We start from the raw sequence: 72,089 nt of genomic DNA, 5'->3' as shown, positions 1-72,089 counted from the left end.
TCCATAGTGGCATGATTACAGGTTCCTGAGAGATAAAAAAAGACCAATATCACTCAAACAAGTCAAAATGTAATCGCTTACACTCGACAAGTTCTCGGCTTCTCGCTCTTTGCTAACACAGCTAAACCTAACAGTAGACAAACAGGTATGAAGAAAATAGGTTCAAGATTGAAGCATAACCTATGTTGTAAGATAAATGTAACCACAAAACTTATCATACCAACAGAAAAAAAAAATTCGAAAATCGAAAGTTGCAACCGATATTTAAAGAAAAAGAGGGACAGTTAATCATATTTCGAAACGAAGAAGCAACTTGACACCAAACAACCTTCATATTTTTTAGAACGACAACTCACACACACTCTAATTCTACTACTAACTTCATATGATTATGTAACAATCAGAGCCGGCTCAAGGGGGAGCGCAGTGAAGCAATCCCCTTGGGAGTTGGGCCTCCAGTTACCGGTGCGTTCCATTGCGAATAGGGATTGTCGATTAGATCCGGGAACTAGTAAAGAGGAGAAGGAAATCAAAGTGTCATTTACCATCTTGAACATTGAAACGCTAGAAAGTCAAGAAAGCAAATAGATAAATCATCGCAAGTTAGTCCTTTCTGTGTTAATCTCCTAAAAATTAAAATTGTTCTGCACTCGTGTGTTCATTGCCCTTGGCTCTTGTAATCAGATTTCAAAGTGCTAATCAACCATACCATTCAATTGTTCAAAAATTGAAGCTAATCATATTGGATTATTCATTACTGGTTCCTGACGGTCTTGTCTTAGTTGCTTTGTATATACTATTTCCACTTGTAAGCGATATCATGGGCAGCCTCAATTAAAATGAAGAGTTCATGTTCATAGATTAAACATACAGATGTTTATTGGTTACACAGTTTGGTTATTTTTATTCATTTTATGGTCGTTTCCGATTGTTTTCATTATCCTCCATATTAATTGACTTCTGCAGTTTCAGTTTTTGAAGCCTTTGTACCTGCTTGAACTAGACATTGTAATTGTTTTTGGCTTCTTGGTGGCTTTGAAGATAAAGGTTTGTGTATTGAGTGTTCAAATTTTATCCAATTGATGAATTATGCATATTAATTTATATCGAGTAGTTTCCACAGTTTGTTCTAACTTGTAATCACATTGACACATGGAGCAGATGGAGATTGGAGACTTTGCTTTGTTGATGATGGCGAGTCCACACGCTTGTACCAATGTACCTTGCATTCATACGTAATCAAAATGCTTTATTTATATATTTTTTTAGAATTTAAAAGGTCATATAGTAGTTATTAAGGGAGTCTGATATAAAATTTGGCTTCTTATACGAGAACCGCCCGACTCACTTTAGGCCTCCGAAAAGGTTGAGTACAGTTAGTCAATTACCATTCACCATTCAAAGCAAAACACATTAAACTGCATCTATTACTTCCACTTCTAGTAGTACTGATTCCTAAACCAAAATTAACTTAAAAAATTCCATAATTACCTACACTAACATCTCAAATCTAAACCAAAACATTCAATAAACAGGATAAGATTTTTTGTTTTTTTTTTTTTTTTAAATAGCCATACCTGAGTCTGCAAAACCTTCTCTGTCTCAATCAACATCGGACCGGAAACCCTAACTCCTTCACCACTAGCTCTCCCTCTCGGTCTCTTCACCGTCGAATTCCGTCGCTTCATCCTCCGTCTATCACCGTTCTTCCGCCGATCTAGGCCGCGACTTCCGTTCGCGTTATCGTTATCGATGCTCCAAACATTATCCTTCCCCTTCGCTGACGTCACTCTCAATTTCCGGAGATTGTCATGGTTTAGGTTTGATGAATACGGGTGGCGGAGAGCGGTTAATTGAAGATATGGAGATGAAGATTGAAGAAACCCTAGCGAACGTATGCCTGAATCTATTTTCCAGTGTGTTATTGAAGCGTCCATTAATGGCGACTGCATATTTCTTGTTGGAATTTTGCTGTAACGGTAAGCCGGATATTGTTGTATTTTTTTTTGCTGCTGGTTTAAGGAAGTAACCCTGACTTATTTGATAATGACGGTTTCATAACAAAATTTACAGCACTAACAGCACCCACGAGTCACAACTACGGGTGCAAACGCGAGCTACTCAAGATCGGCTCGAGAAAAGGCTCGAAACAAGCCGAGCCTTATCGAGTCCGAGCCGAGCTTGAGCCTCAAAGCAAAGCTCGTTTGTTTATCGAGCCCAAGCTCGAGCCTCACATGTAAAGCTCGTTAGGCTCTTCGAGCCTTAGTGTAAACGAGCCGAGTCGAGCCGAGCTTATTTAAACTTGTTTACAAGCCGACCTCGAACCTAAAAATAAGCTTATTCAGTAAACGAGCTCGAGCCCAAGCTTTACTTATCGAGCTCGCAAGCCTAAAAAGTCTATTATTTATATTATTTTTATTTAATATACTAATTAATAGATGATAAACGAGCCGAGCCCGAGCCCGAGCCCGAGCTCGAGCTTGATAAAATACAAACGAGCCGAGCTCGAGCTTTGAAAACAAAGCACGAATCGAGCTCGGGCTCGGCTCGGCTCGGCTCGTTTGCACCCCTAGACTCACAACGTAGGGACCAGCTCGGTACCGACCCGTACCGATACCAAAAATCCCCAAAAACGGGCACCGGTGTTGCTTCGGTGTTGGTACGGTACTGAAAACGTCAAAAGTCGGTACCAAAAAAGTTTCGGTTCGGAAATTTTGGAACCAGTACTATTTGCTCATCCCTGTCACAATGTGTATTAGGAGGCGCGTCTAGATCGAGCTAAGCCTCCAAGTGGAAGAGAGGTTAGTGAGTGAGAAGAGAGAGAGAGTGTGTGAGGAAGTCCGAAAGTGCGGACGAGTTGTGAGGGGAGGTGGGTTCGTCCGGATTAGTCTGGCGATGTGGATGATGAGGTGGGTTCACCCAAAAAAGGTGATGTTGAGGTGGGTTAGTCTGGTTAGTTCAGCACTAGTTTGAATTGAAATGCGGATTTGTTATCTAATTTGTTTAGTTTGTATAATAAATATGCATATAACATGTTTGCTATTTTTCACACATTTTACACATTTAACCAAAGTAAATCCTATTTGGGACACATTGATGGTAATGTGTAATTTAAGTGTGTGTGTGTGTGGGGGGGGGGATAATAAAACCTTGAATCGTTTGTCCTAAAATCAAGCCTTACAAAAAACTCGCTTTGGAACCGCTAATCACCCCAAACTTTTAAAAAAAAATTCTTTTACTTATCTTGGTTTAGTTGGGTAAAATAAGTTCTAAAAATTATGTTTTTACAAATTTACACCTGATAGCGTCGTGACAAAAAGAACCAATTAAGAAAATTACGAAAACGGGCATGACAAATCTTTGTAAAATTTATTATATATACATTTTTACACTACAACCCTTTTTCCACAAAAGTGAGTTTGGAGCCTTTACCGAGCATATAAATACATATCTATACTAATTGCTCAATTTTTGTTTTTTGTGTGAATAGCCCGTTTGATTCTCACGAATCTAGAACTTGACAATGCGATACGTTCCAAGTCCTTATCGACAAAAATCCAAGTAAGTAAATGACGGAGGCATTAGAACCAACCCATTTTTTAATTCAAAACATTTATTTTCTTTGCTTTACCAAAAACATCCCCCTAGATAAACCCTTTGAACCTTAAACCTTTTTCATTTCTAAACCCACAAAAACAAACCTTTTCATTTTTCATCTTTTATTTTTGTAAACATATCGGTTATAGAAATTACGATTATGGCTCAGTTTCAACTTTGGCAACAAAAAAAAATTAGAAAATTTGCCCAAAGTATTTTTTGCTAAGCCACAAAACAATTGAAAAACCGATATCTTTACGCTTTTCGCCATTTCAATAAAACATACCAAACCCAAACCACAACCTACCCTTTAAAGTCCTCTTGATATTTGCAAGGATTTAAACGTCAAAAAGGATGAGATTTGATTGATTGTCAAGCCTATGGTAGGAGTAAGTTCCAAAATCGGGCACGAGCGTTCTCACTTACACAACTTCGGTCGAGTGTTTAGTGACCACTTGTGAGGTGTGTAAATTTGTATATAACTAAATGGATTTTTATAAATAATTTTTCTTAACTTGTGTTTTAAATAAATCGTGACGAATAAGATTTTAAATAAAATAAAAACAAAATAAATTTAGAACTTGGATACCCGACACTCTAAAGATGAGACCAAAACCTTCTAATTCTACCTATTCTATTTAGGTGTGTAAGCCAAGATATAGAGTTTTGCTTGAGGACAAGCAAAGATTCAAGTGTAGGGGTATTTGATGTGCTTAAAATACAACATATAAAGTATATCAAATACGGCGTAAAATCGACCCTTTTCAGTACTAATGTTGGAAAAATCTCATTTATTTGTTCCTTTTTAATTTACAGGGTTAAAAGAGCTTAAATGTGCAAAAGGAGCAAACTAACAGCAAAAACCAACATAATTACAAAGAAGGATTGACGCAACTCGCCAAGCCCCAATCCACATCCAAACCAAGAGAATAGCAAGATCAGAAGACCTGACACGGAGCCGTGTCCACCAGACACGGGTCATGTTCAAGACTGGAATCTGTGTAGAAGAAAAGACAACAACAAAGGACAAAACAGACAGCCAACACGGGGTCGTGCTAAGCCAACACGGGGCGTGGTCAACTCAAAGATTTGCAGAATCTGCGATAGTACAACAAGTACATTGGCCACGTGTCATGCCGTTAACACACGGGGTCGTGTTAGTACAAGACCTGACACAACAGTTAATGAGGAAGAGAGAGAGAGAGATGGCCACGGGACCGTGCCAGGTGGGCACAGGCCGTGGTAAACGTCCTGTTTTCAGATATGAATAGATGTGCTTGGTTCCATTCCAAACCATCCCTTGGCAAACTACTTTTATCTCACTTGCCACCATTCCACCACCACTACAACACCATCATCCACCACCATCGTACATCTTACATCATTTAGAGAGTGTGTGTAGTAGTCTCGGGATTCAAGATCGATCGTAAGAGTCTTTGTCAAACAAAGGCCATGCTTGGCTAAACTCTTACATCACTTGGTGAAGACAAATCTTTTATGTATTACTTTTTGATTTCCAATCTTTGGCAACTTTTTAATTTGGTATGTATTAATGACTTTAATAACTATTTTTTTATATTGAAGACAAATTTATCTAATCATTTTTTATATGTTGTTGATTCGTATATTCGTGTCTTTACGGTATATATAAAGTGCATTAATTGCCTAGAATGGGGTTAGAAGGGTGGTTAGGTAAATTTTATGTTTGTTCAGTGTATAAATCCTGCGAGAACCTGGTTAAAGCTTAGTATTGCTTCACGAGTGGACGGGCATTACCCCCCACGGGAGAAGTAGGAACCGCTTGAATCCCTTATCTATAAACAACTATTAAAACTTTAAACCAACCCTGTGAGGACTGTATCCCTGCTGACTAAGACCAAAGGGTTAAGGGTGATCGCTGCCTGGAAGGGGGCCTACCACCTTTTGCATTAATAACTTACTTAATTATCTTTCAATAATCCGATCTTACGGGACTGTATCACTGCTGACTCAGACCAATAGGTTGAGGGTAACGATGTTTGGAAGGGGCCTACTACTATAACTTAAAAATAATCTCTTAAAATGCCCAAAGAGCGGAAATCATCAAAAGGATACATAAAAGAGGAGTTGGAACCAAGTGATTCCTTCTTGTCTATCTGTTTTCCTTATATTTTATTTTTTTTCTTTTTATTTTATCTTTTATTAGTTTTAAAAAAACCTTTTTATCAAAGTTCTTATCAAGTAAAGTTGATTTTATGAACTACAAGAGGCAAATTAACTTGTTTATAGGGGAATACGACGCTAAGATGGTTGTGAGACATTTGGATGAAAAACAGTCCCAACCTAATTTCTCGTACCATTACTTCAAAGACGAGAGAATCGTTTGAAGGGACTTTTTGGTGTGATGATCAATGCAAACGTAATTACCACGTGTTTGGTGATGTGATTCCGTTTGACGCCACGTATCGTTCCAACAAGTAAAATTTATAATTCTATTTTTTTCTGTTTTTTGGCGTTTTCACTGTTTACATGCATTGGCGTTTTGTTCTCATTTTTATTTTTTCAATGGCGTTTTCTTATGCATATACTCTATCGTGTTTGTACCGTTCACTGGTATAGACAATCACCACTGCAATGTTACATTTGGTGTTGCATTATTGGCGTCAGAAACCGCTGATACACATATATGGTTGTTGAAAGTTTTTCTGAAGCTGTTAGTTCTCAACCAAAAGTTGTCACTGACCAAGATCCAGTAATGAAGAAGGCTATTTCTGCTGTATTTGTTGAAACGAGGCTTTGGTTATGCATGTGGCACGTGATGCATAAACTTTCTCTAAAGGTTGATTTTCTTATTTTTATGTTTGGCGTTTTAAGATATATGGCGTTCTAAGATATATGTTGTTTTGTCATTCATAACTGTTTTTCATGTTAGTTTGTTGTTTCTAATGTATATATTTGCATGGCGTTTTCATGTTATATACAGGTTGGTGTTAGGCTATGCAATTTCACCAATTTCAAAGAACGTATTTGTGGTGTTGTATGGACGGATATTCTTACACCCGAAGAGTTTGAATCAGGATGGGAAGAGGTTATTGGAGAGTTCAATTTAGATCATAATGACTTACTTTCTGATATTTTTGCACATATGGAATCTTGGATTCCCTGCATATTATAGAACGGAGGAACTGTCGGGCCTTATGCGTACGACATCAAGGTCAGAGAGTGAGAACCATTTTTTGGTCAAGTGTGTAATTCAAAATCTACTATTGTTGAGTTCATGACTCATTACGAAACTGCAATAGAAGCACAACGTCACACGCAACAAAAAAACGATCAGGAATCTCGATACAGACGCCCCCAGTTGAAAAGTAATTTTAAAGTGTTGGGGGGGGGGGAAGCTACTGACATTAGAGGGGGCAATCTTGACCCAAAGCCTTCCAAGTGGGTCAATTTGGGTTGCTTTTAAAATTATATGGGTTGGTTTGGGTAAGATATTTTAACTAAATGGGTCATAATGGGTCACTTGAAATTCCATCTTGTTATTTTCGGGTCAAAGCGGGTCGACAACATTAAAGAAATGGGTCGATGTGGGTTAGTGTCTTAAAGAAACGGGGCAGGTTTCGGATCGGAATGGGTTTCGAGCCGGCACAAGTATCCGCACGAGACGGGTTACAGCACGACGCAGGTTTTGGATCGGAACGGGGTCGGTTCGGGTCGGGTTTCTGGCCGACACAAGTTTTCGCATGAGATGAGTTTCGGTTCGGCACGAGTTTCGTACCGTTTCGACCAGCACCGTTTCGAATCGAACCGTTTCGACCCGAACCGTTTCGACAGGAACCATTTCGACGCGCACCGTTTCGACGCGCACCGTTTCGACGCGCACCGTTTCTACGCGCACCGTTTCGACGCGCACCGTTTCGACGCGCACCGTTTCGATGCGAACCGTTTCGACGCGAACCGTTTCGACGCGAACCGTTTCGACGCGCACCGTTTCGACGCGCACCGTTTCGACGCGAACCGTTTCGACGCGAACCGTTTCGACGCGCACCGTTTCGACGCGCACCGTTTCGACGCGAACCGTTTCGATGCGAACCGTTTCGACGCGAACCGTTTCGACGCGAACCGTTTCGACGTGCACCGTTTCGACGCGTACCGTTTCGACACGTATCTGTGAATCAGTCACTGCAGTGTTTGTCCGCTGATAACCCAACAGTGTTTTACGAACTTGAAGTAACAATTTAGTTTGATACGAATCCATAACGATTACGAATCTGTTACTGTGAACCTGGATTCCATTTGTTACGATTTAAGTTCATCACGGATTTGCAGTTGTTATTTGCTGAAATTTGCAGCTGTTATTCGCTGAAATTTGGACAGATTTTAGTTCGGTTGCAGAATTAAAGGTTGATTTGTTGTAGTTCACTGCAGAATTTGACGCAAAAACACGTTCACAAAACCACGATCACGAAACCACGATTTAAATACTGGTGCAGAATTTGTTGCAGTTGATTTCTTATATTCGGAAAATAGTGGGGACAGTCACGATCACGAAACCACAGTTTAAATCGGTTTTATAGATCTGCACGTGTTTAATAAAATTCATCCGCAGAATTTTTCGCTCAGAATTTTGTCGTTTAGTCGCTGCAGATTAGACATTCCCTGCAGATTGGTTATATACAGATCTGATTGGTTATACGAATCAAGATTTTGCAAATCCGGTACAAAGTTATTCGCAGAAATTATAAGCCGAAAAAAAACTGAAATATTGACCCGAAAAAAAACTGACCCGATCCGACTCGAAACTCGTTCTGACCCGAACCTGACCTGACCCGAAACCCATTCTGACCCGGACCCGTTTCGACCCGAACCAAAACAACCCTTTTTTTATAATTGACCTGTTTTGACCCGAACCCGTTTTGACCCATGACCCAACCCGACCCGACCCGTTTGCCAGGTCTAACTGACATATACACAAAAACTATTTTTTGTGATGTTCAAACTGAGCTAATCGAGATTGGGGATTGCTTAAATCAACGTTATGAAGATCCGCCCGATGGGTTTGTTAAGTTCTACATAAATGATTTCCAGCAGCCCTGTACATCCTTATTCGAGGTAAACAATGGCGTTTTTGGGGTTTTTTTTTGGTGTTTTCCTAATATGGTGTTTATTATATTTTTAAACATTTTTTTTTGCATGCAGTTTTTGTATTTGTTGTTTGATGGTTTTTTATACAAACATTGTCTGCATGTCGTTTATACATACATTGTTTTTGGCGTTTTTTAGGTAATGTACCGTAAGTCTGATTGCACCAGCACTTGCACATGCAGGCGTTTTGAATAGTTTGGTTTGCTATGTAGACATATATTTTATGTTTTGAGAAGTTTGAATATTAGGTAATTTCCAAAACAGTACATTTTGAATAGATGGCGTAAAGAGGCTTCGCCAAATTGCTCTTCCGATTACTCAACGAGTCGTGAATTTATGACCGAGCTTGACCCCGATGTGCAAAGTATGATGCGCTAAATTATTTTTGCAACAGAGTATAATTTGAACCATTTATCTGGTAATAATGAGGAGGTATCATTATACAAGGATCATGTTCAATCTTATATGAAGAAGGTTCAAGATACAGATATTGTTGCTCCTCATCCTAGTACTAGGGATAGATTTGCGGAGATAACAGGTCAATATCAAAACGACAAGAATCCGGTAAGAGTCCCTGTTGGGTATAAGTCGAAAGGTTTTGGATCTCGCAAGCGTTTGAAATCCAAATATATAATACCCCGTGTTTCCGAATGTCACGGCCCCCGACCCGATTTGATCCGTTTCAGGAGTGTTAGTGCACGGAATGTCTGTTGACTTCGTCTACATCAAGTCTTAGGTCAATATAGGTCAACATAGGGTTTAGAATGTCGAAAGTGTGAAATATGTTGTCAGGATCGCTTATATGAACATTTGTTCATAGGTTCGCTCATAGGGTAGTGTTTAGGTTCGCTTATTAGTCATCAGGTGTGGATCGCTTATAGGTCAATTAGGCAGGATCGCTCATATGGCAGTCCATATGAGCGAACCACACACTCTATATATAGCCTGATGTGTGTTTCATTTGTAATGTTTTTTTTTGGGAGATTGCTTGTGGAACGGAACTCTGTCAAATTGTAATCAGAAAGCAATAAAAGAGAAGAAATTAGAAAGGAATAGCTGTTGTAACTTCATCTACGTTGATTCCGCCTTCGTACGTGAAGATGAACTACCTTGACTGACTTTTCGGGGTCAAACAACGGTCCAACAAGTGGTATCAGAGCTCAGGACGAGGAGTTCATACTACTACAGCTTAGATCTACAAAAATCTCTGATTTCTACTCTCTTTCTTGCATACTTTTTCGATTTGAAGTGGTTCCTACGGTTGAAATTGTCTGAAAATTGAGTATAACATGTAAATCATACTAATAACAAACCCTAGAAAGTTTCAGGCTAAAATTCGGACTAGAAATGGTTAAAATCGGTTAAAAACTGTGGTCCGCTTTTACGGACATCGCGAGATTTAGGACCGCTTTTGTGACACTTTTACTGACTGGTTCGCTCGAACGGACACTTTCTGGTCCGCTCGAACATACAATTCTGGTTCGCTCGAACTAACATAGTCTAGTCTGCTCGAACGAACGATCACTGGTCCGCTCGAACGAACGATTACAGGTCCGCTCGAACGGACATCTATTGGTTCGCTTTTTGGACTCTCGCTCATTTGACACTGGTCCGCTTATTCGGACAATATAGTTTCGCTTATCTGGATTTAGCTTATTCGGACACTGATAGTTTCTTTTGAGAAAATTTGTTTGATTGCACAAAATTTGGCGAAAATGTTTGATGAACAAGAAAACAAGAATCTTGAAAGTCTGAATAACTGGAAAAAGGAAGCTTGGAATGAAACGAGATATGATAAAGAGGTTTATATAAAACGATACGAAAACTTCTTGTGTATGAAGAATGAATCAATGGTAATGTTGAAAGATAGATTTTGGGAGTTAATCATCAGATTAGAAAAACATAAGGTTTGGTATTCAAATGATGAGAAAAAATTAAAATTTGTTGATGCGTTACCTTTGGAATGGAATAAATTTGTGAATAATGAACTGAAACGGGATTCTAGGTTATCACGCATTGATTTAACAAGTCTGTTCAACAAAGTTACAAATCATCAGTTTCATGAAAATGCAGATAAAAGGAAGTTATTGGATGAACTAAAAGAAGAATCAGGAAAGATAGATTTAAATATAATCATTGAAATAAGAAAACGAATCGATGTGTGTCTTGCAGCAAAGAATAATATGAGATACGATATTAAGAGGGGTTGTTATATTGATGAAAGTTCGAATCCTCTTGATTTTGTTAAAATTTTTTGTGCAGGTACATACAAGATGGAAACAAAGAAAGAAGCTGATGATAGAAAGACGAATGGAAATTGCTCGAAATGCGTAAAATCAGAATCAGACAATGTCAAATTTCTGAAGGATGTAGAGAGTTTGACATTGGAAAACAAAAATTTGAAGATCGAGAAGAAAGCTGATGAAGAACAGATTCTGGGTTTATGTTTAAACTGTGAAAAACTGAGATCTGATAATGACAAACTTTTAAAGATTGTTGAGAGTTTGTCATTAGAAAACAACAATTTTAAAAAATTGGAAAATGATTTCAAAAGTCAAATAAAGATTTTACAAGATGAGAGAGATATTTTTGGCAAGAATGATTTGGAAAAACAAAGCGAAATAAATTCTCATCTTGCTAAAATTATTCAACTTGAGCATGAAGCTGAAGATGCTCAAAAGAAAATTGCTGAGTTTGAAAAAGATTTTGAAAGCAAAAGAAAATCTTCAGAAAATGAAGATTTCTGGATAAAATTGGAAAACAAAAATCTGAAAGAAAATGAAACAAGATTTCAAGAACAGTTAAATGGCTTGGAAAATGAAAAATTTGTTCTTGAAAATCTTAAGGTTGAAAATGAAAATTCAATTAAGTTCTATCTTGAAAGAATATCTCAGCTTGAAAATGAAGTTGAGAATTCAAGAGTCAAGATTGATGAACTAGAAGAGAAATTGAAAGGTTTTGTGACTTCATCAGACAGGTTGAATTTTCCTTGCCCAAAACCAATCAACTCTGTTCCAATAAGTGACAAGGTCACAAATTTTGACAAAGTCAAAATTGAAGATTGTGATGAAATATCTGATGATGAAAAAGAAAAAGAAGAAAAAAGAAAAAAAATTTTGAAATTAAATGAAATGTTTAAAAATACTGTTTTACATTCTACTGAGAAAGGTGAATGCTCAACGCAAAAACCTGTAAAGAAGAGTGTGGAACAGAAACAAAAAGATAAAAATTTGAAAAATCCTAAAAAAGAAAATAAAAGCTCATCAGATAAGTCATCCAATCATTTTCAAAAATCACAAAATGTTAAAAATGAAAAATCACAAAATGTTGGTAATAAGTGGCGCAGGTTTGACCACAGTTCTCAAAAGCCAAATCCAGCTTACAGGAGAAGATGGGATGAAGATTCTTCAAGGATAAATCATTACAATGATAGAAAAAAGAGAAATAGTGATTACCACAAGGCAACTCAATGCTATGATTTAAGTATGTGGTATGAAAATGGTGTACGATATGAAAGACATAATAGGTATGATAACAGAGTGTGTTACTCTTGTGGCTATCAAGGACACATTGCTGTTAACTGCCAAAGCCGGAGATTTGAAACAAGAAGGTGCTATAATTGTTATATCAAAGGACATATTGCTAGAGATTGCCCAAGGAGATCGATGGGAAGATCGAGGGTTGAATCTCAAAGAACAGCAAAGAAGACAGTCAACGTCAAGCCCAAAGAACAGAAGGTTCAAGAACCTAAAGTTCAGGAAACGAAAGTAAAACTTTCTCAGGGGCAAAAAGACAGACTGCGAAAGAAGAGGAAGAAGGCCAGAGAATATCTGGAAAGGATTTTGTCCTCGGGTTCTTTGGTTGGTAAGAATAAGAGTTCTGATGGATCGACTACATCGACTGCTGAGTCAAGCAAGCTGAATCCATCAGATACAAATCTGAGGATAAAAGAGAAAAAGGAGAAAAAGAAGGGTGTCGGCGATGAATCTGACAGATCAAAGTCAGACAAGCCATACTCAGGCAATGATTCTGGTGTGTCAAAACCAGAAGAGCCTTTTATTGAGGTAAAAACCATCAAACCCAAGGCTGGTCAGGCTTGGGTGGATCTTTTCAAATGAAAAATCCTGACTTGCCGGAGTTCCCAGGTTGGTAAGTGTGGAACAGGTATCGGCATCTTTCTTGAGAAATTCACAGGTTGATAACTGTGATATTTCAAATTACAAAAGACTAATCAAGGACATTAAGTTCTACTTGATTTCTCTTTCCGACAAGTGATAAAATATGGGGTTCTTTCATTGTAAAAATAAAATAAAAATTGTAACAAAGTGATGATCTTGCCCCTATCCAAATTTGTGAAATGACACACAAAACTAATTTTCCGGAAAAACCATTTTGATTAAAACAAACTTAAGTGTTTTGAAATCTAAATGGGAAAATAGTTTGTTGTCAAGGGGAGTTCTGATTGTTTATGCCAATGAATGGCGAATTGAAGTGATTCAATATCAGTTTGTCACTTTATTTGTACAGTTTTCAAATTTTCTTTGAAAATCAAAATTGAAACATATTTTGATTTTAGGGGGAGAAAAATTTTTAAAAAATTAGAAAATTTGAAAATTCCAAAAACATTGAAAAAGCAAAAATGAGTTTTGTTGATAAAAGAGGAAATGATAGTACATCAGTGGACTATCACAGCACGCTAAATGAATGTAATGTCAAATGTGATAAACGGTCTCTCTAATGATGTGTCGATAGGTTTTCGCACATTTAGTAGATTTATTCGGGATATAAACCTAAAATTTCAAACTTGTGAAATTCGTGGGGAACACTACTTGGATATATAGGTAACCCCTGAAATCTCGTTTGAAAGGTCTCGTATTCTGATATACTAGGTGGTTGTACTCTATGATGTCTGGGGTATTATTCCGGGACTTCTGCTGAACGGTAGTTCTGACCTAGTCCTTGGCTAATATTTTCCGCAAAATGCTTGAAACATAGCATAAAGCCCTCAGCTGATTGACAATAAAATTGATAATCAGTTGTTGTAGCTGAAAAGATCCTCTAAAGGGGACACACTGCAAAGTCGAAACTGATATCTCTCTGCTGAATGGAAGTTCTGACCTGAGATCCCTCAGTTCTCACATTTAACCCCTAATTTATGTACAGACATCATTGTAGTATTCTTGCCTGTAAGACTGAATATTGAGATTCTGGATACGGGAGTATATTCAAGAGGTGGGACACATGAATTGAGCTAAGTTCATAAAACATCTAAATCGTATCCTGGATAGATTGAAAATTGTGTGAAAATTTAAAGAGGACAACTATATCGACAATCGATGTGAATCGTTTAGAACTTAAAATGATTAAAGCTTAACGGTGCTAGTGATTTGTCTCACAAACTGATATGATCCTCTTACACAAACTCACAAAAATATGTTTGTTTAAAGTTCATTTCTGCATTTTAGTTGTTGTTATTGCATTTGTGTTTCATATTCTTGAAAAGTCAAAAAGATTTCGACAACTGATGTTGAAGAGCTGATATTCAAAATTCGAGTGCTAAACATGATGAACAGGATTGGGAAATTGTGTTGAAAAATTCTTTGAATGTCATATATAAATGGTTTGAAAGATTGTATGATTAGTTAATCAAGGTCATTCATTTGAACTTGATGTAACTAATATGGTTGTTGAAAATGATTTATATCGGTAAGTTTACAGGAATTCGATTGTTATAAATTTGTGAAACTTATGAAAAGGTAGAGAATATGCAGGGTAAACAGATTTGGACTTCATTATTCCCAACGGAAGTTAACTGTCAAAGTTTGAACCAGATATCTCAGATTCCAGCATATTGAGAGGGGGAGTCAATGAAAGGGGGAGTCTGGATCAACAGTTAATGGGAAGACTGAAGTTGGAGCCAGGATATAATCCTGAAACTTGTAAAGATAGTGTGCTAAAGATGAGAAGACAGAGAGTGGAAGAAAAGACAAAGACCGAAGACTCAGGTGCTAAAGATTGTTAAAGACTACGTCAACATCCAAGGGGGAGTCTGTTAGTGCACGGAATGTCTGTTGACTTCGTCTACATCAAGTCTTAGGTTAATATAGGTCAACATAGGGTTTAGAATGTCGAAAGTGTGAAATATGTTGTCAGGATCGCTTATATGAACATTTGTTCATAGGTTCGCTCATAGGGTAGTGTTTAGGTTCGCTTATTAGTCATCAGGTGCGGATCGCTTATAGGTCAATTAGGCAGGATCGCTCATATGGCAGTCCATATGAGCGAACCACACACTCTATATATAGCCTGATGTGTGTTTCATTTGTAACGTTTTTTTTTTGGGAGATTGCTTGTGGAACGGAACTTTGTCAAATTGTAATCAGAAAGCAATAAAAGAGAAGAAATTAGAAAGGAATAGCTGTTGTAACTTCATCTACGTTGATTCCGCCTTCGTACGTGAAGATGAACTACCTTGACTGACTTTTCGGGGTCAAACAACGGTCCAACAAGGAGCCGCGGGACAGAAATCCCGTGGTATTTAATTTAGGCGACAGCGGAAGACTTTTAAAACAGGATCTTTTAATAATTTAAACTGCCCGTTTCATAATTTAGGGATAAATTCCCGAAATTTACAATAATGTGATTTCTCAGGGAAATCTTTATTTTTCAAAACATGTTTCTTTTATTTATTTACATTGAGCCACTTTTCTAAGCTGAGAGTGCTCCACGGCACTTTTCCTTGCTCACAACAGATCACCTGAAACATGTTTGAAAAAGGTTTTGTCAGCGGGGAAATACTGAGTGAATCATTCAGTTTATTAGAACGACACACTTGTTATAATTTACAGTATTAAGGGGAATTACAATGTTTCTGATATCAAACCAACTACCCACAGTACTTGTCACTCGACTACCCATTGGCTATCTCGTTATCCAAATGGTGTCTGTGACTGTGGTCAGATCACCCCTTGGCTAACTCGTTGTCCAAGTGTGACGGGAAATAAGTAATGTATACAAAACCCCACATACCGGCTGTAATTTGGTGATTACAAAGACTTAATCCCTGTAATTATAACTTTGAAAATAACTTGGAGTTTTGTAAAATAGTTGATAAAAAGAGAATGACTCACATTGCAGATTTTACGAGCAGAGTTTAAGCCTTACTGATTTGCCTGTGATTAACCAAATTTAATTAACAATGCACACACAAACGGGTTAGTAACTAATTCAGCAGTTACGTCAATTCACGAGATTAAACCCTCACAACAATTAATAAGTGCAATACTTAATAATTCAATGGATTCACAACGAATGACAGAGCATAGTCCGAATTCGAACAACACTCAAACATTCAAGTCGAAATCACAATGAATAACAAAGTATCAGCTCAATTGGAGCAGCACTCAGACAATCGTTGGATAGTTATAATCGATCGGATGTTGAATCGTAATAGCGATCAAGTTATTACCCTGATTGCAGCAGCACCTCGTGATCGTGTGTGTTTAATTGTGATATAACAGCCTTATCTCGACGTACACAGAAGATTTGTGCGTCGTTTCAACTTCTCTGTTCATATCCCAATGTCTGCTATTTATAGTAATTTTTTGGGACCTGCTTACGGACCGTAAGCCCTTTCCCTTGCGGTCCGTAAGCTAAGCAGTCTAATTCATAGGCTGCCTAGGCTCGGGACTAGCTTTGGTGATTCAATAAATTGGCCAATCAGAACATAGCAACGCTTAGATTTAGATAATTATTCAACTAGGGTTTGCCCCCCTTGAGTTTTAGGGGCCCTGATCCTGATTCCGATTGTTCTGAAAATTTTAGGGCTAGTGCAGAATTACTTGGGTGTCTCAATTAGGGTTTTCTTATTGACTAATTATCGTCCTAATTATTGATTTTAGTGACAGTTGTTACATCCTCCCCACCTTGAGAAAAATCTCGTCCTCGAGATTTACTGAAATAGATGAGGGTACTTTCGCTTCATTTCTGATTCTAGTTCCCAAGTGTACTCTGGTCCTCTCCTGGATTCCCATTTGACTTTTACTAGCACTAGTCGTTTGTGTTTGAGAAACTTGATCTTCCGGTCTTCTATTTGTAGGGGTTTCTCTACGAATTTCAGCTTTTTATTTACCTCTATATCTTGAAGAGGTACTACCAGGGATTCGTCTGATAGACATTTCTTGAGATTGGATACATGAAACACATCATGTACTCCAGCTAATTCTTCTGGTAGTTGTAAACGATAAGCTACTGGTCCTATTCGTTGGATTACTGGGAATGGTCCAACATATCTTGGACTCAGTTTTCCTTTCTTACCAAATCGTACCACTCCTTTCCAAGGAGAAACTTTCAAGAGTACTTTGTCTCCTACCTGAAATTCTAGTGGCTTGCGGCGATTGTCTGCATAGCTCTTCTGACGATCTCTAGCAGTTTTCAGTCTTTCCTTGATTTGTGTTATTTTGTCAGTGGTTTCTTGCACAATCTCTGGGCCTGATAATTGACTTTCTCCTATTTCTGCCCAACAAACGGGAGTTCTGCACTTGCGTCCATACAGTGCTTCGAATGGAGCAGCTTTGATGCTTGAATGATAACTATTGTTATAGGAGAATTCAATTAATGGTAAATGGCTATCCCAATTACCACCAAAATCAATTACACATGCTCGGAGCATGTCTTCTAGGGTTTGTATCGTCCTTTCACTTTGTCCGTCTGTTTGAGGATGATATGCAGTACTTAAATTGAGTCGGGTTCCCATTGCCTCCTGGAAACTTGTCCAGAAGCGGGAAGTGAAACGACTATCTCTATCCGATACAATGGAGAGTGGGACTCCATGTAAGGATACTACTTCATCTACATACAACTTGGCTAACCTTTCCATGCTAAAGGTTTCCTTCATTGGTAGAAAATGAGCTGATTTGGTTAATCGATCCATAATTACCCAAATAGCATCATTACCTTTTCTAGTTTTGGGTAACTTAGTAACAAAGTCCATTGTTATGAGTTCCCATTTCCATACAGGCATTTCTAACTGTTGTAGTAGTCCTGAAGGTTTCTGGTGTTCGACCTTAACTTGCGAACAAGTAAGACACTTGGTTACATATTCAGCTATGTCCTTTTTCATTCCTATCCACCAGAAATTAGTTCTTAAATCTTGGTACATCTTATTGTTTCCTGGATGTACAGTATACCTAGATTTATGTGCTTCTTCTAGAATTTTATTTCTTAATTCTCCTTGCTTAGGTACCCAAATTCGTTTCTTGTGGAATCTCCAAATTCCATCCTTCCCTTGTTCTAGTTCCTTTAGGTAACCTTTCATTCCTTCGGCATCGTCCTTGATTGCCATTCCTTGAACTTTCTTTAATTGTTCCATTAAATCTAATTGTAGATTTAACCTAAGAGCACAGACTCGTTTTTGCTTTTCATGAATCTTACGACTTAAGGCATCTGCTACTACGTTCGCTTTCCCTTCGTGATATTGAATATCACAGTCGTAATCACTCAGGATTTCCATCCACCTTCTTTGCCTCATGTTTAACTCTTTTTGCCCAAATATATACCCTAAACTTTTATGATCTGTATAGATAGTAAACTTACTTCCGTACAGATAATGTCTCCAAATCTTAAGGGCAAAAATTGTGGCTCCTAACTCTAGGTCATGAGTTGTATAATTTTCCTCGTGCTTTTTCAATTGTCTAGAGGCATATGCCATTACCTTTTTGCGTTGCATCAACACACATCCATATCCTAATTTTGAAGCATCACAGTATACTTCAAAATCTTCGGTTCCTTCGGGTAAAGCTAAGATTGGAGCGTTCGTCAATTTGTGCTTTAGAATCCTAAAAGCTTCCTCTTGTCTAGGTCCCCATTCAAACTTAACTGCCTTACAGGTTAGCTTAGTCAAAGGTACAGCTATCTTAGAGAAGTCTTTAATAAATCGTCTATAGTATCCAGCCAATCCTAGAAAACTTCTAACTTCAATAGCCGTTCGTGGAACCTTCCAGTTAGTAATTGCTTCTATTTTAGTAGGATCTACGTGAATTCCTTCGTGATTCACCATATGACCTAAAAATTGTACTTCCTACAGCCAGAATTCACACTTCGAGAATTTGGCATAAAGCTTTTCTTTTATTAACAAGGTTAAGAGTGCATGCAGGTGCTCACAATGTTCTTCCTGACTTTTGGAATAAATTAGTATATCGTCAATGAACACGATTACAAATTTATCCAAGTATGGTTTACAGATTCTATTCATCATGTCCATAAATGCGGCTGGAGCATTTGTTAATCCGAAGGGCATGACTGTAAACTCATAATGGCCATACCTAGTTCTGAAAGCAGTTTTAGGTATGTCCTCCTCTTGTACTTTCAACTGGTGGTATCCAGATCTTAAGTCTATCTTAGAGAAATACCTAGCTCCTTGTAATTGATCAAAAAGATCATCAATCCTAGGTGGTGGGTATCGATTCTTAATTATAACCTTGTTCAATTCCCTATAATCGATACACATTCTCATTGACCCATCTTTCTTTTTCACAAACAACACTGGTGCACCCCAAGGGGATGAACTAGGTTGTATAAATCCTTTGCTTAGTAATTCATCTAACTGCTTTTTCAATTCTAGCATTTCAGTAGGTGCTAATCGATAAGGTGCCTTAGCTATTGGTGTAGTACCTGGAATTAGATGAATTCTAAACTCTACTTCCCTATCTGGTGGTAACCCAGGTAATTCTTCTGGAAAGACATCAGGGTATTCTGAAACTATAGGGATGTCCTGGAGTTTCTTACTTTTAGTGTTAATGATTACAGAAATCATGTACACCATTTCTTGTTTCCTTGAATAACTAGCCAATTTCATTACTGAAATGAATTTTAATGGCTTCCGAGGTCTATCTCCTGTAATTAAGATTACTTCTCCTGTGGGGGTACGGAATTCTTATCACACAGGATTCGAGCATGGTTGGCTATTAACCAATCCATTCCTAATACTACATCAAATCCGGCTAAATTTATAGGTAACAGGTTTGCAGAAAACTTATGGCCTAACAGTTCTATCTTTCCTTCTTGCAATACCTTGTCTATGTCGACAGAACTTCCATCTGCCGTTTCGACTGTAAAAATCTGCCTAAGAGTAGTTAAGGGTAAGTTAAGAGCTTGGCAGAATGGAGTATTGATAAAACTTTGGTTTGCACCAGAGTCAAATAATGCTTTTGCATAGACGTTATGCACTAAGAACGTACCCGCTATCACGTCTGGAATGAGTTCGGCTTCTTGAGTGGTCAGCTGGAATGCACGAACATTTTTCTTGGTTGTCCCTTCAGTTGGTTTGCCTTTATTATCTGTGGTTTTGACTAGCTTAGGGCAGTCGGGTTTGATATGCCCTGTTTCTCCGCAGTTATAGCAAATTCTGGTTTTTTTCCTACAATCCTCCTCACGATGTCCTCTTGCCTTGCAAAAGTTGCAAACTATATTGCATTGCCCATAGTGTTTCTTATTGCAATTTCTGCAGACAGGAGGTGATGAGGATTGCCCTGTTCCTCTACTTTTGAAGCGGTTATTATTACCCGTACGAAATCCTTGGGTAATCTTCTGAGCCAATTCCTTCTTTCGATCTTCTTCTCTTGTGCGCACCAGTTCATCGGTTAAGGTGTTGGCTAACTCTACAACATCATCAATAGTGCGTGGTCTCGCAGCTTTAACGATGTTACGGATTTCTCCGATTAATCCCCAAATATAACGGGATATGAGTACCGGTTCTGGCGAAGCCAGGGTAGGTACCACTCTTGCATATTCGAAGAATGTTGAAGTGTATCCTCGACAATCTACGCCTATCATACGATGACTCAGGAACTTGTTTGCCATTTGTTCCTTTTCGTATTCGGGGCAAAATTTTCTTTCTACAAGACTCTTAAATTCTTCCCAATTCATTGCATAGGCCACCCTTCTTCCTTTTGCTTGTAGCACTGTGTTCCACCATTCTAGCGCCCCTTCTTTGAACAGGTTTGACGCATACATCACTTGATCTTCTTCAGCACATTTACTTATTGCAATTGCTGCTTCGGTTTTCTCCAACCATTGCAGTGTTGCAGTTGCCCCTTCATTACCTGCAAATTCTGCTGGTTTACAGGCAAGAAATTCTTTGTAAGTGCAACCAGGCGTTGCAGCTTTCATTTTCTTAGGGAGTGGGGCCTGTTGCGGATTGTTATCATGATTATCATGATTGCCGCCTCCATTAACACTATGGCTAAAATTATCTTCCTGAGTACGTTTACTAGGAATGATTTGTTGTGATTCAACAGGTTTCCTAGCAGCAGCCATGATTTCTGGAATAGCATTGGCTATCCCTTGAGTGATGATATTTTCAATATCTTGTCTAGTCATGTATTGGTTTTTCCTGATTTTGCTCAGATTGATTCTCTTCATTAACTGGTTCATTACTAGCGTTTTCCATCTGATAATTGGTATAAGTGTAATTTATTAGTGTCAAATAATTGCTAGTTAAATATAATAAAGCAATTACACATAAACACATAAATCCTCACAACACATATCTATAACCAAAATTGTCGATTTTCTCGACTTCTGTTCTGTTTTATAGATTATACCTGCTTCAATACACACCTTTTATCTTACATTGTTTTATTGCCTATTTTACAGAGTTAGTTTTACCGTATTAGTTATAATACAAACAAACTTTTCCAAACCCTCCCCACTATTCTTGGATTACTGGCAGTTCAGTAGTGACGTTCCCTTTCGTCATACTTCCAGGAAATCTGTTCCCCAATTTCCCTGATCCTGTTCCCAGTGCCTATCAGTTCTTCACCAAACTGATGGAGTTCAACTAAATTTTCATAGCATATTGGCGGATTAGGGATAGGTTCTGGGTCAAACTGTGGGAGAAAACTATAGGGACTATTGACTATATTCTGGAATTGCCAGTCATTGGTCCACCATTCTTCCATTTGGCCTAATGGTCGTGTGTGTACTAGTGGGTCTGGAATAACAGGTTCTAGGTTTATTGGGAATTGGGCTGTAGCAGGATAAGAGAAGAGATTATTGTTGACCGGTTCTATGACATCACAATTGGCCAGTAGACGGTCTATTTCGTCCTGGAATGTGATCTCCTCCGGCTGTTTAGAGCTTTCTCCGATCTCTATTCTCTTTTGCTTTAGGTCTATCCCTATTTCTGTCCCTACTGGTTTGGAACTTTCTCCGGTTTCTATTTCTTTTCCCTTGCTCACACTTACAGGATTTTCTATTTTAGGGAGTCTCCTAGTTGCAGGTTTCCTTCTGCGCACTTTTCTCCACCCTACATATCTTCTCCTCTTTTTAGGTTTTGCTTTTTCCAGCGGTAGAGCTTGGAATTCCAGAGGTTCCTCTATGTCGGCAATGTAACCAGTGAAGTTGTGGGAGACTTCAATTGGCACAGGATAGAGGTTGAGGTTCTGAAACGCCTCGGATAGCTCACTCATGCTGTGTAGCATATATGCAAAATGCACAAAAATGCTAAGTTAAAACTTTGGAACAAAGCTTAATAAATAAACATTTTTATTGCACACTAATTTGTACAACATAACAGTAAACAGAACACACTCAGGTTTATTTATTTATTTACTGGGAAGTACTTATTTCTAGATTTAAAGTTTAAAGATTTGCATTTTCTGCTACGGTAGCGAGCATATACAAATTTGCCCATTTTTCATCTAGGTTATTTTCCCCTGGTGGATTATTGCTAATTTCCTGAATCTCCGGGTTAAACCTCACTCTCTTGGTTTGGGGTTTCTTTTTCTCTTGACCCTTCCTAATAATCAAATTCCTTTTCTCCGGGGTAAGTGGGTTTTCATAATTTGCCTTACGGACAAAGATTCCTTCCTCTAACTCGGTGGGAGATTTGGAGGAAGAGGTTCCCTGTTCTTTAGGTGTACTATCTAATTTGCGGTAGATAGCAGAAATCTTTTGTTTACCCATACTGTAATTTCAACAATTAATAAGTTAATACACATATATTCACAGAATGACAAATAAAATTTTCCTAATTGTAATAGGCTTAAATCAATTAGAATAGTGAGCTTTAATCAGTAAGCTTAAAACAGTGGCTCTGATACCACCTTATTTCTGTCACGGCCCCCGACCCGGTTTGATCCGTTTCAGGAGCCGCGGGACAGAAATCCCGTGGTATTTAATTTAGGCGACAGCGGAAGACTTTTCAAACAGGATCTTTTAATAATTTAAACTGCCCGTTTCATAATTTAGGGATAAATTCCCAAAATTTACAATAATGTGATTTCTCAGGGAAATCTTTATTTTTCAAAACATGTTTCTTTTATTTATTTACATTGAGCCACTTTTCTAAGCTGAGAGTGCTCCACGGCACTTTTCCTTGCTCACAACAGATCACCTGAAACATGTTTGAAAAAGGTTTTGTCAGCAGGGATATACTGAGTGAATCATTCAGTTTATTAGAACGACACACTTGTTATAATTTACAGTATTAAGGGGAATTACAATGTTTCTGATATCAAACCAACTACCCACAGTACTTGTCACTCGACTACCCATTGGCTATCTCGTTGTCCAAATGGTGTCTGTGACTGTGGTCAGATCACCTCTTGGCTAACTCGTTGTCCAAGTGTGACGGGAAATAAGTAATGTATACAAAACCCCACATACCGGTTGTAATTTGGTGATTACAAAGACTTAATCCCTGTAATTATAACTTTGAAAATAACTTGGAGTTTTGTAAAATAGTTGATAAAAAGAGAATGACTCACATTGCAGATTTTACGAGCAGAGTTTAAGCCTTACTGATTTGCCTGTGATTAACCTAATTTAATTAACAATGCACACACAAACGGGTTAGTAACTAATTCAGCAGTTACGTCAATTCACGAGATTAAACCCTCACAACAATTAATAAGTGCAATACTTAATAATTCAATGGATTCACAACGAATGACAGAGCATAGTCCGAATTCGAACAACACTCAAACATCCAAGTCGAAATCACAATGAATAACAAAGTATCAGCTCAATTGGAGCAGCACTCAGACAATCGTTGGATAGTTATAATCGATCGAATGTTGAATCGTAATAGCGATCGAGTTATTACCCTGATTGCAGCAGCACCTCATGATCGTGTGTGTTTAATTGTGATATAACAGCCTTATCTCGACGTACACAGAAGATTTGTGCGTCGTTTCAACTTCTCTGTTCATGTCCCAATGTCTGCTATTTATAGTAATTTTTTGGGACTTGCTTACGGACCGTAAGCCCTTTCCCTTGCGGTCCGTAAGCTAAGCAGTCTAATTCATAGGCTGCCTAGGCTCAGGACTAGCTTTGGTGATTCAATAAATTGGCCAATCAGAACATAGCAACGCTTAGATTTAGATAATTATTCAACTAGGGTTTGCCCCCCTTGAGTTTTAGGGGCCCTGATCCTGATTCCGATTGTTCTGAAAATTTTAGGGCTAGTGCAGAATTACTTGGGTGTCTCAATTAGGGTTTTCTTATTGACTAATTATCGTCCTAATTATTGATTTTAGTGACAGTTGTTACACCGAATGTCAAAGTCAAAGTCAAAGTCAAAGTCAAGTCAAGTTTGACTTCTTTGACTGACCCTAGTCTATTTTATGTTTTAATTGTATTATGTGGAGTAAGTGTTGTTAATCATCGAAGTAATCAAATGTGTAATCAACGCGAAACGCTTAACGACCTTGAATAGTAGGAAGTAACAATGCGATAAAGTTAATCAATCAATAATCAAGCTAATCGAATCATCATCGAACTCGAGACTCGAATTATACGACTTTGGTGTTATTATACGTGTGTGTGTGCTTTATGTGTTACTTGTGCGTGTTTACTTTATGTTTTGTGTGGTGATCAATCGAATCGAAACTCGAAACTCAATCGAACCCAATCGAAATCGAATCATGATGAATGGTAGCGAAAGGATAGTGCGAATTATAGTTTGCTTGTATATAGATATCGTGGTTAGGACTAAAAGTAATTTGGATAAGAAACTCTATCGTATTCGTATCGTCCTCAATCGAAATCAAAATATCAGAAATCATCGCACCGAACGCTCAAAGCAGGCTGTTGATTGATCAGGCTCCTAGCCGATCGAACAGCCCAGTCGATCGGACGGACTGTCCGATCGAGCAGGCTGTCCGATCGGGATGCCTGGCCGATCGGCCAGCCCTTTCCCCTTTTGGAAGCCTATAAATAGCCCTGTCATTGTCATTCTTTCCACTTTTGGAAACTCTCTGACAGACCAGCTCGTGTTCTTCACTATTTCTCAGATTTCTCTCAATCCAGGTAAGATTTCATCCTAAATCTTGTACATTTTTTTATCTATGCACACTTCTACACCTTTCTATCTTTCAAATCTTGATTTCTAACCGTGAAATCATCAAGATCTAAGTATTCTAGGATAATGTCATCATGGTGTTCTTCAAGAACTTCATGTTTTGGCCTCATTCCACCAAGAATCACTTGGATCTAACCGATTTCCACATAAACAAACAAGGATCTACCATAGATCTAAACATATTTACGGTGGAAAAGGATTGAAAGATTGTTTTCCAACTTTCTTTCAACTCTTTTACACTCAATGCCTTCAAACTCGTAGAAACGGAGCTTGGGCCAACTCACTAATCATTCTAATAGTTGAGTGATTCAAGATTCGGATTCTATCTATGAGGTTCACCAATTTCGGGTTAAACTTTACTTCGTTCCGAACTATTCACCGACCGGACTTGGGTGATTCCTGTCCGAGCAGGGGAAACAAGTAAGAACGAAGGTCCTATGGTTCAACTCGTAGTCAAAATATCTCGATAAAATGTCAAACAATTAAAAAAAGCCAAGTGTTAGACGAACAGGCTGACCAGGTCAGGATGCTGACCGATCGAACAGGCTGTTCGAACGAACAGCCCAACCGATCGGACATATCAGCCGATCGACCAGGCCAGCCGATCGGCTAGCACATGGCCCCACACTTAAACAATTTCATGAAGTTTAGTATTGAACGAAGTGATGTTCGATCGAATGACTGTTTAATAACATTACTCTTCGGATCATGAGATACTATGCTTCAACACTTAATCGATTTTCAATTCATTCAACGTATTGGAGTGCCACCCGATCGAACATGCTGTCCGATCAGGTGACATCCTGCTGAGGACCATTTTTGAAGTACCTAACCGATCGGTTAAGCCGGCCGATCGAACAGACCGTTCGATCGATCGACCTGAAAGGTAAGGACACTCCAGTGTTCTCAAATACTACAACGAAAACTTCAAAAGGACAAGCCATCATACACAAACACATCCTACTCAAAGGGAGAAACAATCCACTCGAACAGCCCACCCGATCGAGCCTACCGGCCGACCGAACAGGCTGTCCGAACGGACTGTCCAATCGAACGAACAACCCGTTTGATCGAACCTTCCGTCCGATCGACCAGGCTGTTCGACCCATCAACACTTGTTTCCGTTTAACGCGTTACTCATTGCTATGCTATCGAACTACTCAGGCTAACCCTACTCTCAAGCGCTCCCTTCAATCCATCAATCAATCGCTGTGAGTATACTCGAACCCTTTTTGCTTTAGCACTTTTGGGTGTTACATACGTTACTTATCTAAATCACAATCGAACGCACTACTCAATTGCTTTATACGCTAACCGTTCTGCATGTATTACGTGACTAAATGAATGCTTGTTGTTATGTTTACACGTGGAATGCTGTCTACCTGCCTTAACGACGTAGTACTATAGTTTGGACTCAGCACCCGTTCACACGGGGGTTGTTAAGGATAATTACTTGCATGGATTATGGTGGTAATCATGTATTGCGAACTGTCTCGGACAGTCAGCCCGCAGTCATTGGTATCGATAGATCCATGTCGATAATTAACATGCTTCGTTTTCCTCTGCGTACGTGCTGGTTATGCGTAAACTAATTCGAACTCTATATGCTACTATCAAACTTGTATGCTCACCTTTACATTTTATGTATTGACTTTATTTTAACGTATGTGACAGGTGTTTAAGGTGTTTACTTGCTAGGGAAGCGAGGCTAGAATAAAGCTCTAGAGCCCCCCCAACAAATAGTTGTCTGTAGTGGTCGAGCTAGGGGTCTTTAGAAGCAAACAAACAATATTTATATTTATATTTGAACCTGAGTTGTCGGAATAGAGTATTTGACTAGTTGTATTCTGTAATAATTTGTTTTACTGTTTGGGATACGGTATTGGACGTATTATTTAAACTGAATGGTAATGATAGTTGTTGTGGAAACTTCTGGACAATCTGTTTCGCTCAGTGCCATGCCCTGATGATTCCGCCATCGGTTGGGGTGTGACAAAATAGGAGGAAGCAATCGAAAAAACAAAAGCCCGGGGCGAAAGAAAGACAGTGTAAAAATTTTGTAAAGCTTACGGACACTACGCATCGACATGCCAGAAGCCCGTAATTTAAAGAAAATCGACACGGTCTTCGAGAGCAAGTGAAGAGTAGTTTGGCGTTTTTTGTATTTTTTTAATTTTTTTTTCAGAACACACAATATTGACATTTGGCGTTTTATCTTTTTTATATACCATTTTTTATTTTTTTTCCCATATTTTTTCAACTTTTTTGTGCATAACATGTGATTTGGAAGTTATATAACAAACAATATAAAATCGGACACACACATAAACGCCAAATAAAGGATACCTTTCAGTAAATAAAAACATCTTAAACCTCTAATTAGGTGATGATTAACTCAATAATATTTTGCTGAATGAGATGGACAACATTGTTAATCCTCACTTAAGAATGTTGTCCAACAATGTTGTCCACCCCATTCAGTGAAACTTTATTGAGAACAAAACCGAATCTCCAAGAAACGACATTTGCAATCTGTGGTTTTTGAACTTTTCGGCGTTTATAAATTGAATGGTATTTAGTAAAATATGGCGTTTGTTTTTGGTGTGATCAATGGAAGGTCCTAAGACGTGGTTTATATATGATGTTTTTGGCGCGTAGTTTAGGCGGGAATTTATTATAATAATTGTTAGTAATGAAGCTTCCGTCGTTTCAGTTATTGTTTGTTCAGCTTTATCTGTTAAACACAAAGTTTGGCGTTTTATATGAATGGAGTTTAGATAAAGATGATGTGTATGGCTTGTAGTTTAAGGCGGGAATTTTAATGGCGTTCTACTCATGAGTTTGGCGTTTTGTATAGAGCAGTATAATGGCCCTTTTACCCTTAATAAAGCGCGTCCACATAATAAAATTGATGTTATTTACGAAAACGCAACCGCGCCAATCTAATCCATAGATTGTTTTGATCCAACGGATGAGGGGCGTTCTCATCGTTTTCACACTTTTTGACGTTTTCCCTAAATCCTGCCCCAATATATGTGTGTGTGTATGTATGTATGTGTATGGATTGTTACAGAAATAAGTTTTTAATTAGTTACCAAACTCATATAACTGCCTTGAATGCCTTGAGGTTGCATCACACATCCATGAGGCTTGATTTGTGAAGATGGGTCGACTTCAAGCTAAAACAACATAAAGTGTCATAACATGCACAAATAAATCTAAATTAATATAAAGTACCGCTTGACAATAATCTGAAGCTTGGTTGTAGAACAAGGTCTCGAAGGCCGAGTATTCCTCGAGTACTCGCTACAAGGTAGGTTGCCGAGGCTCGAGTACTCTTCGTATAGGCCGAATACTCCCCGGGTACTCTCAAATCCGACTAGGGAGCCTAGTGACTTTTGCAACCATGAATTATTAATTTGAGAGTATTGCAAGTCGTTTAGTGACTGATTTCAACAAAAAATGTTAACATGGATCACAATACGGCTTGAATGTATTGCACGTTGTACGAGAAGTATTAGGTGTTGATGAGAATTACGAAAATAATGATTTGACAAGGTGTTTATACCAGTTTATTTATTTTGAGAATGTACAAAAACCTGCTAAGTGATGATTTGTGTTTTTTTCCAAGACACCTATATCCTTCGAGAAAACTTGTAATACAAACAAACAATGTAGGCTACCAATATTGTGTAATATTGTTAGCATTGGTCGAAAACTTATTAAACTTAAAACAACTTTTACACACTCTCTGGTTAGTAGAAGGTGGAAAGGTACAAACCATTAAACATAATGTACAAACGTTAGGATTGTGTGGTGGTTAGATAGGAGTGCTACGGTGCGTAGTGTAAGTTAAGACAATGTTAGACCACTTGCCTACACCATCTATGCTCTTTCCGTACGATACACTTGTTAAAGAATAAAGAGGTTTGTAAACCTTGTAATACAAAGTTAACACAATTTTAAACTCAATTAACGAGCAAGGGACTCAACCAATTGTAAAGAAGCCCAAACTAACGCCACCCTTTTATGTCGAGTTTCGTAAACTAAGATGCAATTCCCATCATGCTCTGACCTTCTAATAGTATGAGAACGTTACACAACACCACTTTTATGGCTAGTATGACAAATCAATCATAAATTAAATAACAACCGACGTTATAATTCTAAGACCATACGGTGTCGAGCGTGGTTTGTGGCGTGGAGGCCTCATCCACGCCCGCACACGGCCTGAGGGTGGTGTGGTGGTGAGGGCAGTGGTTTCTTCACCGGCTGGAGTACAAATGGGTGGTGACGTGGCAAAGTTTCATTGTTGGGTGGATTTTAGGCTAGTTTTGATTGATTAATTGGTTATTATTTGTTCATTTTTTTAAACGTCCACTTTCACGCTCCTCCTACCTCGTGCTTCATGTTCTCCCCACCGTATAGTCTAAAGACCTCTAATATGTTAGAGTCACCGTCATCTATAAATACCATGAATTAGGGCTGGCATATCGTGTCAACCCGACCTGTTATGACCCGAACACGATAAGACACGAACCCAAAACAGGTAAACACGACACAAAATCTTATCGTGTCAGAGATTCCAAACACGAACACGAACCTGATAATAAACAGGTTACACAAAACGATCTGTTAAGACACGAAAAATTACCAACGTATCATACAACATGTTAAGACACGAACACGGTATGTTAAGACATGAACACAGCTTGTTACTACATGTTTGATATTTAGCCATTAGCAGGTCGTAACATATATTGTATAATGGTCTTAAGTCTTAATAGGTCTTAACATGTCATATTGTGTCTGACGTGACCTGTTAAGACACGAACACACAATAGGTAAACACGAACTCGACACAAAATTAAACAGGTTTTATCGCGTCGACCTGTTATAGACACGAAATCTACTAAGATTAAACACGAAACTTGTCAACTTCGTGTAAGTTCGTATCATGTTATCATATTCATATCAGAGTTGTGAGTCCTATCATGAGAATTGTGAGCCCTACCATGAATGCATAAATATCCAACTCTAGATGAGTTATGAATTATTATTTATATATTATGACAACTAATTGGTTATATGAAAGCTAGCTGGGTTGTTATAATCTCTCCTCCTCCCTGAGGGCATGTTTGGCTTAACTTATTTCCAACTTCTCCAAAAGTCCTTTTGGAAAGAAAAAGTCACAAAAACATGACTTTTGCCTGAGGAAAAGGACTTTTGTCCTAAAAATGGAAAGCCAAACACTCAAAATAAGGACTTTTGAGGCAAAAATAAGGACTTTTGAGGCAAAATAAGGAAAGCCAAACATGCACTCAAACATACACTCTCTGCACTGCAGAGCTACCATAGATATAGAGAGAGAAACTAGTGAGAGAAACATACCTACCTACCTACACACATATCTCTCTCTCTCTCTCTTCCTACACATACATTCACACACACGCTGCACAAGATCCTCTTAATTCATCTGCAGCATTTCTTTCTTTACACACTTCTTGATAATTCATCTCCTTAATCGTGATTAATGTTGCACTGTTGTTGATTCAATTTCATCGAGATCGGTTATGGTGAAAACGAAGGTGAAATAGTGCGTGTTAGGGTGTACTGTGTGTATACAAATGGATGATACTGGTGGTGGATCATTTGTGGCAGTTAGGAGGGTTTCTCAAGGGCTTGATCGAAGCAACACTTGTCAATCAACTTCAGGTATATTCTTTTTTCAGAAAGCGACATTTGAAATAAAAAAAATATATATTCTAATTGTGTACAACTTTGTTGTCACTTATCTTCTTTCTCTGTCAGGAGTTAATTTCTAGAAGTTTGGATCTGTTTCCTTTGAATTTTTAGATGATTACTTGCATTGATTTTTGTGGTGAGTTTGTATTTGTGCCTGCCTATTAGTTAATTATTCGATTTAGTTGAAATTTTGTCTGGATTATTCTCAAGAACTCTTAAGTGTGGATCTGTGCTTGCATTTAAACAAAGAGGATTTAGATATTGATTCCATTAACGTTGAATATGTCTTCTAGCTGATTGGTTCATACTAGATGTTTGATTTTGTATTGGGGAACAAATTGTACTATACAAATTGGGCTTTGTAGGCCCTTGTTTCCATTATGAGTTACTGTATCTATAGTGTTGCCCTACTTATTAATATCAAGTGTATTGATGTATCTTTTGATTTCTCAGATCTTGACATGTTCATATGTTCTATGTGTCAGCCAATAATTGTTTCTATAGATTGGTCAACTTTGATTTGAGTTCGTTGTGATTGTAACCTTCGTTTTAAAAAGCGCGCTTGAGACGCGAGGTGATAGGAGAGACGTGTTAGGGCCTTCAGACGGCGCTTCATGTACATGTGGGTCAAAATTGGTCAAAGTTAGGGTCTAGAGGAGGTTGATATGTAAAAACGACCAAAAGATTGAAGGGATTATGAATGGTTTACTTGATGCAGAAGGTTGATATGTAAAATAGGCGAGAGAGATGTAGCTTTTGGTTGTGCATAACACTTCTTTGGTTGTACACATGGGCGGTTCTTAGAAGGACCGTGGCAGGGCCACGGCCCGGGCAAGTTTTTCGGTCGTAGTGCTAATTTTCCGCATTTCAATCGAAATTTTTTATATATACTGTGTTTGGCCCGGGCTTGCCCGGGCTTTTTTTAGTGTCCGTGTCTTTCGGCCCTGGCACGTTCAACTGGCAAGATCCGCCACTGGTTGTACATAATGCTTCTTTGGTTGTACATAGTGCTTCTTTTGTTGTACATAGTGCTACGGCTCGCGTACATGAAGCTCTCACCTCGCTCCTCGCGCTTTTTACCAAGATTGTAACCATGTTTGATACATGACTATTTGCTTGTCAAATTCTTTTCTGGATTTATGGTTAAGAAACTCGTTTGTGCATAATTTCGTTTTAATTACAGCCGAGGTTGTAGCAGGATCAGCAGCATGGCTAGGCAGAGGCCTTTCATGTGTTTGTGCTCAGAGCAGGGAAGACGATTCTCGCCAGTCATTTGATTTGACCCCTGCCCAGGTCATGTTTTAAACCGTATAATATCATATACACATTTGATTTATTTGCAACATTTATACCCATAACAAGTATAACCGATAATATCATGCTTGTAGATGATATCGGCTCCTTAAGCATCATTGTTCTGTCAATAATACTTGTTCTTGGTTTAAACATAACTTAATTTAGTTGCTGGATTCTGATACCTTTTCTGTAAAACTAACAGGAGGATTGCTTATTAAAGCTGCAACACAGATTAGACATTGCTTATGATAGTTCACTTCCTGAACACCAGGTACATGATGTATGATTTGATAAGCTTGGAAAAACGGGCGGGTCAGTCGGCTAACGGGTTCTTTCTTGTTAATATAGGAATCACTGAGAGCATTGTGGAAAGCTGCGTTTCCCGAAGAGGAGCTCCATGGTCTAATTACCGAGCAGTGGAAGGAAATGGGCTGGCAAGGAAAAGACCCTTCCACTGATTTTCGGTAAAAAAATATATATATTCCTTTTTTTAAGATTTACAGTCGATCTTTTGTATCCTGATGAGGTGGAGGTATATTATAATAGGGGTGGCGGGTTTATATCACTGGAGAACCTATTATATTTTGCCAGAAATTTCCCGGTATGTTCTTATTTCACTACATATAATAGCTTACGAATTATCTTCTATACCCTTTAAGGTTAATTTCTATCTTTTATGTATTTATGCAGGAATCATTTCAAGATCTTCTTCGAAAGCAGGAAGGTGATAGGTCCATGTGGGAATATCCTTTTGCTGTAGCTGGTGTCAATATCACATTCATGCTTATTCAGATGCTGGACCTTGAAGCAGGTTGGATAAATGTAAATTTTCAATGATATTTAAGTTTTTTGGTGACGGCCTGACGGGTTATCATATATGTAAAAAGTAAATTTGATTTACTTAATTCTTTAATGATATTTAAGTTTTTATTTCTCGTTTATCCTCTATAAGTGAACTTGTCATTTATACTTCATATAAATTGGATTTCTTCTATACATTCAGTTTCTGTGAAAATAAAATGAGGAAATAAAGGTATTCTAAAGACGTGTTTGTGAGTTCAATTCTTTATTGGGATAATAGTGTTTCCTATTTGCAGTAAAACCCCGGAATTTGGTTGGAGCAACCTTCTTGAAGTTTCTTTCAGGTAAACACAACGATTGGATCTTTACGAATTTCTTTGAAACGGTCAATAATATGTTTGTTGATACTTGAACATACGATCTAACAATCATAAGAGAGTCATTAAAACCTTTGGGCTAATGGTAGAGGTGGAAAAAACGGCCGGTCAGGTTTATTTTAACCATTCAGTTTGTTAAAGTATCATTATAACAGCTATATAGCTACAAAAATAATCTAGTTTATTAAAAATACAATTTATGATGTTTTATACAATTTGAATACACTTTTTCTGACCCGTTTTCATTTGAGCTGACATTTCTAAGCATATCCATCTGACCCATATAACAAATCTATGGTTACCCATTGATGGGGTCGATTATCCGGCAGTTAGGAGGTTTATGGTTCTCTTTTTGTTGTAACGCATTCCTATTATCGCACAGAAAACGAATCAGCTTTTGATCTTCTGTATTGCATCGCGTTCAAGTTAATGGATCATCAGTGGCTTGCTATGCGTGCATCTTACATGGATTTCAATGTATGCACTTTCTTTCTCAGACAATAATCATTATCAAATATTACTTGAACTGGATAGACCCGAAACATGTTTTTGTTCATTTTAAAAAGATATAAATAACTAAAGGGTAAGTTTTGTGTTTTTGTTTTCTGATACAGGCCGTTATGAAATCAACCCGGCATCAACTAGAAAGAGAACTTTTGGAAGAAAACGTAACACGGCTCGAAGACTTACCCTCCTATGCACTCCTTACTAGGTGACAGTCAGTCTGATTGCTTCAAGATATATTAGTTGACAGGTACAAAGATTCACACGTTCCATGATCAGACATGGTGAACGATATTGCATCGTCTCACTACCAACTGTCTGCCTGAGTCCCTAGAGGTATTGAGTTTTCTGACAAAAGATCTATATGAGCCATCTACTTTATGATGTAAAACAAATGAACCTGAAAGAATTGTTTGTATCGGCTTTTTCGCGTCTAATGGGTTGGCTTTGTGCAAAAGTTCACATGACAATGCAAGTGTGCTTAAATGATCAAAATCCACGGGTTGGGCGACGATTAAAATAGGTTAGGTGTAAACCAAATTAAATGCAAGTAATAATAGTTTTGTTTTTACAAAAGTCGACATCAAATGGAAGGGTATATAACTATAGTGAAAGTGTAATGTGCAATTTTGCTTAACGTACGCTGCGTACGCTTTGAAAATATAACATGCGTGATTAGTTTTATAACATGCGTGATTAGGTTTTTTACCCCATACCTGATTCTGATTTTGTACATGCGTGATTATGTTCATGTGTGATTATGGGTTTCAACATGCGTGATTATGGTTTTCAACATGCGTGATTAGGGTTTTTGACTTTTATAACGTGCGTAATTTCATCTCGTACACATCGTACGTTAAGGAATATTGTACGTTAACCAACCCCAATATAACTATATATCTAAGTGACCCGATTTTAGTTTTTGCCACAAATGTCGCTTAGTTCGCCACGTACTTGTTGCGATTTGTAGGGAAGTGTGTTTTCCTTTAAGGCAACTCATTGTTCAAGACCTATAAACTCGCGGTTAGTCATCATATGAAGGTCTGAGGTTGAACTCACTTTCTTCCCCAAATGTGCCTTGGTTTTCAATTGCTCTACCTCGCTTGTGCCACATATGATCACCACCAAACACCACCAGCCCACCATGTCTATCCCTTATCCTCCCATGACCTGCAAACTATCAATGCATATTCAACTCCTATCTTGCCACTTATCATTACAAGCTGCTAGGCCTCCTCCATGTGGCTTTAAACCTCTAGTAGTACACTTGTTGGTTCTAAGTGCTTAGGACATGATATTTAACGACACGATTAATGATACATGAATCTATAGGGTCACACTTAAGGGTGAGAGGGGCACTCCTCTCTTAGGGGAGTCCCCTCTCTTACGCACGGCCAATGAGCACATGTCACGTCAACTCCCCTCTTAACTCCTCTCACACCCTCAATTTGATGGCGGCACTCCTCTCTTGGGGGACTTGTTTTTTTATTTTTTTAATTAAGAAAATATTTTTATAAAAAGTAAAACATAATTTCATAAAATAAAAAACTACATTTCATTTAATAAAATAAAAATTACATCGCAATACTACATAAAAATTTTAGAAATTGCACGGCCACCCATACTTGTTAGCGATATCGCGCTTTCGGGCGAGGATGAACGACAACATTTCCGGCGGAGCATCGTCGTGCGGCTTGAGGAATGTTTTCATATCTCGATCGTACGCGTAGTTTCTCATCATCTCGCGTTGTTCCGTTATGAACTCGCGAGTCTCCGACTCTCTTTTCTTCCTCAATTCAATCGCCTCCAATTCAATCGCGTGCTTCGCTTCTTTCATGGCGGTGTACTCTTTGAATTGTGCCGCCAACTCGGCCGAGCCCTCGGACGATGTCGCTTGACGCTTGTCTCGCCGTTGTGTTCTTTGTGGCGAGGGGTCTTCGTTCATATCGGGTATGGAAGGGTCCACGTCAACGGGCTTTCTTTTTTGTGCCGAATCTTCCCCTTCCTCACCCAACAATGGGACTTGGGCCCATTTGTCGTGTTTTCGAACGACCTCCCATGCCTCGACATGTTGAAAACCGCTCGGATATCTATCTTTAAATTCCTTTAAAGCGACTTTCATCACGTTGAGATCGCTACACCCGCTTCCTCGTGTGCGATCCTACATATTATAAAATAACAAGTGTTAAAAAAATATAAACTTAGTAAACAAAATTAAAAAATATAGAACTTTAAAAAATAAAATTTTTACCGCTTGTTTGTATAGGCCGTTGAAAAAGTTTATTTTCGTCATCATCGGAGTCCATTTAGACCGTACTTGATGCACGGTCGGGTTACTTCCACCAACGGTGGCGTTATAATGATCTAAAATATTGGGATTGAACCCTATCAGAGGAACAGATAATTAAAGCCAAAACTGGATCAGAACAGTGGATTCTGAATAAGCAGATGCTGATATACAAATCTCTCCCCTTGAAAGTGATTACAACTACTGATGACCTCCTATCTGCTGATCTTGCTAAACTGCTGACCCATAACTGCTGCTCAACTAAAGATCTGATGGAAGACTAAAGTCCTGCTGATTCAATCTACTGCCTTGAGTCAAGCACTGCTGATCCGGACAAGTGCTGCTGGGTTCACAGCAGTAGAAGGTTGCAGCAGCTGTTCTAAAGTCTGTTTTGTAATAGAATGTATTAGCAGTAGTTAACACAAGCAGTGTCTGTATAGATCAGAGGTTAGAGTTTGTTAGGAGGTTAGATGTCACTTTCATGGTGACGTCAGCAAAGATGCTCAGTAGTTTGCAGTGCCTATAAATAGTTCAGTACTTTGTACTGTTCTATTAGCTCTTTACATCATTCGTCTTCTTTGCACGAACAAACTACTGAGCTCGGGCTGAGGGGGAGTTTGCATTCATACATCTATCTTTGTAATCGTTGTTGAAATTAAATTCAATCATTCGGTTCATTGTGTAAAAGATGTTTGATTAAAGTATTACTCTCATTTGATTGTATGCAAAGTTTGTTTTCATTTTAATTCCGCTGCACAACTCATCCATTTTCATCTTAACTTCAAACACAAAATACAATAAAAAAGAAACTCAGATCCAACAATTGGTATCAGAGCTTGGACAGTCAAATTTGATTTAACAATCATTTTGACGTAAATAGTTCAGCTCAAAACAGTTGATACTGATCGTTTGTTCGTCGTTGAAAAACAGAGTAAGGATTAATCACCACTAAAGTTGATTTCTCAGTACCTGTAAAACAACAAGAATGACGTCACAATCTCAGGACGATAAAAACAACATTGGTTCTCTCTTTAAACCACCTATGCTAAAAAGAAATGAGTACAACATCTGGCAGAGGAGGATGGGTCACATCCTCGCTCAACAAAGCACAGGTTGTTGGAAGTCTGTCATCTTTGGTCCTCATGTTCCTACAGTGCCAAGCGCTGAAGATGCTAAAAAACAAGTTCCAAAACCTGTTGAAAATTATACTGAAACGGATTATCAAAAGTTTGAACTAGATGCTAAAGCATTTAGTATCATAGCATCAGCGCTGCCCAACGAAATATATGCTGGATTGTTACATTGTGACAATGCCAAAGAGTTGTGGGACGCGCTTAAGGAACAGTTTGGAGGTACCGAAGAGGTCATAGAAAACAATAGGGAAATCCTGAACCAACAGTATGAAACATTTTGTCATGTTAAAGGTGAATCACTGACGCAACAATTTGAGCGGTTCAGTTGTCTCATCAGTGAACTGAGGCTTGTTAAAACCACTTTTACAAACTCAACTCAAAATAGCAGGTTCCTCAGGTCACTGCCAGATAAATGGGACACAATAGCGTTTGTCACCCGAAATTCACCTGAGTTCAAGGATCTGACCTTGACCCAACTCCATGGTCGACTCCTGACCTACGAAAGGGAGTTGAACCAGAAAAGGAAGTTACAAGAGTCAGGGAAAACCGTTGATGATTATTCATTCGGTAACACTGCTCTTCTGGGTCAAGAAGAATCTGGTGGTAGTGGTAAGGATCAGGGTTATGATCACTTCATTGACATAACTGCTGGTGCAAATTTTAACAACCCTGATCCTCACTCTACAGGTTATGCATTCACTGCAAATGAAAACCAGATCAGACAATTTAAACTTTGAACTGAATGATTTACGGCATTTTGACCCCACTGATCTAGAGGAAATGGACATCTTGCATCAACTGGCCTTGCTAAGTGTTAGAACTAGCAAGTTTTATAAAAGAACAGGGCGAAAATTCCCAGGGTTGCATGGGAATCTAAGGGTTGGGTTGGATAAGTCGAAAATCAAGTGCTATAAGTGTAACATGTTAGGACATTTTGCTAGAGAGTGTAGGAGTCAAACAACTGGTCCCATAATCACTCACCCTAGTTCAAATCCTAGACCTCAAAATCAAAACACTGTGCACTATGCCCAATATGCCCCAGCAGCACATGTGAACACTGCTCACTATGCTGTTGCTCCTGTGCCAGTGCATTATGTCCAAACAGCTGCTCCACAGATTCAATATGTTCAACCCCCTGCTCCCCAGGCACAAGTGCAACCTGCACCACAAACCACTGCTCCAGTAGCAACACAACCAGATCAACAAAGTTTCTTTACTCAAGAGTTTGTTGACTGGAGCAGTATGCCTGAAGACCTCAGTGATGAAAACTTTGCACTCTATGCTTCTAATGTTTCTTCTCATGATGAATTTTGTTTGATGGCATTAGAGTCAATACAGGAGGGTGTTGAATCTGAAGAGAAACAGCTGGTCTCTGAAACAGTGGATGAGGTGATTGAAGCAGTGGTTACTGCTGTGGCTGATGAAGTATTGTTGGAAGAAAGTTCAGGTACCCTGATTGAACCACTGACAGATCTATGGTCTGAAGAAGATAAGAAAGAAGAAAAGGCAGGTGAAAAAGAAGAGAGAGCTGGTGATGAAGAGAATACTCAGTGTGATTGTGCAATGATGGCTGCTGCCAAGGTATCACCTCAAGTTCTAGAAAAACTATGTTCTGACAATTGCATTATTGCTTTTGCTAACATCAAAGAGGTGAATGAAAACCTTAGGAACAAAATCTTAACTGATGAAGTCAAATTTGAAAGATCTTTAAAAGAACTTAAAGACAAATTGGCTGAAAAAGAGAAAGAGATTAGCAGCATGAAAGAAGAGCAAAGCATAACCAAAACCCAACTCCAAACTATGGTAGAAAAATACCAAGTTTGCAAAAAGGAGTTAGAATCCACCCAGATCACATGTGAGAAATGGGTGGAATCATGCAAAGGGTATGAGGTTATGCTTGAGAAACAGATAAAAAGCAATGTGAAATTTGGGGTTGGTTATAGAAAACATGATGATGAAAACACTGCTTTTGAAAAATCTGTTTCAACCACTGATGTAACTGCTGAGTACATCCCCACAAACAAGAATGGCCAAGAAGTGAAAATCACTGACAAACTTGGTAACAAAATCACACTTGACAGACCAATGGGCCCATCTGCTTTTGAGGAGATTGAAAATCATCAATTTAAACCAAAATGGTCTGATGAGTGTGATATTCTTGAAAATTTCAAGCCAATGGACTTTACATCAACTGATGGTGTTAAAGCTCCAAAAGCTAAAGTCATTCCTCTTAAGGACATCCCAGTAGTGGTTAAAACCTCTGCTGCAAAGGAGTCTGAAAAAAGGAAGAAGAAAGAAAAAATTGATAACTTGTTTTGTGAATTTTGTGAGAAAAGGAACCATCTAACAAAAGACTGTTTCCACTTAAAAGCTTATGATATAAACAAAACAAGTGTCATAGTTTCGGCTGAAAGCTGCATTGTTTGTGGTAAAACAAACCACAAAACTCAAGCATGTGTGTATCTCAAAAACTTTGACATCAAAAAGAATGAGTACCTTGCTAAAACATCCTTGAGTCCATCAGCATCACCATCTGTCAAATTCACAAAGAAACAACCACTGTTTGTGCCAGTTCAAACATCTGTCACAAAACAGCTGAACCAAACATCTGTTAAAAGAGATGTTCAGGTTACTGATGCACCTCCTGCCAATCAGTTCAGAAAAGGCAAGGAAAAACAGTCTTACCAAAGGATTCCACACGTTTATGAGGTCTACAAAAGGCCCTCTGAACCCAGAGTGAATAGGCATCCTTTCGGTTAGCAGCAGGTGATTGGGCAAGACCCTCAACAGTGGTTAGCAAGGAACAGTACTAAAACTGTCCAAACCCCTGACTTAACCACTGTCCATCACACTGCATTCATGCCAGACACTGTTGAGACTCCATCCAAAGCCCTGCTGGCTTTGGAGTCCTTAATGAACTAATCCTTTTACTTCATGTGCAGGGAGCTTCTGCATGCTTTGATAGTCTTTGGTATGTAGATAGTGGAGGCTCCAGGCACATGACAGGATGTAAAGCCCTCCTCAAAGACTTTAAAATCCATGGTGGGGGTGATATATCCTTTGGAAATAATAGTAAAGGGAAGGTTTTGGGGTCTGGAACAGTGCAATCTAGCAATGTAAAATTTGAAAATGTCAATCTAATAGACAATCTAAAATTCAACCTTCTGAGTGTATCTCAAATGAGTGACAAAGGGTTTGGGTCATTCTTCACAAAAGATTGTTGTAGGATTGTTGGACCAGAAATGGTCAAAAAGATTGAAGCAATAATAAAAAATGGTCAAACTAAACTTGTTGCTCAAAGAAGTGGCAATGTTTATGTTGTTGACATGTCAAAAGAGTGTCCCAGAGCTGATGTCTGTCTGTTCTCAGCTGCCTCTAACAAAGAGACAGAACTTTGGCACAAAAGACTGGGGCACACAAATCTTAAGACAATAACATAAATTTCAAAAAATGGTTTGGTGAGAGGCCTACCACAAAAATTGTTTTCATGTCCTGAACATTGCATTTCCTGTTTAAAAGGAAAACAACATAAAAGTTCTTACAAGTCCATTGAAGAGTCCAAAACAACCCAGTGTTTGCAAATGCTACACATGGATTTGTTTGGCCCAGTTCAAGTCATGAGCCTTAAAAAGAAAAGATATTGTTTGGTTATAGTTGATGACTTTTCTAGGTTTACATGGACTTTCTTTTTGCACTCTAAAGATGAAACTGCAGGCATTTTGCAAGACTTTGTGACACAGGTTGAAAAGCAATTTGAACTTCCAGTGAAAAGCTTTAGGAGTGACAATGGCACAGAATTTAAAAATAGGGAGTTGGATGCCTTCTGTGTGAAGAAAGGGATTGTAAGGCAGTACAACATCCCTAGAACACCAGAGCAAAATGGGGTGGTTGAAAGAAAGAACAGAACTTTGATTGAGGCTGCCAGAACCATGCTTACAGATTCAGGTTTGCCATTAACTTGCTGGGCAGAGGCAGTAAACACTGCTTGCTATGTCCAGAACAGAGTTTTAATAAACCCCAGGCACAAAAAGACTGCCTATGAAATTCTGTATAAAATCAAACCACTAATCTCATACTTTAAGGTATTTGGCTGCCCATGCTTTATTTTGAATTTAAAAGATTCCATTTCAAAATTTGCAGCCAAAATTGATTGTGGTTATTTTCTGGGATACTCAACCACTGCCAAGGCCTACAAAGTGTTCAATGCACGGACCAAGGTAGTGGAGGAGACTTTGGATGTAAAGTTCAATGAACTTTCATCAATGAAAATCCCAGCAAATCCTGCTGAACTGTTTGATCTTGAAAAATTCACTTTTGAAAATATTGCTGTCAAGACTAACAGTGCAGGTCCATCAGAGGATACAACACCAGACTATGGGTATGAAGTCATCATCCCTCAAAGGTCTGCCACAAAGGGGAAAGCATCAGTTGTTCAAAACATCTGTCAAAGCTCAACCACTGCTACATCAACAGTTGTTGACCAAAGTAGCCCATTCACCACTGCTTCCACATCCTCAAACACTGCTGACAAAAGTCCTCAAACAGTGGATAAAAGTCAGCAGTGGTCCACTCCATTACCACCCATTCCACCACCTTTTGAAGCCACTGCTGGGTCATCAAAGTCATTAGCAGTGGTTAGCTCAGATGATACACATTTGCAGCCTTCACCAACAAATGCTATCATACCATACCAAGGAGATTTAATCTTCTTGAGATCTCATCCACCTGATCAAATCATTGGCAACATCAATGAAGGGGTGCTCACAAGAAGCCAAACCCAAAACATTTGTCTTTTTGCTGGTTTTCTATCACTTCATCAGCCAGTCAAGTACCAAGAGGCACTAAAAGACAACAGCTGGGTAGAAGCCATGCAAGAGGAGCTCCAACAGTTTAAGAGACAACAAGTATGGGAGCTTGTACCACTGCCAAAAGAGGTTAGTCCCATTGGCACAAAGTGGGTCTTCAAGAACAAAACAGATGAAAGGGGTATTGTTGTCAAGAACAAAGCCAAGCTTGTGGTTCAAGGTTACAGACAGGAAGAGGGGATTGATTATGATGAAACATTCGCCCCTGTTGCAAGATTGGAAGCTATCAGACTGTTCCTGGCCTTTGCTGTCAACCACAACATGAAGGTGTTTCAGATGGATATCAAAAGTGCTTTCCTCTATGGTACATTGCAAGAAGAGGTATATGTATGTCAACCTCCAGGCTTTGAGGATCCATTTTATCCTGATCATGTCTACAGGCTAAACAAAGCCTTGTATGGCCTGAAACAAGCACCTAGAGCCTGGTATGAAACTCTTTCCAACTTTCTACTCTCAAATGGTTTCAAAAGAGGTACCATTGATAAAACACTGTTTCTTAAATGGAGAGGGAAAGATTTAATGATTGTCCAAATTTACGTGGACGACATTATTTTTGGAAGCACATGTACCAAAATGTGTGAAGAGTTTAGAGAACTCATGACAGCTGAGTTTGAAATGAGTGCAATGGGTGAGCTGCAATGCTTTCTTGGTCTCCAAGTACAGCAATTGCAAAATGAAACTTTCATTCATCAAAGCAAATATGCTAAAGACCTTTTAACCAAATTTGATATGAATGATTGTAAACCATGCAGCACACCCATGGCCACAAATAAGTTGGTCATGTCTGATGAAAAGGATGAGCTGATTGACCAAACACTCTATAGAAGCATGATTGGGTCCTTATTGTACCTAACTGCATCTAGACCAGACATCATGTTTACAACATGTGTCTGTGCAAGAAGTCAATCAACTCCCAGAAAATCAAATCTCATTGCTGTAAAAAGGATTCTCAGATACATAAAAGGTGCTCCCACACTTGGTATCTGGTATCCAGCTAATGGGAATATCAAGCTTTCAGGTTTTTCAGACAGTGACTTTGCTGGATGTCACACCACAAGGAAGTCCACTTCAGGAGGGTGCCAGTTTCTAGGTGATTGCTTAGTCTCTTGGCAAAGCAAAAAGCAAGCAGCAGTTTCAACATCCACTGCTGAGGCTGAATACATTGCTGCTGCAAGCTGTACAGCCCAACTCCTGTGGCTTCAAAATCAGTTACTGGATTTTGGTATCACTGCCTTAAAAACACCACTCATGTTGGACAGCCAGGCAGCAGAAAATATCATAAAAAATCCAGTTTCCCATTCTACCACAAAGCACATCGACATCAGACATCACTTTGTGAGGGATTGCTATGAAAAAGGTTTGATTTCTCTGCATCATGTCCCAACTAAAGACCAGCTGGCAGATGTGCTCACAAAAGCACTTGATACAGCCACTTTTGAAAGCTTGGTCTCTAGGATTGGGATGCTAAACATGGAATAACAAGCAACATCTTGTTTTTCTATGAATAAAAGCAACAAAATGTTTTCAGAAAATCAAAAATCCATCCTTAAAAATAGCTTAAAAATGAAAATTTCATTAAAATCCTTAAAAGTCTGCCATAACCACTGATTGTTCAAAAGTCTGCTCTACTTCAAAAAGTCTGCCCACTGCTGAAAGGTAACCTCTGTTCTCTCATTCCTTGATAACCACTGTTGTTCAAAAGCAGTGTCTTATCCACTGATATGCTATCCACTGATAGTGAAAATCATCCACTGCCCCCTTTCCACTGCTTTCATCAGTTGCTTTCACCAAAAGTACTGTCCTTCATTTTCACCAGTGGTTGTCACGTGGGCAGTACATAGCAGTCAGACTTTTTGTAACGGCTGCCACGTCAGCATTCATTCTCTTTCCTATAACATCCCTACTCACCATCAAAACAGGGTTTTATTGTCGAATTGAATTCTTAAAAATTCTCTTCTCAAAGCAGTTTTTCTTCTCATTTCTCACAAATTTCTTCGATCGTTTCGTTTCAAAAATGACAAAATCGAAGCTCTCTGCAAAACCCTCATCAAAATCATCGAAAACAGCCTCTCAAAAGGCAACTACCACTGAAATTCCATTCAAAAAATCTCACAATCTCCTGGGTCTTCTCACAAAACCAGGAACCACAGATGTTTTCGATTCCATTATCACCATCATGGCAAAATCAAAGTACAAAACTTTGCTCACCGCCGACGCACCCATCTACTTGGCGACCCAAAGGGAATTTTGGAAGAATGCAACCCTTGAAAAACAAGGAGACATTGCAACTGCAATCCAATCTTCCATAAAAGGTAAAGCTGTCCACATTACACCACAATCCATCTCCGAAGTCTTTCAACTCGATGACCAGGCAGGTAAAACTTCCTTCACTAAAAACGAGTTGCAAATTGACTTCATTGAAAGAGGGTATGAAGCCACAATGATGAAGAAACTAACCTTAGAAAAAGGTTATTTTCCTCCTGCACCAAGATTTCTATTTCATACCCTCCTCCTATGTGTTTCAAACAAAACCACTTCTTTTAATGAGATCCCTATAAAGATTCAAAATCTGGGATATGCAATTCTTCAAGAAGAAAATTATAATTATTCTCGGGAAATCTTTAAAGATTTGGTTAATAATGTTGAAAGCAAATCATTCTTACTATTCCCAAGGTTTTTAAGCTATTATTTTCAAAAGAAATTCAGTAAGGATGATTTAGCTTTAATAAACCAAGGTGAAATAACTGCAATAAACTGCCTAACATCTGAAACTTTTTCACGAATGTTAGCACCTTGCAAAACACAAGCAGGGGTACCTGAGCAGAATTTAGCAGCAACCACTGCTCCTCAGGTATCTGCTGCTGAGCCTACTGCTCTAGGTGATCAAAGCAGCAGAACAACTGTTTTGAAACCCACACCTACCAAACCCAAAAGGCCATTCAAAAAGAAAAATCAAAAACCCCCCAACCAAATCAAAATGGCCACTCTGGAGGATGAGATACCAGAGTTAATGGCTGTGACAACACAAATGTCACAAGAAACCACTGCTGCTTCTTCCTCACAGCAGTTGGTACAAATATCTCAAACCATAACCATAACTCCTCCTGCTTCTTCACAAAAAGAACAGGTTGTACACAAAGGGCCACCACATCATGATGCTCTGGATACACTCGTCTCCATCATCCACAGCTCAATGCCCGGAGCAAATCTGATTTCTACACCTACCATCACATCCTCAATTCCACCAAAAACACAACTACTGTTGGATGCAATTGATTTGAACTAGGCATTACTCAGTCCTTCTCAATCACCTGTCAATGAGAATATACCTCAACAAATGACTGAGCCTGCTGTATCATTCATTGCTAACCCACCAACATAACCTGAGGAGGTTACACCCATTGAGTTACAAGTAACTCTTTGTGGTAATCCAAGTGAAGCAGCCACTACAACTGTTGAACCTACAGGTTTACAGTTGGACAGTGGTTACATCAATAAGACTTCCTTGGAGGCAATTCCTTTTATAGCACCTCTGCCAACCACCAGTGGATTTATTTATCCTACTGGCAACATCAAAAAGTTGTCAAGTGTTGAAGGAAGAAGACCCCAGTACCAAGAAAAAGGGGCATCAGTGGTTAAGGTTTGGAGTAAACTCCCTACTTCTACCACTGATAAAACCACTGTTAGTGGGAAATCAGATGATCCCATTAAATTGGGTGATGGTTTAAAGTACCAGAAATTGACGGCTCGTGTTGAAAAACTTGATAACTCTGTTGCAGAACTCAAAGATATGGTACAACAGTTGTTACAAGTACAAAAGGTATAATCCACTGCTGTTCCACCTCAAGCACCTGCTCTCCAACAGGCACCTGCTACAAATGAGCTCTGGAATCTATTTCAACCTTTTCTCCATCATCAAGCACAAATAGCAGATCAGCAACATGAAAACCATGTTCAACAATTGAGAAATGCTATGGAGTCTAGGTACAAAGACACTCAGGCTGATCTAAAGGCTCTCAAAACTCAGATCTTGCACTCCACTGGCACTACTCCTCCACCAGTTTTCTTCATTGATCAACTCCCCAAAGATAATGCCAAAAAGGGGGAGAAAATTCAGGAATGGAGAAGGAAAGGAATAACAGATGGTCTCTACCTCGCACCAGAAAATTCCAATATGACCAAACAGATTCCTTTGCCAGATGGGAGTAAGAAAATTGATGTGACCACAAATGCACTTGCAGAAGCACTTGCATGTGTAAAAAGGGATAGAGAGGCCAAAAAGAAAGTCAGGGTGGATTATCCGGATCAGGGTACTTCAGGGTCAAGAGATGATGAAAATCTCATTGATGAAAAGAAGAAGCCTACTAGAAAAGTAAGGCTACCAAAATCCATTCCGGTCAGACGTTCAAAGTCTGCTCACAAACCACCACCTAAAACAGCTGTTGTAACTCCTGGTGTATCAGCTGCTGTTGGTACTTCAGTAGTTTCAACATCTGTTCCCACTTCAACACACACTACATCCAATGCTTTACCTCCATCACCACCAAAATCACAATCACCTCCTGTCAAAAGACAGAAGACAGCAGTTGTTATAACTTTTGCTGTAAAGACAACAGTAGTTGGAACACCAGTTGTTTCAACAACTGTTAGTCTATCACAAACCATTGCCACTACAACCACCTTTCCATCCAAAACATCATCAGTCCCTCCTCAAATAAAGAGGCGAAGGCTAATTCCTAAAGATGATGTCACTTCACCATCCCCAACATCTTCAAAACCTTTAGCTCTTGTCAATATACCAAAACCAGTTCCACTCTCTTCTATTCCAATGCACAAGCCTTTACCTCCTGCAGGTGTTCAATTTCCTCTTGAACTGGAAGCAGTTAGAGAAGAAATAAAGTCCTTTTATACTGAGGATGACCCTGCCAAAAGGCGTTTGCCTTCAATCAAAGGATATCCCTGGCCCAAAAACATTGAAGAATATTTGAAGATAAAGGCCAAGCAAGCAGAGGATATCTCGAAAAGAAACACACAAGGGAAATCTGACAAAGAAGTATCAAGATACTACCAATATCTGCTCACACAAGTCAGTTCCCTAGAACGTTTTGCAAAGAATGTCAGTCAACAAATTTCAGAAAGAGCAGCTGAAACTTTGAAGAAAGACTACATTGAAAGCATTATGTTTTACAAGAAATACAAAGGAGAGAGACACATGTACAAAGAGTGGACTGTTCCTGAACTTGAAGTTGAAGCTGCAAGAATTCAAGATATGATAAAAAGGAAAGTCACTCACACTCCTCCTGATTGGGCAAGGTTCAAAAAGAATGTACCTGAAAAGCAGTTGGAACTAAAAAGAATGAAAGAAGAATTGGTTGTTGCTGAATTTGGCGCCAAAAGACAAGTTGCTAGATGGAAAGAAGATTTGGTCAGGACAACCTACAAAAGGTTGGAGGAATTAAGAAAGAAAGATCCAAAAATTCCTCAAAAACCTGACTACCCTGAAGCAGCGGTTTCAAAAGGACCATCAAAGCTGCAAATCAGGAGAGCCACTACTCCAGCTGGTAATGCCATCTACAAAAGAAGGACACAAAGCCAGCTAGGAGCTGAAACTGTTCAAGAAATTCTTGCTGGAAATGCTGTTTTAAAAGAAGGCTTGTTAAGAACGTTAAAAGAAGAACTTGAACAGGAAAACTCTGCTACCACTGCTCAGCCAGTGATGAACAGGCCAGCCTCACCAAATACTTCTGCAAATAAACATCTCCCAAGAAACCCACCAGGCTCAAAAATACAAAAGTGGGCAACTGACAAACAGACCTGCGTATTGACTTTGCTCAGGTCTGGTGGAGAAGTGGAGAAAATATCAAGGGAACAAGCTCTTGGCCTAAGTCTTGAAGATTTGCAGGATCTCCTTGATCTTCCACTTAGCAGGGATGATGAAGATACAGATGCCCTTGACTTTGAATTACAATTTAAAGGTCAGATAAGGGAGCTGTTGATGAGGCAATAAAATATCCACAAATAATGAAGGGTTTTGGCATTATCTGTTCCAGGGGAAGATTGTTGGGATTGAACCCTATCAGAGGAACAGATAATTAAAGCCAAAACTGGATCAGAACAGTGGATTCTGAATAAGCAGATGCTGATATACAAATCTCTCCCCTTGAAAGTGATTACAACTACTGATGACCTCCTATCTTCTGATCTTGCTAAACTGCTGACCCATAACTGCTGCTTAACTAAAGATCTGATGGAAGACTAAAGTCCTGCTGATTCAATCTACTGCCTTGAGTCAAGCACTGCTGATCCGGACAAGTGCTGCTGGGTTCACAGCAGTAGAAGGTTGCAACAGCTGTTCTAAAGTCTGTTTTGTAATAGAATGTATTAGCAGTAGTTAACACAAGCAGTGTCTGTATAGATCAGAGGTTAGAGTTTGTTAGGAGGTTAGATGTCACTTTCATGGTGACATCAGCAAAGATGCTCAGTAGTTTGCAGTGCCTATAAATAGTTCAGTACTTTGTACTGTTCTATTAGCTCTTTACATCATTCGTGTTCTTTGCACGAACAAACTACTGAGCTCGGGCTGAGGGGGAGTTTGCATTCATACATCTATCTTTGTAATCGTTGTTGAAATTAAATTCAATCATTCGGTTCATTGTGTAAAAGATGTTTGATTAAAGTATTACTCTCATTTGATTGTATGCAAAGTTTGTTTTCATTTTAATTCCGCTGCACAACTCATCCATTTTCATCTTAACTTCAAACACAAAATACAATCAAAAAGAAACTCAGATCCAACATAAAATCCTACGCCAAAAACCATCGCGGGTTTGTTGATTGCCCTTCTTTTTGTTGGTAGAGCAATGTACCCACGCCTTCGCCGACGCCTCTTCTTGGACTTTTGTCCAACTTTGGCGCTCCATTTTTCCCTTTTTATCCCGAGCGTCATCTTCTTCGTTGCCGGTGTCTTCATCCACATTATATTCATCGTCGCCGGTGTCATCTTTATAGTCGCCCAAATTTTGAGTTTCGGGCACTACTTCCTCATCCTCGTCCTCGTGAATAGGTAGAGGACGTTCAACATTTTCTCGTGGAGATGGAACTTGTGGGGAACGAAAACCATACGGGTCGAAGGCGGGGGTTTGAGGATCCATTGATAACAAATTTTGAAAATAGCCGAAAGTGGGTTGTGGTTGGGTGTTGTAAAAGGAGGGGTGTGAAGGTTGTTGGTAAAAAAACAGGGGTTGTGAAGTATATCCGAAAGGGGGTTGTGGTTGTGCACTTGCACCGCTCGAACCACCACGAGACGGTTGCGAGCCGCGTCCCTTAGATTTTTTCTTGGCTTCGCGGGGTTGGTTCTCCATTGCTCGGTTTGGCTTTGTGTTGTATTTGATAGATTTTTAGAGTATAAGTTTGAGAATGGGTGTGGTAAAAAATTAGATTGAAGTTGTTATTTATATTGGTTAAAATTGAATTTTTTTTTTTAATTTGACCGTTGCCCAACGTTATTCCTCGATCCTTGTGCAATTCTTGTGCGGTGAATACACACCGATCCTGCTCACCGAATTGCATCACCGCGGTGATGGCGGCGGTGTTCCCGCTCGGGGACTGGGGTCACCGCTTGCCTCCCCGAGAAGTGCCCCGTATACCCTAAAAGATCAATTAACACATAAATGTAATATTTAATATGGTAAATCCAATATTACAAGTATTATTTAGTTGAAATTATATATATATATATATATATATATATATATATATATATAGGATAATGCTAGGGAAAAAAACCCTCTATTTTGAGAAAACTTTGGAAACCCATCACAAGGCCTACAATCAGCCACGTACGTATACACAGACAACTTGACTATACTTTTTGCTTTTGAGGGTATAATTGTAACTTTACATTTAACCTCCCAACCCAAAAGATCTTATCCCGATTTGATTTGACAACTCTAATTAATGCATCTCACATCATTGTACAACCACCATTTCTTTTAGCTTATTTATTTTAAAAGAGAAAATTTTCAAATCCTCTTCATCTTCTTAAACAAGATCTTTAATACGAGATCCACCATTAATGTACCATGAAGTCTCCACCAACAATGCTTGAATTAATGTTACAAGAGTTTGGCATCGAGTTTGACAACGACAATGAAGAAAATGTTTCAGGTTTGTACAACGATTATGCCGTTGACGTTGTTATTTTCATAAAAGAAATCAAAGAATCAAGATGTTGTCAAAATATTTTCATTTTGGTTTTGGTTTCCTTTCAATAATAAGTTGGTTTTGATAATTAATTGCCATTTACTTTGATTTTCGTTCTTCATAATTGGTTTTATTTTTTCCAGAATTAAGAATGGTGCCAAAAGATTTTTAATTTTCAATACCATTGATTTTTGTTTCAAAAGAAAGAAGGACGTTTATAGGTAATAATATTTCAATGCTATTGATTTTAGTTTGGTTTTCATTCTTCTGTGTTGATTTATGTCTCCAACAATCAATAATGGTGTTTATAAATTTTAATTTTGATTCATGGATTACTTGTTTTGGTTTCAAACTTGTTGATTTTGATCCATGGATTAATTATTTTTGTGTTAAAATCATTTTTATGTTAAAAAGTTGTGTTTGGTTTGGTTGCTTTGTTTTGGGCTTTTGATCTGAATAGTAACTGTTTTTTTTTTGTTGGTTTGGTTGCTTGTTTGGGGATTTTGATCTGAATAGTAACTTTTTTTGTTGGTTAGGTTGCTTTGTTTTGGGATTTTGATCTGAATAGTAACTGTTTTTGTGTGTTATAATACAGAAACAGACCCATAACATGTGTTAAGCCCCTGTTAGAATGATATATAACGTGTGTTGATTTACAGAAACAGACCCATAAAGATATTCAATTGACAAGCTGGATGGATGTAGGCGACGTTAATGCGGGGACATATGTTAAAAAAAAGATATTGAATGTCACACCCCCAAAATCCACACGCGGAGTATCACCACTTGGAGGCGTGACATAACCAGGATCGAGCCACCAATCATATTGAACAACGTATTTAAGTAGATAAAACCAACCACAATACGATTGGTGACCAAAAGAAAGTAACCAACTTAAGTTAACAGCGGAAGCATAATACGTAAAACTAAAACATGAGTTCGCAGTTCATAAGTTTAAAGACCAAAACATAAGTTTCATAAGTTCATAAAGGTTATTTATTAAGCACGGGACATAATAGTCCATATCCCACAACGACCTCCTCCTTGTGCAAACTCCATATAGCATCTAGCGACCTGTAAGGCATGTAACAACGAGTCAACAACAAAGTTGAGTGAGTTCACGATTGGTTGTTTAGTTTTAAGTTGTTTCCGAAAACATGGTTTGTCTTTTGTCGGCTTACTTGCTGTGGGGGTTACACCATAGTTGAAAATATGATTAATCAGTTCCTTCTTTATTACCCAAACCATATCCATGATCAGTGGGGGCTTCCCCATGTGAACCACTAGACCGTTACCAAATCGACAACTGACGAATAATAGTTGTGCCCTACGTCAATGTCTATCATCATTGAAAGTTTGCCATAGTCCATTAGTACAAGCCCGTCCGACTGGCACGGTGTGAGGTCTGTTAAACCTAATAGCGCTATTAACTAATGACCCGCTCGCCATTGGCCTCGGCGATTAAGTCGATATAAAATGAGGGACTTCATGATAGAGTTTTGTCTAGTAAGTTTTAAGGTTGTTGTCCTACCAAGGAGGACGAACGTACGTATTCTACCCAAGGAGAAAACGCAGGATTTATATTGGCATCCTACCTATGGAGGATGGCGGTACATATCCTACCCAAGGAGGATATGTAGGTTTCGTTTTAAATTCTTTAACCCATTCCCAACCACCGGGAATCCCATGCCTTAGAAAGTGTGTGAACTCACCTTGGTTTGCTCGGTTAGATTAGTTACTCTAATAATCAGAAATCAAGCACGTCCTAATAAGGTACGGATAACAATCAGTTTCTCATGCATAACACGTATCCTACGTACAGTTTATTTACTCATTACTTCTATCACATACCACACAATTCAAATGTCAAGTTATATTGTTAAGTTACATTATTTTGCCCTAAAATAATATAACTATCTCACAAAATAAACAAGTATCCACACAAGTGTCCTAATATAAAATATATATTCTTAAATATATATTTATCCATTTTACTTGTAAAAATCAACCTCCGATACTTTGTATTTTTATAACAAAACTCATGGCGAAGTTTTTTTTAAAAGACAAAGTTAAAACATATTTGTAAACACTTGTTTAGAAGAATAATTTCTAAGTGTTGGAATTTTTAGAAAATTTCGCCAGAGTTTCCTTTGTAAATGGAGGTGTCCATGCTTATTAGCATATCATTTTATTTTCCAAAAATCATTCAAACGATCCTCAACCAACAATATACAATCTTTACTTATCAATCTTGTTAAAAACAAGCATAAATTACCATTTCATGAACTTGAAAATTTATAAAAATGTGTAGTAACTTACTAGTGTATTTAGTAAGTCTTGTTACCCCTTAAAGTGTGATTGTTTCTTTAAAAACTCCATTTTCAAAGAATATGGATCTTTACAACTTATGTTCATATTTTCTAAAAATACTTCTTCATGTATTTTTCTTGTTACACATGTGTTTCTTTACTTTGTTAACCACAAAAAATGATGTTTATTTATGTAAGAACCAAGATTTAGTAAACTTGTATTTTTAACTTGGTTTCTTGGTAAATCATACTTGAAACATTTAAATTTACAAGACTTTAAACTTACTTGTTCATCATTTTACAAGAAAACATCATATTTATTCAAGTTCATGACTTTTTGTGAGGATGATTCATAACTTATAACATGTTCATCCTCTCATCTTGCTAGATTATGTTTTTAATCATGATCTAGCAAGACTACATGATGATCAACATTATTTCTACAAACAATCAACAATCAACAAGTATATCAACAATAAACAACATGATTTCTTCATATTTAAAGCTTATGTTTAAGTTTCATTCTCTTGTTTCTTAATGTTCTTCAAGTTCATCATCATGAACCTACTTTAACCACTTAAGTAAGATGAAATATGAAGGAATTCAAGTTCTTATCACTAGCTCAAGGCTAGGGATGTTCAAGAGAAGAAAAGTGGTGGTTAATAGCAAATAGAGAAGGTCCTTCAACTTCCGAGAACACCAAGCTTCCTAACTTAGCTAGAGACACCTTGTGAACACCTTAGAATGCTTGAAATTGAAGTGAAAATGGAAGTGTGAAGTGTGAGAGATGGAGCCGTAGGTATGGAGGATCAATGGGGTTTTTTTGTGAGTTGGAGAAGATGAATGACAATGGTGTAAGGTCTTGTGGTTTATAAGTAATAACCTTCCAACATTTCTATACCTAAAGGATAATGTGTTCCTTTAGTACTAAACATATCCACTAAACAAATAAGAAAATCAAGGTGGGGTGGCCCACCTTGTAACCGTCCACCATTGGGGGGGGGGGGGTTCTTGGTTGGTATGTAATGGCTAGTTAGATTAGTTTGGTTGAAATCCAATGTTTAGTTAGTGCATTATGTGTGTTATATGTTTATAGGATATGTTATGATGTTCGAGGATCATAACTAGCTTGGAAATGTTAAAACAATGCTTCTAGCATTATTTTGGTGTTTCGGGTAGTGTCCGGTTATTCGGTTAGGTACCGGTTCGTTAAAGTGCTAAGTTATTCCATATAGTGTCGTATATATATCTTTTGTAACATTTTTTTTAATTCCCAACACTCAGGAAAGCATACAGGACTATTTAGTAACTTTTCTGCACAAGACTAGTATGTTAAGAAGCATATGTAAGTATGACACAGTAATCAGAAAACAGTTAAGTAATTCAGCACAGTCATCAAGTACTTTAATTAACATAAATAAATCATACGGATACATGAAATTTTTGAGGGTTGTCACATTGAATAAGTCACATTTTTTGGGAAAGAACTCTTCGTTCATTTATAACATGTGCTAGTGGTAATGCTATAACAGAACACCATGATGTAACCTGTAACATTCCTATTTTTATATAAGAATTATAAGTTTGGTTAAATTTATTAACCACTAGTAACTAGTAACTAGTTTATTTTTAATATAAATATTTAACCCAAATAGTTTTAAACACTATTTTATATAGTTGGTTGAAATATTATATTAATTAATTAAGATGGCCTATATATATGTGACCTTTTTAAATAAAAAAAAGTATATAAAAACTTATATTATTAGACGGGTAGATTACGGATAAGTTAAATGTTAAAAATATGAAGTATCTAGACTCGCCTAGAAACCATATAATAATTTAATTATAAAAATACATTGTATTTTGAACCTACTCTATTTTTAATGAAACTTGGTTCAAATTGTAGACATAAATATTCTCGTTCTGACAACATATTTAATATTTTATAAAACGTCATATTTTAGAAATTATACGCTCCAAAGAAGTGAACCAATTGAATTAATTATAATAATATAATAATAATAGTTTAATAAGTATACGTGTCTCTGTATAATTAAATGTGAGAATAAAATAATAATAAAATTTGAGAATCTAGAATTGTGAATTACGTGTCTCAAGATAAATAGGAAAGGAATAAAATAAAAATTAAAATATTGAAATAAAACTTAAAAGTGGACGGGTGTCTATGATGGAACAAAATAATAATATTAAAAATTTACTCTAATATTTAATTATGTCTACGTGCCTTTACTTAAGGTGTAGTTGTGTACTAACTTTGTAGTATAAATAGAAAGGCATCAATTCAACAATCAACCGCCTTCTCTTCTTTCTTTCTCTCGCTATGTCGCCAACTTTCCCATACTATTTATATTTTTTTTATTTATTTATTTTACCTCATAGTAATATTTCAAAGCCCTGCCTCGTTTTAAGTATTTTAACTCCCGATCACCGCTACCCTTTCCGATTGATCTAAGCCCCATAACGCATGTCAAGACTCTGCCTGACTAAGTTCGTTTGGGATTCTGTCTTGGGACATCGGGATAAGGTTGAATAAGGGGTACTATACTTACCGCGAGTGCATTATATAATTTTAAAATAGCCCAGAAGTTATACCCAATATTCTACCAGGAGACTTTCTAGTTGAACCCTAAAGTTATAAAGTGGGTTCATTCTCTTTTCTCACTATTTTATTCCCTTTTTCTTTATAATATAATTATAGTCAAAAATGTCCCAAATCAAACCATAAGTAAAAACCCGGACCCTTGAAACCCCAATCCATATCGAAAATCAAGAAATTTAGAATATTGGTCTTCTCGCGGGGCGCGTAAAGGTTAAGCATACCTTACGCGGGCCGCGTCAACCTTCAGTTTGACCGGATAAGCATCCGGATCCACGTGTCGCGACTACCGGTGACTCAGCAACTTTCGATATGATCCACACTCCCACGCGGGCCGCGTAAGGTTTGGCCGAAGGTTTACGCGGGCCGCGACAAGTCTGAATTTTAGCTATAAATAGCCTAGCTCAGGGGCTTCATTCTGTGTCGACGAAACTTTCAAATTCTTTATAATTCTGCTCGAATTTCACTTTCAAAGTAGCTAGGTGCTGCTACGATACCGGGTATTAACTCGATCGCTGCTACGATTCAATATCCGATCGATTGAAACTATCCGACAGGATGTTTAAGTGCTATCCTTTGTCATTAGTCGTGATTCCGACAGGATGTTTGAGTACCACCCGAACTCGGGGAATACTCTGTCATTCGTTGTGAATCCGATGGATGTTTAAGTGATTGCACTTTGTCATTTGTCGTGAGGGTTTTAATCTCGTTAGTTATCGTAAATGATGTATTAGTTACTTACCAAGTTCGTGTGCACTAGGTTACAAGACTAATCTATAGGCTAAGCTCTGCCTGTATAAATCTGCAATATCAAGGCTAACCAGTAGGCTAAATTCTGCCCATATAAATCTCCATGCTTATAATGTGAGTCATTCTCTTTTTACTAAATTGTTTTCAAAATCATGTTTGGTTTTAAAGTTATAATTACAGGGTTAAGTCTTTGTAGTCTTCAATTACAGCCAATATGTGGGGTTTTGTATACATTACTTGATAATCGTCACCATTGGACAACGAGTTAGCCAATGGGTGATATGACCATAGTCACAGAAACGAGTCGAGTGACAAGTACTGTTGGGTAATTGGTTGACATATAAACATTGTAATCGCTCTTAATACTGTATATTATAACAATGTGTCATTTTATCCAAATGAATGATTCACTCAGTATTTCCTGCTGACAAAACCTTTTTAAAACGCGTTTCAGGTAATTACAGTAGATTGGAATAAGAGTTGGATACGGCACCAAAAAGGTTTACAGAAGTGGCTTGATTTATCAATTAAATTAACATAAGAAAAATTGTTTTATGTAATCGGGTTTATCCCTTATTAAAGCTACCATTGTGAAACATGGGTTTTTATCCCATCTATTTAATAAATAAAAATCCGGTGTTTCTAAACTCTGATATTTTTCCTAACTCACGGTCCTGATGAAATTTCCGCTGCAATATTTTTCAAAATAATCACCGGTACCACTTGGCTGTTCGCGGCTCCCGATTCCGTCCAGGGTGGGTCGGGGGTCGTGACATAACCTGACATGTGTTCATGTATAACATGTGTTAAGCCCCTGTTAGAATGATATATAACGTGTGTTAACATAGATATTACTTGGAACATGTAGTTGCTTAACATGTAATAAGGGTGAAAACAGTCGACGGAGGCGATGGGTTTAATGGTGGGCTTAGTTAATATTGTAATCTTATTGTAACCTGACTTGTATACATATGATAACATGTGTTAAGCATCCATTGTAATCTTTGTTGTAACCCGACTTATATTAATGTATATGAAAGTGGTTTGCAAAACACTATGATGTGCATATACTGATCGTAACACTATGATGTGCATATACTGTTGTAACATGTGTTACACTTCGGGGTAAGAAGTGTTACATTGTTGAATGTAGGGCATGATCTACTTTGTCTTATATGTTGTAACATGTGTTACACTTCGGGGTAATATATATTGCATACAGGGTGATATTCAATAGCTCATACGTTTAAAGTTTATTATTTTTCATTAAATATATTACATATATAACAACCATTGTTACATATGTAACGACCATTGTTACATATGTAACGTTGCCTTTTTAACGTATGTAACACATGTGTACCAAAGGAATGAAGTGACCAACATTTACAAATGTTAATCAAAACAAAAGTCACTTGTCATCATGGGTTGTTAGTAATTGCACGCATTACAATCATACTTAAAGGTAACAAAAATGTTTATACAAACTTAAATATATAAAGATGATCCAAAAACTATCATAAACGATAAAAATCTAGCTATGCTTTGCGTCTTGATAACCATCTTTATTTTGAACATAGACATCCATTCACCTATGAACAAAACAAGTACATCAGTGTTAAGGCCCTAAAGTTAAACTTATTAACACAAATGTAACTACATGTACATCAGTGTTAAGGCCCTAAAGTTAAACTTACAAAAAGATTATAATAGAGGCTTAACACATGTTATATATTCCAAAATGTGCACAACAAATGACCCGTTTCATATTATATATTCCAAAATTACCGGTACATGTGTTACCATAAATGGCTCGTTTAATATTACACGTTACATACTAACTTGTACATGTAACACTTGTACAAGTGTTACGCTCGGTATCCACATTATCGGATATTTTAAACATCAGTAAAAATAAAATAGATATTTCTTGTTTTTTTAAATTAACAAATGTTAACACACGTTGTATATCATTCTATCTGGGGCCTAACACATGTTATACTACATGTCAGGTTACATTATGGTGTTCTGTTACAACATGAACCACTAACACATGTTATAAACGAACGAAGAATTCTTTCCCAAAAGATGTGACTTATTCAATGTCCCCGCATTAACGTCGCCTACATCCATCCAGCTTGTCAATTGAATATCTTTGTGGATCTGTTTCTGTAAATCAACACACATTCTATATCATTCTAATAGGTGCTTAACACATGTTATGGGACTATTTCTGTAAATCAAACAACCCAACAAAAAAAACACTTACTGTTCAGATCAAAAGCCCAAACCAGCAACCAAGCCAACAAAAAAAACAATTATTGTTAAGATCAAAATCTCCAAACAAGCAACCAAACCAACAAAAAAAACCCGTTCAAAATCTCATCCTAAAGTTTTTGATTTATTTAAAATACATGAACATTAACCATTACTAGAACACTTTCAGCCCATAAAAACATATTAACAACCATTTCAACAAAAAATCAAGTGTGAAATGATATTTCAAGAACACTTACCGGATCTAGAACCGTCCGATGAACACGAAGAAGATCTTCAAACCTTCTTCTCTCACACACACTTGTGCGTGTGTCTTTGCGATAAAGATTGTTGTTTCTTTATCTAAAACATCAACTTTCTCTCTCTAAAAACATTCATCGTGCCATCGTTCTCTCTCTAAAACAACAACTTCAAACTTTTTCTCTCTCACGCACTTGTATGTGTGTTCTTGGTGTTATAGATGAACATGATGAAGATTGTTGTTTCTCTCTCTAAAACAACAAATTCCTCTCTCTAAAAACCTTCTTCCTGCCGTCGTTCTCTCTCTAAAACAACAATCTTCAAACATTTTCACTTTTCACACGATGTAGATCTGAACTTGAAGATCTAAACTTGTGTTTGGTGTTTATCATGATCTTGATTGAAGACAGAGGAGAGAGGAGAGAGAGATGACATGTATGTGTAAGAGAAATAAAGTTGATGTGTGTGAGAGAAAAGTCAGATTTTCAATACCTTAAATGCCCTTCTCCTTTACTTGTGTATAATTTATGGTTTTATTTAAATGTAAAAGACACCAAAAAAAGCTCAACCATTGATCTACTTGGATGAAAGAAAATCAATGGATGAGGTTGGGTTTCCAAGGTTTTCTCAAAAAAGATGGGGTTTTCCATATAAACCAACCCTATATATATATATATATATATATATATATATATATATATATATATATATATATACACGAACCGGATCAGGAGAGAACGCCTCAAAGTGTGAGAACAGTGAGAACGATTCTCAGCCAAAAGATCTTAGTGGTTTGTGTCTTAGATTGATGCGGTGACATTTTTGTAAATAATAGGGGCATTGGAACTATCAGGAGGGGTAAATTAGGAAAATCCAAACAAAGGTGCACATGCTAATCGCATGCCATTTTCCCCCATCATATTTAAATGACACAATAACTTTTTTATACGTGATTATTTTTCGAAAAAAATTACACCATAAAACTCAGCGTTTTTTATCTTTACAACGAGTACACTATTGATATACTTTTCGGAAAAAAAATTAACTAGGTTTTATGACGTTTTTCTGAACTGTGTTTTTATGGCGTTTTAGACTAGGTATTTTCATAGCGTTTTTCTGAACTAGGTGTTTTTATGGTGTTATAACTAGGTATTTTCATGACGTTTTTCTGAACTGTGTTTTTTATGGCGTTTTAGACTAGGTATTTTCTTGTCGTTTTTCTGAACTAGGTGTTTTTATGGCGTTTTAACTAGGTATTTTCATGGCGTTTTTATGGTGTTTTAACTAGGTATTTTCATGACGTTTTTCTGAACTGTGTGTTTTATGGCGTTTTAGACTAGGTATTTTCATGTCGTTTTTCTGAACTAGGTGTTTTTATGGCGTTTTAACTAGGTATTTTCATGGCGTTTTTCTGAACTAGGTGTTTTTATGGCGTTTTAACTAGGTATTTTCATGGCGTTTTTCTGAACTGGGTATTTTATGGCGTTTTTAACTGGGTATTTTCATGTCGTTTTTCCGAATTGGGTGTTTTTATGGCGTTTTATTTGAACACCCAGTTCATGTGAGTTGGTTTTTTGACAGTATTACCCCTTAGTGTAATTTAGCATCAATGCCACATGTCACCACCAAAATCGTTCTCACCGTTCTCACACTTTTCACCGTTCTCTCTAAATCTTGACCCTATATATATATATATATATATATAGAGAGAGAGAGAGAGAGAGAAAGAGTATATCGTACATTACGGCTTAACGTACTTCACGTACAACAACGTGCGTGATTTGTTCTATAACATGCGTGATTAATGTTTTCAATATGCGTGATTATTGTGTTTCAACATGCGTGATTTTGGATTATTGAGTTACAATGTGCGTGATTTTAAAATGAACGTGCGTAATTACATGTCGTACGTGATGTACATTAAGCCGTAATATACGTTAACCTTCCTATATATATATAGTGAAAGTGTAAAATACAATATCCCTTAACGTACAATACGTAAAGTGGGTGTGATAAAAGATTAAATAAGTTAAAAATTTTGAAATTAAATATAATTATGTAGGAGAATTAAATGAAAAGAGTTAAACGTAAAATGAACAAAGATATAATAGTTTATATAGGAAATTTTGACAGAATCTTACGTCGTGTCAAATAATTGGCGTACTTAACGAGGACTATTGCGTGTAAAATAACTGGCATGTGACGAGGAATCTTATGTCTAGTCAAATTATTTGCACGCATGTTGAGGAATTGTACTTCAACGTCAACAAGATTCACACACATATTGATGAATCTTATGTCATGTCAACATAATCCACATGCTTATCGAGGAATCTTACATCGTGTCAAAATATGCAACATGTTATGATCGGTGAGGCAAAACTAAGGCCACCCGTAGTGGCGTGTGGTTTGTGTGTGGTTTGGACCAACCACAAAGGGAACCCCCCCACTCTCGTGGTTGGCGTCGTGGTCTGGTGGTCGTGGTTTGAACCGATGAGGAATGTAGCCATTGCTACTAGGCATTAGGCTATTCTTTTCTTCCAATTTTCACAATATAAATACTACAACATTCTTCTCATTTCAACCCAACCAAACCATATTGATGTGTGTGTGGTGTTATATATTTTTTATATATATTTTAAGCCCTTTTACACTTTTTAACCAAGTTTTAAATTTATAAAACACGATATTTACTAACACTAAACACACATATGGGCAAGTGCACCCATCGTGAGCGTAGTATAGTGTTGGTAAGATACCGAGGTCGTCCAAGGACACAAGAGCTTTTAGTACCGGTTTATCCTCAACGTCTAATCAAATCAAAAGTTAGAAAAAGGTTTTTAAACTAGAAAAATAAAACTAAATAAAATGCTGAAAAATAAAATAAAAGTAAAAACAGATAGACAAGATGAATCACTTGGATCCGACTCGTGTGTAGTGTAACCTTTGATTATTTCCGCACTTTTGCACTTTTTAAGAGATTATCTTAGTTATTGTAGTAGGCCCCTCTTTTGAAGGTGACGTTATCCTCAACCCAGTAGTTTGAGTCAGCAAGGATACAATCCTAATGAGTCGGATTATTGAAAGATAATTAATTAACTTATTAATGCATAATGTGGTGTAACACCCCGAAAACGGGTTTGGTAATCAAACTCCGTTAATACTAAAAGACGGGTAAAATACCGTTAGCGGTAAAACTTACCCGGTAAATATTAGGATTTAAATAATTAATCCTAATATTAAATAAGAAGTGAATAAAAGCTTTTAATGAAATGAAATTTATAAGAGGCCAAGTAACGGGACTTAAAATAAAAACAGGTTATGACTTCCCGAACCCGTTAAGTTAACTAGGAATGTTTAACCTAGTTAATAAAGGGAATGTTACTAGAAATAGATGGGTTATGGTCTTCTTAATAACTAACTAAACTAGAGGGACCTAAGTTGCCAAAAAGGATATTTGAATTATAAAAACAAAAATTAAAAACACAACACACATTGTGTGTGTGTGTGTGTGCGTACGCCCAGGAGCAAGAACAAGGGGTTCCAAACCCTAGTTCATCAAATTGATCAAATTGAAGCTCAAATCAAGACCCAAATCGATGCATGAACACATATAAATGATCACCTAGTCGTGGGGATCATAAGGTATGTCGAATTTCTAACATTCGTGAAGTTGTAAAAAATTGATAATCATCCTAATCGCGAATTAGGTATAAATTAGAGGAGCTATGGCTAAGTTAGTGATGTAGACATGCTTAGGAACTAAACCCTAAGTGAAAATCATACATATGATGTTATGATTTGAATGATTTGATGATTTCCCATATATATGTTAAGTGGGTTTTCATGATAAAACGATGAACACTTGAATTTGAGTGTTTAATTGTGAAATTTGAAAGATAGGATGCAAGACCTAGATGTTGTTTATAAACACTAGACATAGAGATTTGATTCTTGATGTAAATCTTGGTAAAATAGCTAGTTATGAACTAGTTAGTAAACATGTAGAATTATGCCCTTTAGGTGTTTGTTAAAATGCCTAAATGAGAAGTAAAGTGTTGAAATCCAAGTGAAACGTGTAATTGGCAAGCTTGACTAATTACATGGGATATGAGATAAAACGGGTTTTAATCATAATATTTATTTGCCTTAATCGTGCATATTATATGATTAAAGGTAGTTGACTTTATAAAGTCGAACTAATCCATCATGAAGTCAAATAGAAGTTTCGACATAAAGTCCGTAAGATGAAATAGTCATAATAGTGATGACTAATCTAACCATCTTACGAATTATGATGATAGTTTGACGCTTGACAAGCTAGGTGGAGGCTTGGAAAGGAAGCGGGTCAAACGAAGCAAGAATGGCGGAAAAGCATAATTCGGATGCAAGGTAAGTATAGCTTACACTAGTCTTAAATTGTGAAATGTTTTCTTATCATATAAATTATGAATGAGATATCTAAACAATTGAAACATGATGTTCCGTTGTGTAGTCGAACGGAACAAGAAAATCAAAGATGATAGAAACCATAATAATGGTTAAAAGAAGTAAATCCATAATTTGGTCATATTATGTCGAAAGAAATACACGGTCTATATTTAAAAATTCACCATACGGTGTTAAACGGGAAGAGTCATGTAGAGGAGATGATAATAAATATCATTTCGCAAAGATAAATGGTCATTTCGGCCAAACGGGTCAAAAGGTGTAGACAACACCTTTTGACTATATAGACTAATGATTCTTTTGTCGAGTCATACGCTTACAGGAATAGATATCTAATGGATATTCGCATCGTTCTTAATTAGCGAATATAAAGCAAGGTATTAAAATCGAGTCTATTTGTTGATCCGAGCCAGGTACGCATATTTATGTTGTAGCTAAAAGTGATATTTGGTCGAATATTTGGTGAGAGTCCTTCATTGTAAAAGAAGGACCAAAATCGACCAAAACGCCCTTGTAGGCTAAATTGAACAATCAACCCTTAGAGGTTGTTTGGAAACAGGTCTTATGATTAAACAAAAGTTTAAAACGAGTACGGGTAGTGAAAGATGTAATTCTTGGGCAAAAGACTCCATACAAGTCTTTGCCGTAAAATGATATTTCATAAGGTATAAATTCGGAACACATAGATATCTACTTTAAATCCAACACACATTTAGTTGTGATGGAAGAGTACTAGATAAGAGATGTAGGTTACATCGCTAGATTAGAATGAAAGCGAAATTGAGCTTAAAAAGTGCTTAAAATATCCTTAACGGGTCAAAATAAGCATGCTAGTGAAAATGGGTTTAATTTGTATAATAAACCTATGATTAAAACCCAATATGGTATATCACAATTATTGATGAAGTGTATGAAGTATAGGAATCAAATAAATACGTTTATTTGATAAAATGCGTAACCGGGTCAAAATTGGGTATAAAGGGTAATAAGCCGAAGACTTAAAAGTCCCAAATTTCGGTAGTCCAAATATTGGATTTTTACTCCATGTGATGGAGAATTAAATCACGATCGCATAGGAAAAAGAATCGGGTAAAACGGATGCAAAACGAGCAAGTTATGCGAGTTTTAGCATTTATGAATGTTAGCTGATCTGGGCGTCGTGCACGGTCGTGCGCTTGGTCGCATGGTCGTGCGTTTCCGAGTAAATCAATGCACTGGCTTGTGCACTGCCAGTGCCCCCAACGTTGTAGGAACTGCATGGCCGTGCGGTTGGATGCATGGCCGTGCGGTTGGATGCATGGCCGTGCGGTTGGGTGCATGGCCGTGCATCAGCTGCCAGTTCAGTAAAATGTGCAGAATTGTCCAAATCTGTCCCGTAACCGAAAAGGAGTCCCGAATCATATTCTAAACTTATTATAGAATGTTTATGGGATGCGATGAGCGTGTATGCAATTATATATGGAAAACTTGATGCAGGGGCCACCGTAAATTACGGTGTCCACCGTAATTTACGGTGGAGTTGAAAAATGCTACGGTGGATCCCTCCTGGTTTACGGTAGGGCCTGTAGTACCAGTGGCCACCGTAAATTACGGTGCCACCGTAATTTACGATGGAGGTCAGGTTGAGAACTTTGTTTGTTTGTGTTATCAATTGTTCCTCGAATTCGTTTAGACGCGTTTTAAGTCCTGTATGACTAAAGCATTTCATGTTTATGAAATGTAGGTACATTTTGGATGCCGGAAGACGATCAAGCATCATCGAGGAACCGAACACTATACAGATTCACGCTTCCGCACATTGTAAATCGATATTTTTAAAAGACGAATTTTGGTCATGTTAGGCGGTGTACTTGGAATTTATGAAAGTTTTAATTAACTCGTATTTTCTAAGGATACTTAACGTTAACTACATGTTTATTTTCGTTAATAATACGAAAATCTTTAAAATAATAACTAGGATGTTACAAGTTGGTATCAGAGCTCAAGGTTAAAAGAATAAAGTGTTCGGTTCGAGGCTTGATCGCAAATCCGGTAAGTACGTGTATGATAATACCTTAGCATGCTAAAGTATTGTAAACAATACATAGGACTATCGTGTGATACACGTTACACCAATTAAAATGATTAATATGGTTGACGAGTATAGTAGAAAAAGCCTTGTATTATAATACGGGCGATTATTGAAGTTGAAATTACTAACTCTTGTGAATGTTTTAATTGAAGGACACTCGCGTCTAAAAATGACGAGAGTTAAACAAATTGTGGGAATGATGATAGAACGGTCCGAGATATGACAAGAAGAGCATACTCATCAAGGACCTAAATCGCGTAACAATCGCAAATAAGTAATGACAAGAAAGCCCGTTAGGGCAAGCATTTACCAGGTGCACGTTTAAATTACTGCAAGAATAGAAATAAGCAACAAATACGTAGAAACTAATAGTTGCATTTGTCGATTGAAAAACTTGGAAAACCCTGAATAGAATGCCTATTCAGGATATTGTTTTCCAAAAGGAATAAATAGAGGTGTTACTTACATGGGGTGCGATGTGAAAGTTATAAAAGGGTCATGTATGTCATGCGTTGATTGCCTACTCTGGCCAAGTAGGCAGTGAACACAGGATACCATGAACTTTTTATGATGGACACGCTTACACCCGATGTAGTAAGGACGGGGTGAGTGGGACGAATTAAAAAGTACCCAAAAGAATCAGATAAGCGAAATATTTTGATCATAATGTAAACGCGCGGCCGACTGACGGAAGCGTATTACATTAGGATAATGAACCCGAATGAAGGGACAAAGAAGCATGTAAAATGATTTAGACAAGTATTGGGAGGGAGTGATACTTACACTCGAACCCAGAAAACGCAAGCATGTAAAATGATTTAGACAAGTATTGGGAGGGAGTGATACTTACACTCGAACCTAGAAAACGCAAGCATGTAAAATGATTTAGACAAGTATTGGGAGGGAGTGATACTTACACTCGAACCCAGAAAACGCAAGCATGTAAAATGATTTAGACAAGTATTGGGAGGGAGTGATACTTACACTCGAACCCAGAAAACGCAAGCATGTAAAATGATTTAGACAAGTATTGGGAGGGAGTGATACTTACACTCGAACCCAGAAAACGCAAGCATGTAAAATGATTTAGACAAGTATTGGGAGGGAGTGATACTTACACTCGAACCCAGAAAACGCAAGCATGTAAAATGATTTAGACAAGTATTGGGAGGGAGTGATACTTACACTCGAACCCGGAAAATGCGAATATGTCCCTAAACGAGTCGTTTTTGTAAAACGTCAAACTCGAGGACAAAGTCGGAATATAGAAATGAAGCGAGGTCTTAATGCACACCGGGAAGGTTGCAATAATAATGACTTCGGTAAAACACCCGGTTGATGGGTAAAAATTGAACGCATGCACAGACCGAGAAACGGAAACTCGGATGAAAAGTTAAAAGACTTGGATTTTGAGTCGTTACTAAAACATGACAAGATAAAGTAAATAGAAGTTTTGATAAATCATGTTCAACCATTTTAAAGTTGAACGGGTCGAATATAATATCATGCCGGACGGCATGGGTAAACTCAAACGGGGCAATAGTAACATTAAAAGCAAAAGAATAATGAGCCTGGCAATGGGACATAGTCAAACACGAATGTATGTAAAATGGATAATGGTGAGCATAAGATAAACCGACGCATAAATGACGTGAGAAGTCATAGAATCGGAAAAATGTGTCCGAAAAGAAACGAATGTAGCCCTAGACTACGGCCAAGGTCAAAGATAATATCAAGACGAAAATAAATGATGCTAAACAAAAACATGGTGCCTTAACGCCATATGCGTATATAAAGGTATACGCATTTAAATAAAGACTCGAATAAAAGATGATCTACGGGATCATCATAACCTACAGGATATTAATTAGAGCAAAAGGTCTACGGGGCCAAAATGACCCGCAGGTCATGAATTGAAGCAAAAGGATCATAAGGGCCCCGCCTCAAAGAGGTGGAAGCCTAAGGAAATAGCCTACGAGGCTAAGTGAAGGGACCTACGGGTCAATAGTGTGAGGTAAGGGGACTTGTTACGATTCCCCGTATAAAACTAAGATTTTAAAAGAATAAATTATGGACTGTCAATATCATGGTATGGATAATTGACAAAAGTTAAAGAGAAAATCCTAAAACTAATACTTCGGTTTTAGTAAGAAATAATGTTCTTACAAATATAAATTCTAATAGAAATTTAAAGGGGGATGAAAGGTTGATATAAAATAAACATGATGTGACATGATCACGGTTAAGAAATGTAATGTGAAGTAGAATCACATTATAACCAAACGAGCAGTAAAAAGTAACTTGACTAATAAGTCTAGTTAATGAGACCGGTTAAGGTCATTTAAATAAATTAGTCGCTTGTAAGTGGTGGATTCGGTATAACTGAACCGAATAAACGAAACTGAAAACAAAAGAAATGGTTGCTAAAAGTGAAATATTTCACTAAAGACCTTTAAACGGGTCAAAGTAACGAATTCACGAATAGTTCGATAATATATAAAAGCGATGGATATCGCTAAGTAACTAAACTAGTAGAAGTAACGAAATTACGTTATTTCAAGTTGCAAAATGTCGTATGGGATCCGTAGATGATCAGTAACCAAAAAGATATTATCATACTATTGTGGTAATACGAACAATTGGTTAGAATATGAGCAATGCTCGATCGATTATCGAGATTAAATGCATGGAGTTAAACTCGATAAAACATGTAAGAAAAAGGTTTCGAGGACGAAACCTCTTTAAGGGGGGTAGACTTGTAACACCCCGAAAACGGGTTTGGTAATCAAACTCCGTTAATACTAAAAGACGGGTAAAATACCGTTAGCGGTAAAACTTACCCGGTAAATATTAGGATTTAAATAATTAATCCTAATATTAAATAAGAAGTGAATAAAAGCTTTTAATGAAATGAAATTTATAAGAGGCCAAGTAACGGGACTTAAAATAAAAACAGGTTATGACTTCCCGAACCCGTTAAGTTAACTAGGAATGTTTAACCTAGTTAATAAAGGGAATGTTACTAGAAATAGATGGGTTATGGTCTTCTTAATAACTAACTAAACTAGAGGGACCTAAGTTGCCAAAAAGGATATTTGAATTATAAAAACAAAAATTAAAAACACAACACACATTGTGTGTGTGTGTGCGTACGCCCAGGAGCAAGAACAAGGGGTTCCAAACCCTAGTTCATCAAATTGATCAAATTGAAGCTCAAATCAAGACCCAAATCGATGCATGAACACATATAAATGATCACCTAGTCGTGGGGATCATAAGGTATGTCGAATTTCTAACATTCGTGAAGTTGTAAAAAATTGATAATCATCCTAATCGCGAATTAGGTATAAATTAGAGGAGCTATGGCTAAGTTAGTGATGTAGACATGCTTAGGAACTAAACCCTAAGTGAAAATCATACATATGATGTTATGATTTGAATGATTTGATGATTTCCCATATATATGTTAAGTGGGTTTTCATGATAAAACGATGAACACTTGAATTTGAGTGTTTAATTGTGAAATTTGAAAGATAGGATGCAAGACCTAGATGTTGTTTATAAACACTAGACATAGAGATTTGATTCTTGATGTAAATCTTGGTAAAATAGCTAGTTATGAACTAGTTAGTAAACATGTAGAATTATGCCCTTTAGGTGTTTGTTAAAATGCCTAAATGAGAAGTAAAGTGTTGAAATCCAAGTGAAACGTGTAATTGGCAAGCTTGACTAATTACATGGGATATGAGATAAAACGGGTTTTAATCATAATATTTATTTGCCTTAATCGTGCATATTATATGATTAAAGGTAGTTGACTTTATAAAGTCGAACTAATCCATCATGAAGTCAAATAGAAGTTTCGACATAAAGTCCGTAAGATGAAATAGTCATAATAGTGATGACTAATCTAACCATCTTACGAATTATGATGATAGTTTGACGCTTGACAAGCTAGGTGGAGGCTTGGAAAGGAAGCGGGTCAAACGAAGCAAGAATGGCGGAAAAGCATAATTCGGATGCAAGGTAAGTATAGCTTACACTAGTCTTAAATTGTGAAATGTTTTCTTATCATATAAATTATGAATGAGATATCTAAACAATTGAAACATGATGTTCCGTTGTGTAGTCGAACGGAACAAGAAAATCAAAGATGATAGAAACCATAATAATGGTTAAAAGAAGTAAATCCATAATTTGGTCATATTATGTCGAAAGAAATACACGGTCTATATTTAAAAATTCACCATACGGTGTTAAACGGGAAGAGTCATGTAGAGGAGATGATAATAAATATCATTTCGCAAAGATAAATGGTCATTTCGGCCAAACGGGTCAAAAGGTGTAGACAACACCTTTTGACTATATAGACTAATGATTCTTTTGTCGAGTCATACGCTTACAGGAATAGATATCTAATGGATATTCGCATCGTTCTTAATTAGCGAATATAAAGCAAGGTATTAAAATCGAGTCTATTTGTTGATCCGAGCCAGGTACGCATATTTATGTTGTAGCTAAAAGTGATATTTGGTCGAATATTTGGTGAGAGTCCTTCATTGTAAAAGAAGGACCAAAATCGACCAAAACGCCCTTGTAGGCTAAATTGAACAATCAACCCTTAGAGGTTGTTTGGAAACAGGTCTTATGATTAAACAAAAGTTTAAAACGAGTACGGGTAGTGAAAGATGTAATTCTTGGGCAAAAGACTCCATACAAGTCTTTGCCGTAAAATGATATTTCATAAGGTATAAATTCGGAACACATAGATATCTACTTTAAATCCAACACACATTTAGTTGTGATGGAAGAGTACTAGATAAGAGATGTAGGTTACATCGCTAGATTAGAATGAAAGCGAAATTGAGCTTAAAAAGTGCTTAAAATATCCTTAACGGGTCAAAATAAGCATGCTAGTGAAAATGGGTTTAATTTGTATAATAAACCTATGATTAAAACCCAATATGGTATATCACAATTATTGATGAAGTGTATGAAGTATAGGAATCAAATAAATACGTTTATTTGATAAAATGCGTAACCGGGTCAAAATTGGGTATAAAGGGTAATAAGCCGAAGACTTAAAAGTCCCAAATTTCGGTAGTCCAAATATTGGATTTTTACTCCATGTGATGGAGAATTAAATCACGATCGCATAGGAAAAAGAATCGGGTAAAACGGATGCAAAACGAGCAAGTTATGCGAGTTTTAGCATTTATGAATGTTAGCTGATCTGGGCGTCGTGCACGGTCGTGCGCTTGGTCGCATGGTCGTGCGTTTCCGAGTAAATCAATGCACTGGCTTGTGCACTGCCAGTGCCCCCAACGTTGTAGGAACTGCATGGCCGTGCGGTTGGATGCATGGCCGTGCGGTTGGATGCATGGCCGTGCGGTTGGGTGCATGGCCGTGCATCAGCTGCCAGTTCAGTAAAATGTGCAGAATTGTCCAAATCTGTCCCGTAACCGAAAAGGAGTCCCGAATCATATTCTAAACTTATTATAGAATGTTTATGGGATGCGATGAGCGTGTATGCAATTATATATGGAAAACTTGATGCAGGGGCCACCGTAAATTACGGTGTCCACCGTAATTTACGGTGGAGTTGAAAAATGCTACGGTGGATCCCTCCTGGTTTACGGTAGGGCCTGTAGTACCAGTGGCCACCGTAAATTACGGTGCCACCGTAATTTACGATGGAGGTCAGGTTGAGAACTTTGTTTGTTTGTGTTATCAATTGTTCCTCGAATTCGTTTAGACGCGTTTTAAGTCCTGTATGACTAAAGCATTTCATGTTTATGAAATGTAGGTACATTTTGGATGCCGGAAGACGATCAAGCATCATCGAGGAACCGAACACTATACAGATTCACGCTTCCGCACATTGTAAATCGATATTTTTAAAAGACGAATTTTGGTCATGTTAGGCGGTGTACTTGGAATTTATGAAAGTTTTAATTAACTCGTATTTTCTAAGGATACTTAACGTTAACTACATGTTTATTTTCGTTAATAATACGAAAATCTTTAAAATAATAACTAGGATGTTACATGTGGTAGGCCCCTCTTTTGAAGTGACGTTACCCTCGGCTAAGTAGTCTAAGTCAGCAGGGATACAGTCCTAAGTAGCCGGGTTAAAGTTTTAATAGTAGCTTACATATGAGGGGATCAAAGAGTTTGGACCCCCGCCATCCAATACCGGTGGGTATTGAAGGAGGTCCTACTAAATTTGACCCAGGTCCTTGCAGGATCTATACACTGAACAAGGCAAGACCCTTACCAAACCGTTCCCTTAACCCCCGACCAGGTAGCCAACATATCTCCATATAGACCGTGGAGATATGAATGGTGAAAATCTTTTATTTTATATAGACAGTAAAATAATGCCAAGACACCACGGACAAACGATAAGGAAGAATCACCTTCAACAAAAGAAACTAGTTATTAAAGTCATTAATACATAACCAAATAAAAAGTGCTAAAAGATTAAAAATAAAAAGTATTACACTAAACACTTGTGTTCACCAAGTGATGTAAGAGACTTAGGCAAACATGGTCTTTGATTGTCAAGAACTCTTACGATCAATCTTGGATCCCGAGACGACTCACACACTCTATGATGGATGATGGATGATGGTGGTGGATGATGGTGTTGTGATGGTGGTGGTGGGTGAGTGAAGTGTGAGAGAGGTGGTGTGCCAAGGGATGGTTTGAAAATGAGCCAAGCACCCCTATTTATAGCCTGATCAGCAGCTCAGGCACGGCCCCGTGTCCATTGGGCACGGCCCCGTGTGTCACACCCCAACCGATGGCGGAATCATCGGGGCGCGGCACTGAGTGAAACAGATTGTCCAGAAGTTTCCATAACAATTATCATTACTATTTAATTTAAAATAACATGTCCCATACCATGTCTCAAACAGTAAACAAATTATTACAGAACAAATCTAGGCAATTAATTCTGTTCCGACAACTCAGATTTAAATATAGCAATTGTTTATCTGCTTCTAGAGACCCTTGATTCAATTACTACAGACAACTATTTGTTGGACTCTAGAGCTTTATTCTAGCCTCGCTTTCCT

The 72,089-nt window shown here is 37.7% G+C and overlaps 2 protein-coding genes across 4 annotated transcripts in view; one reads left to right on the top strand and one right to left on the bottom strand.

Moving 5' to 3' along the window:
• LOC110921132 overlaps nt 1–2,025 on the bottom strand; it is a 5,210-nt gene extending 3,185 nt beyond the window's left edge. The window contains exons 1-2 of one of the 2 annotated variants that reach the window (XM_022165403.2): nt 1,578–2,025; nt 1–25 (exon numbers count right to left, since the gene is read on the bottom strand). The exon at nt 1–25 is cut by the window's left edge and continues 410 nt beyond it. In XM_022165403.2, coding sequence (XP_022021095.1) covers nt 1–25; nt 1,578–1,952 — 400 coding nt within the window. In that variant the 5' untranslated portion in view covers nt 1,953–2,025. The remainder of the gene's footprint in view (nt 26–1,577) is intronic. The other variant, XM_022165404.2, reaches the window with a different exon arrangement.
• Nucleotides 2,026–30,415: 28,390 nt separating this feature from the next.
• Nucleotides 30,416–34,296, top strand: LOC110921251 (ELMO domain-containing protein A). Of its 2 annotated transcripts, XM_022165542.2 has the most exons (10): nt 30,661–30,799; nt 30,896–30,965; nt 32,013–32,122; nt 32,328–32,396; nt 32,474–32,589; nt 32,672–32,726; nt 32,816–32,936; nt 33,223–33,270; nt 33,686–33,780; nt 33,918–34,296. In XM_022165542.2, the coding sequence occupies exons 2-10, from the start codon at nt 30,941–30,943 to the stop codon at nt 34,017–34,019; spliced, it is 741 nt and encodes a 246-aa protein (XP_022021234.1). In that variant the 5' UTR covers nt 30,661–30,799; nt 30,896–30,940; the 3' UTR covers nt 34,020–34,296. The 2 variants fall into 2 exon arrangements, with proteins under 2 accessions (XP_022021233.1, XP_022021234.1); XM_022165541.2 differs by lacking the exon at nt 30,896–30,965 and having other exon boundaries at nt 30,416–30,799.
• The last annotated feature ends 37,793 nt before the right edge of the window (nt 34,297–72,089 follow it).

The sequence above is a fragment of the Helianthus annuus genome, chromosome 17 (assembly GCF_002127325.2).
Source record: "Helianthus annuus cultivar XRQ/B chromosome 17, HanXRQr2.0-SUNRISE, whole genome shotgun sequence".
In the NCBI taxonomy this organism is placed as follows: Eukaryota; Viridiplantae; Streptophyta; class Magnoliopsida; order Asterales; family Asteraceae; genus Helianthus; species Helianthus annuus.
The sequence above is the reverse complement of the archived record's forward strand: the minus strand, read 5'-3'. Positions and strand labels throughout refer to the sequence as shown.

Bases quoted from the DNA above. Each gene is read 5' to 3' on its own strand.
- LOC110921251 (XM_022165541.2), top strand. From the start codon at position 30,712: ATGGATGATACTGGTGGTGGATCATTTGTGGCAGTTAGGAGGGTTTCT. The intron at 32,590-32,671 runs GTAAAAAAATAT...ATATTATAATAG, and splicing joins GACCCTTCCACTGATTTTCG to GGGTGGCGGGTTTATATCAC. The intron at 32,727-32,815 runs GTATGTTCTTAT...GTATTTATGCAG, and splicing joins ATTTTGCCAGAAATTTCCCG to GAATCATTTCAAGATCTTCT.